This window comes from Schistocerca piceifrons, unplaced genomic scaffold, assembly GCF_021461385.2.
Source record: "Schistocerca piceifrons isolate TAMUIC-IGC-003096 unplaced genomic scaffold, iqSchPice1.1 HiC_scaffold_884, whole genome shotgun sequence".
NCBI lineage: Eukaryota > Metazoa > Arthropoda > Insecta > Orthoptera > Acrididae > Schistocerca > Schistocerca piceifrons.
Window position 1 is genome coordinate 4,300 of NW_025729151.1, and position 72,089 is coordinate 76,388.

The window sequence follows — 72,089 nt, forward strand, 5'->3', positions numbered from 1 at the left end:
GAGAAGAGGAACAGAACTTTTTTTGTCACCTCAAATATTTTTTGGCATGCTCAAAATATATATAAGCCATTTTAATCCAAATGGATAGTAACAATAGGCTTATAGAATAATGGCCAGAGTTATTCTCCTGTATATCGCTTCTGCCTTGTCCCACAGTTACGCAGGGTCGGCCATGGTTAATCGGATTTGGCATGTTAGAATGTTATTCTCCTAACCCTACTAACTACACTCTTTAAAGAATCTATTCACTTATTTCAAATGAAACTATGCTGTATTTATTTGCCAAGTAGAAATTCTCAGTGAGGCAGTTTCAGACAGATGTGCATCTTGAGTAAAAATTCATTTAAAATTGCAGTGGGTTTCCCCCCCCCCCCCCCCCCCCCCCCCAGTGTCTTTAATGACACCTCAGCCAGATTCTTAAGCCATTTCGACGGAGGTCATTTCATTCATTCAATCAGAAAACCTATGTATATTTTGTAAACTGCACTTTAATATTCTTATTCAAGTTATACCATACCCCTCATTAAGCCCATGTATGGTGCAACTTTGAGATACTTGCACGTTCATTAAAAATAAAGTTGATGTAATGAAATATGCCTTATAAATAAAACTTGCTACAGAAGTTACTTCTTTACTTGTAATTAAGAGTGATTTGGAAATGTCAAGAAATACAGTTGTTATAAATGTGCTTAACAATGACACTTAATTGAAATGAGCTAACTGCACGATTAAATGAATATCATATTACAGCCTACTACAGACCCTGTTTACGTTCATGAATATCTGTGGATCCCCATGAATACAAATTTTATTAGAACATAAGCACCTCACATCTACTTATAAATCCTAACTCTGCTAGGCATTGTGAGTTGCATGGCAGGGAGTACTTTCCTTTGTACAACACATCAGGATTTCTTCTCGTTTCATTCATATACGCAGAAAGAGAAGAATGACTAGTTAAATATTTCTTTGCAGGCACTAAGTAAATCTGTTTTTTGTAGACTCTGTGAGAATGATAAATGTGTCTCATGGAGAAGCTGATGAAATGAAGCTGGCACACACTTTAAGATACATGTAAACTTCCTGAGAAATTCTGGGTATGTAGGCTTAAGCAGCAAGTGAAAACTTGTACCAAGGTTAGGAATTGAACCCGGGTCTCCTGCATGCTAGTCAGCGCTTTACACAAGTGCATGGATTACTCTGGCATGCTCCCTGCTCAATCCAAATTATCACTGCCGCCCCAGTTTACTTTAAATTCCCCCTTGCCGAGGCTCTCCATGTTGTGGAATAGCATCTCAGTATTGAACGTAAATAGGGGATCCAGCCTGAAAGGCAGGTGCAGTTACATATGCAAATGGAATGACTTAATGTCAGAGACTTTACAGGTCTTCCAGTGCTGAAATAAGCAGTGAAGAGAATCTAACAGCATTTTTTAATGATTTTTTCAGCATTTAACTCTACAATTTCCTTATTTTATATTACTATCACGATTTTGGTCGTAAACCATGTACATTATAAAGGCTTAAGACTGAAATCATGATAGTAACATAAAATACCATTCGAACATTATTACATGACTGTGGCCTCAAAATATGAAAAGCTTAGAACAGCATCTACCTGTTAAGTTGTTAGGTATAGTGCATTTGTCAGTAGCCACTATACTTGCAAACACTGCATCAATTCTAAAAAAACGCGCACTATGCATATTAAATTGTAATAGGTATCCTTCAACACAACCCTTGTCCAAGGAAAATTAATATTGTAAAAGTATGTGTAATTTTGTATTGTAACATACTGTCCAATATCACATCTGGTACATTTGTGCCACTGCAATCAAATGGATGAAATGAACAATAGAGAGCAGTAATATATTTACAGTACGAATAACTGTTCGCTGAAGACAAGAAATACAATCATAACAACATGGGCACGCCTATCCAGTTTATAGACCCAGTTACCAAGACTGCAAACACATAAATTATTAATTGCTGTTGTAAAGGAAACAAGTTATAAGCCATCACGCATTCGTATTTGTGGGCTTAATACATAAACTTTAACCCCAAAGTGAACAGAAATCGCGTCAGGTGGAGAACACACTTCAAACAAGTACATGGTCGAGAGCGTAATTTTGCAACCAGTAACACATTAACACGTTAATAAAGTTGTCAGAAAACAAATTTCCGATCGATAAAGATTCACTACACTAAAATAAGTAACTGACACACGACCTATGTGTGGTTAGAAAACTTTAAATAAATCAAAAACACTTTGGAGACGCGATTAAAGAAAGAAATATTACGTATCATATCGTATCCACTAATTTACGTGACCGCGCAAATCTTTTCTACGCGTAAATGTAACACAATTTGTTTAGCTATGTTGTTGGTATACGACTTTCGGAACGTAAAATGCACGCCAAGGGCATGAGACGAGTCGTGATGGACTATGGAGGATTATTGACCGTTGGACCTTGTCAGCTGTTCTCGAACGAGCCATCTAACGTAAGGAGCTGAACTACAGAGGTCTCGGCGCATCGTCTCGCCGCGCCTCGTCATAACTGGGGAACACATTTTCTGCATCAGGTATGGAATACAGGATAAAGATGCCGTTAAGAATCAGTGGTCGACTATATTTTTTACTGTAAAATATTTCAGTTGAGACGGATTTGCTCGATGTTGGACTTACAATCTGTGACGTTGATTGTTCTCGAATAGTATGCGTTCATGACGTGGCCATAAGTATCCCAGGAAGCGGGGGTAATGCTAAGATCATACTTCACAGGATCATTTCTGTAGTATGTCTTCAACTCTCTCTAGTTCAATACTGGAGTAGACGCAACCACGATGATGAGTGGTAGCACTTTCCTTGAGCGTGAGGCATGCGGATTGGGATTCGTAGGATCTCATCTGCAATCGATGATCGTTCACCACGCCTTCCGGGGCGTGGGAAGGGAATAGTGCTTTCCGAGTGGTTTTTTTTAATGTAATGAATCATAGCTGTTGGTTTCATAGACTACTGGTTAGGTACGGATACGATAATGTATGTACTATGTAGTTCTCGTTGGTGCCTCAGGCTCATTGCATCGAAATGTAGTGTTTCGCTTTAGAGGCCGAACTACATATCAAGAATTTAGTTTGTCATCGGCATGATACAGTTCTTTCAATTCGGGAGTAATTAAACGATGACTACTGTAGTGTCAGACGTGTTGCACACAGTGTCATTTCATCGTCGAAGTGAACAGAGAGATACATCAACATTTTAGCAGCTCGAATTCCAGCGATCTTCACTTCTAGACGAGAAGCGAAGAAAATGTGGGTGCGCTGTTCTTAAGACTGAGGATACGAACAGCACTGGCACAAAGACGAAAGCTGACCCAACTTATTTACTTATACGGAAGTGGAAATTACAATTACAAATAGAATTTTTTTCCGTTTGTAAGACATCTGTGATGTAATAGACAAATTAGTTTTCGGGTAGAAATAATGTTAATGTTAAAAATTCGTCTGTAATCGTCGAAGTATTATTAAATACGTATAATTTCTTATGATTACGTGCATGGAGAACGTATGTTTCTAAACATCGCAGTGACACACTCGATTTGTCGAACATTGTCTATACTAGGGACCACAGAGATCATTTGGTACGGAAACTTCCTAGAAGAATGTGTAATTTGTAGAATTCCCATTTTCCTGCCATTACAAGATTTATAAAATTCGTGCTCTTCCAGCAGTGTATATGACTGGTTTGCAAAATCAGGTTGTCCTGAATTCATCAAAAATGCATGTCTACGAGGGCTAATATTATACGTCCGCGGAATGGTGCAGTCGGTTTGACGCCTATGTTTTGGGTACCACAGGCTAGCAGAATTCAGATGTATGCTTAGGGCTTACCTTCTTACAGCTGCTATTGCTCCGTGCTAATGACGCATTTCACGGTTTTCTTGAAGATTTTGCTGATGGGACGGATACATTCATGTTCTTCGCCAGTCGCCTCATCTCAAACTAATGCTTAGCAACGACGTGGGTCGCTGCAGAGACTCCTTTATTGTTAATAGCTGCTTCACATTGCTGTATGTTGTTTACTCTAAGAGGATAAATTATCATCGAACAATTAAGCAAACTATCCAGCGATAATAGCAGAGGCCGGGACGACCGCGGCAGATGCACCCGAGGATAATGTGCATCTGGAGTTTGGAAATACTCAGAAGAAATTAAAATGGGAAGAAAACGTGGATAATTTTGTTGTAGGAGACAGAAGTGACGCTCTAGTGCACTGCAAGTTATGTGGTTGTCGCGCGTAATTTTGTAAAGCTGTCAAAGTGCTTCCACGCCAGCCGCCAGAGGCGCTGCACACCATTATGACGTTTGTGCGCTTACTTCATTCCGTTATTAATTAGTTGCGGAGTTACATTTGATTATTGAATGTTCTAGTTGTCGGTTCTGCCCTGCTTTCATGTAAAACGCCTCGATATAGTGTTCTTCGTTAACCCCTTAACTTAAAGGTTGTCTTCAAATTATATTCCAAAAAAAATGTTTTTTATTAATGAAACACATCCTATAATTAATGACATTACATATAGACGTACCATATAGGTATACCTTTTAATGTCCAAAGCAGTGAGGTACAAAATTTTGAAGATCACCGACAATAAAATCCCTAATATACCCGTGTTCTGGACGTTGACTAAACTGTACTTGATGTCATTTTTTAGTTTCTGTGTAGCTGTGAAGTCCGTAGTCCGTTTGAAATAGCTTGATAGTAGACGTCTGTCACATGAGCTACGGTGTGGCCGCCGGCTACCGCTCGGTTATAGGTAAATGCGAACTCGCCAATTCATTTCACAAATGCTGTTGGTGTGTAGCGCGGAGCAATGTTGGGGAGATATGTCGGAAATGAGAGAGACTCTGTCGGGACGGCTAATTTTAAATGACCGACAACTGAACTGCGGTAGACGACGCGTTTTGTAGCGTTGAATTTAAACTCGTGTCCTAAGCTAACCACAACCTCGTAACGTGCAATTTATCCGAGAAAGCGGTCAACAACATGCAGCAGAACCAACGTCACGATCGCCTTGTTCCCGGCGGTTAAAGCTAACCTCCACAAGCAAGCTCAAGACAGAATAATAACTTCAGTTGCATCGATAAAAGAAAATTGTAATTTCTTGCCATCATTCACTGTAGTAGCAAGCGGCGCAGGTGACGTCAGAATGAACCCAACCAGCGCTCAGTAGCCTGCATTTGCCATAATGTATTGTGTTGTAATTGCACTTACGAATGAAAACAACGTTGTTTACGGCAGTGTGAATTTTTACTAGTGTTGCAATTGAGTTCAGAGTTACTGGTGTATTGAGCGATTTTGAGAGTAAGTTTTTAATTGAAAAATAATAGTTTGCTGCACAATTGTCAATTGTGGTAATCACAGCAGACAACGAAGTGAGTTAATAAATAGGTTTCACATATTTCCTAAAAACTATGAAGCCTAACGAAAATGAATAAGTGCTTGTAAATGTACATATTTGTTTTCAGTTGAAAATGCTTGTGTCTGCTCAATACGTTTTACTGATTCGCATTATGAAAGGGATTTGAAAAGTGAACTATTGAATATTCCTTCGAAATGCAAGCTGTAAACTGACGATGTTCCAACTGTAAATCTACCATTTGGTGCTGTTTAGGTCATAGTAATGAGCGTAATAATGAGAGATATATTTGTGCACAGAAAAGGAAGCTACCAAAAGAAGTACAAGATATGTTACAAGCAAATTTATTACCAGCTATTGAAGAAATTACTACTAGATAAATAAAAATTACTACTACTACTAGATAAATAAAAATTAACATAGCTGTAAATGTGACAATGCCTGATTACGCCAACAATTAGAAATTTTGGAAATAGATATAAGAGCTTTGCTAAAAGAATGTGGACTTAGAGGATCGTCTCGCTCATAGCTCAGAGTTACTGAAATTAAGACAATGTTTGAAAAGTGGTTCAGGGCTCTTTTTCTCACTGTCAACAACAATTGGTTATGAAAGAACGGTGTACTAACAGGTCATCGGAAGATATTGAAAGGCTGCGACTCTAATTGTGTGATTGCGACTTTACGTTTCTTACCTGATAAACGTTATCTTTTCTCAGAGGCGCATTGAAGTATCCTCTTCCTAGTGCAGTCACTATTAAAAATAAGGCTCAGGTAATTTAGATTTCCACTATGTTTCATGGATTTGAAGTCTCAGTGTTTTTGAAGAGTCAGTCAAAGCTACAAACAAAATTTGAAACAGACGTAGTTCGGAAGCTTTACAGTAGCATTTCACCGACCACAGCAAAAAAGTCTAACTAATATAAAGCCTAATAATAATACACTAAAACCTTGAAAATCTCGATTACATTTACACCTGCGTATGAGTTAAAAATTAATGTGCTGTTTGGCCACAAGCTTCAATGCAGCGCGATGTGGCGGGAAAGTTTCACCGCGACGTCACGACTCAATAGTCCGCCTGCACGTCCCCCTAGCGCAATTCTACACATATCACAAAGAGTTTTGCATCACCACGGTTCGCAGCACTCCTGAAGGTAGACATTGGCTGTGGATATTGTATCACAGACACAGCCCGTTTGACTGTTCAGAGATGTCACTAAACCTACCCAAGGATGTAAACAGACATGCATTAGCAGCGCCTATTAGACGGAGGGGGTCCGACAGCCGATCAGTTCCAGTCATTCCACCAGGAATGAGGTACCCGGCTAGTGTTGTCTGTGGTTCAGCCATGCCTAGACTGCCAATACTGCGGTTGGACCATATCCACATTGTTACTTTGTGCCAGGAAGGGCTCTCAACAAGGGAAGTGTCCAGGGGTCTCATAGTGAACCATAGCGATGTTGTTCGGACATGGAGGAGATACAGGGAGACAGGAACTGTGTATGACACGCCTCGCTCAGGCCGCCCAAGAGCTATTACAGCTGTGGATGACCTGTACCTAAGGATTATGGCTCGGAGGATCCCTGACAGCAACGCCACTATATTGAATAATGCTTTTTTTTTTTTTTTAGCTAGCGGACGTCGTGTTACGACTAAAACTGTGCGCAATAGGTTGCATGATGCTTAACTTCATTCCCAACTCCATGCAGTGCGCTACAGATGAGCCTAACAACATGCCGAATGGACCGCTCAGGATTGGCATCACGTTCTATTCACCGATGAGTGTCGCATATGCCTTCAACCAGACAATCGTCGGAGATGTGTGTGGAGGCGAACCGGTCAGGCTGAACGCCTTAGACACACTGTCCATCGAGTGCAAGAAGGCGGAGGTTCCCTGCTGTTTTGGGGTGGAATTATGTGGGGCCGATGTACGTCCCTGGTGGTCATGGAAGGCGCCGTTACGATACGTGAATGCCATCCTCCGACCAATAGTGCAACCATATTGGCGAGACATTCGTCTTCATGGACGACAAATCGTGCACATCTTGTGAATGACTTCGTTCAGGGCAACGACATTGCTCGACTAAAGTGGCCAGCATGTTCGCCAAACATGAAGCCTATCGAACACGTATGGGATAGATTGAAAAGGGCTGTTTATGGATGACGTGATCCACCTACCACTCAGAGGGATCTACGCCGAATAGCTGTTGAGCAGTGGGACAATCTGGGCCAACAGTGCCTTCATGAACTTGTGGAAATTATGCCACGATGAATACAGACATGCATCAGTGCAAGAGGACGTGCTACTGGGTATTAGAGGTACCGGTGTGTACAGCAATCTGGACCTTTGAAGGTCTCGCTGTTTGGTGGTACAACATGCAATGTGTGCTTTTCATGAGCAGTAAAAAGGGCGGAAGTGGTGTTTATGTTGATCTCTATTCCAATTTTTTGTACAGGTACCAGAACTCTCGGTAGTGAGGTAATGCAAAACTTTTTTGTATGTGTGTTTAAAGTTGCAGTGGCAAGAAAAGCGTTTCTGAAGAAGAGAAATTTGTTAATATCGAATATAGATTTAAAGGTTAGAAAGTGTTTTCTGAATATGTATTTGTCTAGGGTGTAGTCATGTATTTGGAAGTGTAACAGATGTTGCAAGGCTGTGAATGAGTGTCGTATAGAATAGTTTGACAAAAACTCAAGTCGCAATTAGAATTTCATCTCTATAGATGGTGAAGAGGCTAAAAGCTGGGCTGTACCGAGGCTGTTGGGAGATTGGCACCCACCAAGGCAGCAAAAATTGACCGAAAAGAAAAAACAACAAAGCAATACTGTGTAAGAACCAACTGGGAGTAGTACGTAAATTCTCCTAACCATATCTCTGCCAACGAAAAGAAGGCCTTTCCCCAGCACCCGACTGTAAACTCCTGCTGTTGCGTTTTCGCCCAAGTAGCATCGCTTCTTTAACTGACTTCCTCCGAACAGACGTCTGTCGCTTATAGACCGCTTATACGGTAACAGTGCGCTTCGTTCACTCAGCTGCGCCATACCACAGTCTAATACATACAGTCGCGACACTCTCGCTGATTTTTCTTGTACACCGCGGTGGAGAAGCTACGCTGCTGAATACGGCATTCAGTAAATGTAATCAGTATCGTTTATATTCATTTTTAACATGGTTTTTACGAAAGGCAACGTATGTAGCGCAATCAATTGCAGTAATAATAGAAAGAAGACACCACATGTGTCATTCTTCATGTTTCCTAAGGACCCTGAGAGGTATGAACAACACATTAGAGCGCTCTTTATTTACGATTTTTTTCTAAACTGTATTGAATTACTGAATTTATTTTTCTCTTTTAGGAGCAAGAAATGGTTAGTAAATAGTAAAAGACAGGACCTACTGCAAAAAGATGTCCTTTATTTGCACAATAACGTGAAGTTTTGTGTGTTACACTTCGAGTCAAACCAGTTCATGAGCGCGGAAAAGAAGACATTGGTATGGGATGCAGTTCCTACGTTATTTGACGTGCCGAATAAGCCACAAATAGTGACGATGAAGAGAAAATTGTCATACAAACGTGAAAGTGTTACTGTAAAAACAATAAAACTGTCTCCTGACACAGAAGAAACAGCTACCACAAGTGTTCCAACACGAGAGACATATATAAAATCACTAACAACGGAATCTGCAACACAGACATCTTTTGAAGATGAAATGCGTAGATTACGTGAAATTATTCGCGTGTTGTAAAATCGTGTGAAATGTAAAAACGTGCAAATCATTAGACTTCGTACAAAATTACTATGTGACAAGGAAAGTGCCCATCGTAAGAATAAACTGCAACCACGTCACAGGACACAAGTACAAAAGGACAAGCTCATTTTAAAAAGTATCGGTTCCAAGCACTTGAAAAAAGATGCTCTCGATTTATTGATAAGCCAAATTAGTATACCATTGAATGGAAAATGTGGCGCGAGATGGAAAGATGAAACTAAATTATTTGCACTTAATTTGTTGTATTATAGTACTCAGGCATACAGTTTTTTACCGCACTGTTTTAGCCTTCCATCAGTATGTACTCTACAAAGGTATGTACAATTAAATTGTATATACAATTAAATCGTGAGATAAATAATAACATATTTCATCTTTTAAAGCAGAAAGTGCAGCAGTTACCAGAAACTGATATAATTGTTAATTTGTCTATGGATGAGATGTCACTAATGGAAAATTTGATATGACAGCTCTAGGGATCATGTTTTTGGATTCGAAGACATGGGTTTCATATGTACATCTGTGCTGTGGTTGCCAATACTGCATTAGTTATAATGATCAACGGTATCTTCTCAAATTTTAAACAGCCATTAGAGTATTATTTCTCCAAAGGACCAGTAGGAGCCACCCATCTGACATGCATATTTTTTGAAGTTGTCAAAATACTCACAGAGATTGGTTTGGTTGTAAAAACATGTGTGACTGACCAAGGCTCGAATTTTGTGGAGTGGAGGCACAGTCTGGGTATCACACCAGTTAATCCATGCTTAGTACACAAAGGGAGTAAGATCTACTTTTTTTATAACACCCCACACTTGATAAAAAGCATACATAATAATTTATTCAGGTATAGCATTATTCACACAACAGATGAAGGATGGAGTGGCACTGCTCCATGGAAGGACATTTGTCAGTTTTACTCAGGTTGGCCTCCGAGCTCACTAAAAGAGCTGTCCAACTGCCAGTTTTTCAAAAATGAGGGTAAGCACTGCAGTTCGTGTGTTGAGTCACACAGTAGCAGCAGGCATTGAGATACTTGTTACTTGTGGCACCATATCATCAATCTGCTACTGCTGATTTTTACCAAGAAGTAAACGATATTTTTGACAAATGTAATGCACATAGTGTTAAAGGGCCTGTATCCTTAAGGAACTGCATTATAAGTGCCTCCTCAAGACATTTGGAAATACTAAAGACACTGAAGCCATGGATACAGTCATGGAAATTTGTAGATGTTGATGGGAAAGATTTTTCATCTAGGATTAAGTGTGTTAAAGGACTTCTGGGTAACATAAGTGCTTTGAACATGTTTGTTGATAATGTTTTGGATGGAACCAAGCTATATTTATTAACACCAAAAATTAGTCAAGATCCACTGGAAAACGTTTTCTCAGTGATAAGGCATAAAGGTGGTTTTTGTAGCAACCCATCACCACAACAATTTTGTGCTGCATTCAGTAATTATGCTTTAAGCAAATTAATGAACACACACACTGTAGCTACCTCCAATTGTGAGGGGATCACCTGGGGTCAGACAATAGTGCATATGAAAGCAGCGCCAAAATTAGTTGTTTCACCACTGTTGGACATCAGTGACACGAGTTCAGTGATCAGACTACCAAATGTGGAAGTCCAAACAGACCTCAGAGAGGCAAACAGCATGAGATATGTGTATTAAAGAAACTGCTTACAATTCATGACTGTTATAAATGTAGGACAGTACTTGTAGATGGCAGCCAAGACTTAGGTGCAAATGACAAAGTTTATTGTCATTTTAAAAGTTATGAAGGCAACTTTGGAAGCCTATTTACTTGTACAGAAGATGTCAAAGAATTTTTAACTCATTGTGAGACTAAGATGACTTCTACTTTTGATTAATATGCTCACATAAGTAATTGTGGTGCTTTCTTTGTGAACAATTTTCCACCTGGGTGCTGTGCTGAAACCAAGCTGCTGTTAATAAGACTGTTTGTGAAAGTGAGGCTCTTTTACATTATTAAATTCAGAAACCAAAATTTAATCTATAGGAGCAAGAGAAGAAATAAAAAAGTGATGAAGCAGGCTCATTTGGCTTGCTAAAGTGTTAGGACTGAGTCATTCATTTAATTTTATTTTCGTTAAATGTATCAATAGGATATAATAAAGTTTTAAAACAGTCATGCTTTTTATTGAGAGAACCTGATACCACAAAGAATAAGATGGAAATTTTATTTTTGGAAGCAGGCTTCCTGCAAAGCAGAATGTAATAAAAAGTAATGTGTCGCTTCATTTTTACACAAGGAAGAGCATCTATATACTTCATATATGGAATATACAGTGTGTATTCTCTTACTTTCAGTGGAATAAGTGCGATTATATGCTACTTCTTAATTATTTCCTCAAGAATATGTTGCAGCTTACGTCACTTCATTCATTAGTTTGTGCTCTGTTTACGTATATTTCACGATCATTTATGTCTCTCGCTGTTCTCCTAACACTTGACGCAAAAATATACAAACTATTTTGTAAATTACGCACAAAACTAATTAAAAACAAACATTATTTTTATGTCGCATCTGCCGTCAGAGGAAGGCGAGCTTTCTGGCCGCTAGGGGCGCTAGTGTCACTTGAACTGTCATATGGTAACAACTTTCACAGCAGTGAGTGTCGCGACTGTATATATTAGACTGTGTCCATACACAGTTCACTCATGTTTAACAAACGAGTTTGCTGCTGCTTCGCTGTGGCATTGTAGAATCTCAAAGGTTGCCGAGCAGGTGCTGAAACAATATGCTCCTTCACAGAAGGTTCCAGATTTCTGCCGATGAAGGACTGAAGCGAGGCACGGGAATGGAAACAAGCAAAAAATGGAGGCGATAAGTAATTAACTTGCGCACCTTCTTACGCTGCACCAGAGTCGGTTGGTACGATCTCATGAGAGACTGCGATATAAAGCCACGTCCACACTAGGGATAGGCAAATTTTTTAAAGTATCGATATACATCATTCGACATTTACAGGGTGGACATTATTAAATGACAAACGGATTCCTGATTGGAAATAGAGGGTCTGACGAGTGAAAGTTCTGCAACCACGTGCCTTGTGCGCTGCAGGCAGTGTGATTGACGCAACGGACTGTAAGTAGGGTTGCCAACTGTCCGGTGGTTGTAGGATGGCCCAACCCAACATCAAAACTCCTGTTTTCGGGCTCCCTTAAATTGGGCTAATTTCATATTTACTAATTTCAGTTTTAATTTTTTTACAGAAACCAGATAATGAAGTGGAGCCAGTTAAACTTTTCAATTTAATTATTATTTGTTTTAAGTATTTTGTATCAGTTTGTGTCACAAGTTGGAAGCATTCTGAATTTGAAACAACGAATTCCAACGTATTTTGATATAAGTCTGCATGTTCATTTGTTCGACAAGCCATGTCAAAGGGTTCAAAAAAGGCTTTGTATTTTTGTTACAGTGCACAGAAAGACGTCTTGCCATTCATCAAGGATATACTAGACCCAAACATTTCAAACAAATGGCTGACATTTTTTAAGAGATGCAAAGCACATAATTTGCTGAGAGTTGTTCAACAGTTACTAGCAGTGTCACCGTCCAGCTAAACATCTGGAGCAGTGAAAGAAACAGACTGAGAGTGAAAATGCTGAACTGTTTGTGAATGTGCTGAATTTGCTAAATTTGTTAAATCTGACAACGAGAAAGAACTTGTTAAAGCCGTGAACTCAGAAAAGAAGTACAACTTCAAAATATAACTAGTAAAGAAACTAGAGGCTCACAGAAATGGGTGATTTCACAGTATTAACAGTGAGTATTGTTTTAAATAAATACACGCTTCCTGTTGTAGCAGCTATAATGTATCTTTTGTGTAATATGTTTTGAATAATAATAACTCATTTCTGAGTTGTCCGGATTTGGCTCCAGTTAAAGTTGGCAACCATAACTGTAACCAGATGATTAGTCCAATATTCATGTCAAGAAAAGCCGAGATGCTGTTTGTGTACGGCCAGTCAGACGGAAACGGTCAAGAGGCAGAACATGGTCCTCCAGATCAGATGTACTCACCTCTCTGCACTTTCATCTTTTTGAGAGAACCCGTGATCACACAAATTCTCAAAAAGTGCGTGAAACGTTATGTGATATGGTACTTTGCCTATAGTCCATTTCCATCTGCTCTCGTTCTCCGTTTTTCCCAACGTGAGTACCGAACCACCATTCTGCTGCCTACAGTACGCTGCATTAATCAAACAGCCTGCGACACACAAGGAATACATGTCACATGGTCGAAGGAACTTTTCATTCGTCAGCGCTTTGGCAATGATGCATTTCTGGACACATGTTCATAGGACCCTTTTTCTTCCATTTCCAGCCCCTGCATTGGTCCCTGCAGTTCGTGGGTTTTATTAACGTTTGCCCTGTATAAGTGGTATCGATATTATCGAATCAGAAATATCGATATTTCGATATAGTGGTCAATATTTACAGGAATTAAAATAAACAAAATTGGTCGAAATCACAGAGATGATTAATAAGCATTTAAAAATTGGCAGATACTTTATTATATCTGACATTAACCAATAAAAGACACACAGTGTACTATAAAATCACTTATTTAAAAGAAACTGTTTAATGAAACCAATAATCATGACCGATAGAGGTTAATAGAACTTGCTGTGCAATATGCTGCCCTGCAGACACAGTTATTTTGGAAACTCACATCAACTTGAAGTCAGTTTTTTTTCCTTTATTGTATTTCAATGTACCATATGAGGCAGCACCATAGGCGTCGCTCTTCAGGCAAGAGACAGTCATTAAGTACAGGACATGGAGACACTTAAGAAAACAACAGAAAGGATGACATAGACATATAAAAGGGGAAACATAATGGAAGATAGCGGAAAAAAGAGGTGGTGACTCTAAAATGGTGATAAAAAACTAAAAACCTACGCAAAAAACTACACTAGCGATGGATGGTGTAGCACATAACAATCACTGACAATAACACTATTTACAAGATCAGCACACAATTAAAATCGCAGCTCAATGTCACGGGACAACAGCACCAAACACAACACTGATGTAGCACACTGATGATGATGAGCAAACTGAAAGGATCTGCCAGCGGGATGGAGACAAGGGAAGAAGGGAGGGAGGGGTGGGGGCGCGCCGAAGGGGGCTGGGGAGGGAAACAGTCCGCTCTGGAAGAAGGAGGGGAGAGGAAAAGGGGGCCCTGGGCGGGGGGGGGGGGGGGGGGGGACAAGGCCAGGCTACAGTTGGTAGGAAGGGTAGATGGCTGTGGAGAGGAAGAAGGAAACTAGGGAGTGGGGAGGATCAAGCTGGTGAACAGTGTAAAGGATGCAGAGATGTTGGAGGAGGTGCGGCAAGGGGATGAGATCATACAGGATTCGTGTTGGGGAAGGAAGGCAGATACAGAAGGCAAGGTGGAGCACGAAGTGTTGTAGGATTTGGAGGGTGTTATAAAAGTGGGGCGGGGGGGGGGGGGGGGGGGCAGAGATCCAGGCAAGGCTGGCATAGGAGAGGATAAGGCAGATAAGGGAGTTGTAGGTGTGGAGGATGGTGGAAGGATGCAATCCCCATAGCCAGCCAGACAGGAGTTTCAGGAAGCGGGAATGGGGTTTCTGCCGGATGATCAGGAGGTGAGGGGTCTAGATGAGGTGACAGTCAAGGGTGAGGCTAAGATATCTCAGGGTGGGGGTGAGCTGGATGGGACGACCATAAATGGTGAGGTAGAAATCATGGAGACGGGTGGTGCGGCCTATGATAATTGCCTGGGTTTTGGAGGGGTTGATACGAAGGAACTACTGGTTACTCCAAGTGGTGAACTGGTCAAGGTGGGTTTGGAGGGTGCATTGGGACCTTTGAAGGGGAGGATAGAGAGCCAGGAAGGCGGTGTCATCAGCATATTGGAGGAGGTGGACAGGTGGCTTGGGCATATCTGTGGTGTATGGGAGATAGAGGAGCGGGAAGAGGACGGAGCCCTGAGGGATGCCAGCAGTGGGATAAAATATATGGGACTTGGTGTCATGGAGGGTGACAAAGGAAGGGTGGTGTGAGAGGAATGAAGGGACCAGACAGACAAAATTGATAGGCAGGGTGTAGGTCTGGAGTTTAAAGAGGAGACCGGGATGCCACGTGCGGTCGTAGGCATTTTGGAGATCAAGGGAAACAAAAATGGCGGAGCGATGGGAGTTAAGTTGGAGGGAATGAAGGTGGATGAGGTTAAGGAGCTGGTCTTCGGAGGAGAAGGAGGGTCAGAAGTCACACTGTGTGAGGGGGAGGAGGTAGTGTTGATTGAGGTGGCGATGGATACGAAGAGAGAGGATGGATTCGAAGACTTTACTGAAGATGGAAGTGAGTCAGATGGGACGGTAGGAAGAGGCGACAGAAGGAGGGGTGGTTGTTGGGTTTGAGGAATAAGAGGACGCAGGAGGTCGGGGCAGAAGCCGGTAGAGAGGGTTACGTATAAATTGTCAAGGACAGTCAGGAAGGAGAAGGGGCGTTCTCTAAGGTGGTGGTAGGTGATACAGTCGTGACCAGGGGCCATGTTGCATTTTGACCAGAGGATAAGTTTAATGTCCTGTGCTGTGGTTGGAGTGGTGATGTCAGAGAGGGGTAACTGCCCCAAGTGCTGGAGAGTGGGAGCAAGAGGAGCAACCGAGATATCGGCGAGTTCCATGACAGTGGGGGAAAGAGAATAATCAAAGTGGGGGTCATCAGGGGCGGAGAAGACCTTGGAAAGGTGGGAAGCTAAGTGGTTGACGGGAAGGGGGCAGTCGTTATGGAGAAGGGGTTAATGGGTTGCGGAATGGGAACCAGTAAGGCGATGGAAGGCTGACCCATACTTGGAGGAGTTGATAGGGAGGGTGGCGTTGAGTCGTACAGGTCTGGTGCCAGTTACAGCGTTTCCTTGCTATAATAAGGTTCCGTATGTGTTGCTGCATTTGCTGGTGGCGTTGGAATGTATCCATGTCAGGAGTGCACAGGAAGGAGCAGTAGAGGTGGTGGAATTTGCGGAGAACGAGGACAGCCCGTGGAGGAAGAGTGGGATGGTGGAGGTGGATGGTTTTAATAGGAACATGGGCCTCCACGGCATCAATAATGGCCTTTTGAATGAGGGACGAGGCATGGATGATGTCGTCAGGATGGTGATAGGTAAGAGGGTTGCTTTCGACCTGAGTGACAATGGATTCTCAGTAGGCATCCCAGTTGGTGCGACAGTAGTCATGGACTACCTCAGGAGGGGGTGCAGGGTGGGGAGCCGAAGGGGGGTGATGAGCTGATGTTATGGTGAGGATGGGGAAGTGGTCGCTACCTGTGGGGTCAAGGATGTTGATGGCGATATGCCCAAGGAGGTTGGCGGAGGCAGTGAAAACGTCAGGTGTGGTGTTGCATTTGGGACGGGTGTGCTGGGGAAGGGGAACAAGGTCACCTTGGATCGTGAGGAGGAAATGATGCCACCGCTGAAGGGTGTCGGGAGCAGCTATGGATGTTGATGTCGGCGGCACTCCCATAAGCGGAGAAGGTGCAGTCAGTGTGGGAGATGAAGTCGTAGGGAAGAGGAACAGAGGAGCGAACATAGATGATGGCACAGCTAATGGTGAGGGTGGGGAAGAAGATGCTGAGGATAAGGTGTTCAGTGGAGTAATTAGGTGGGGTTGTGGCCGAACAGGGATGTGCTTAAGGTGGCTGATGGTTACTCCACCCTGCACTCGAGGACCAGGAGCATCGGTTCGGTGGAGGTTATAGGGAGAGGTGTGTATAGTATGGTCGGGCTGGAGAAAGGTTTCATTCCGGGGGAAGGTGTTGACCAAGTGATGGGAGAGGGTGTTCATGAGTAGGTATTTGTTGGTACAGAGGGAGTGGATGTTCTGGAATAGGATGTGACACTTGTGCTGCGCGATAACGGGAAGAGAGGGGAGGGAAGAGGCTTAAACTAGGGTGTCGAGGCAGGTGAAGGTGAAGTGGGCTTGGCTGTGGGAGTTAGTGGCAAAGGTGTTGAGGTGAAAGACGGAGCGGGCAGTGAGGTAGATCTGGAAACGGTGAATGTTTTGGAGGACTGGTGAGAAATCGGATGATGTCTTCAGCCGTGGGGGGTGGACAGAGGGAATTGTTGGGGTGGACTGGGGGATTGAAGGGATGGACAGGGACAGTAAGCTTGGGGGGGTGGCAGGAGGGGATTTAGCTTTACACTTGTGGGAGTAGGTGGGATGAGGGCCATTGCAGGTGTTACAGGAAGGAGAGGTGGTGGGGTTAGAGCAGTTTTTGATAAAATGGGAGGCCTTGCAATGGGGAAAGGTGGGGGGAGGTTTTTGGAGTTGGGGGTCAGATGATTGTTATACATGAGCAGTGGTAGGATTGGGGATGGGATTTGGAGGATTCAGCAGGGTGGCGACGATGGAAAATCGGGCCACCCTGGGTTAGGAGGTGGTCAACGGATGGGACAGACTCCGAAAAGACCTGCATGAGATAGGTGGGACCGGAGGCATTGTGGATACAGCGGGCAAATGAATTTCCAGGTCTGGGTGTGAGTTCAGTTCCGCGATCCTCCATGATCACCAGGCTGAGCTTGGTGATGACGTTGGTGTAGGTGGGGGAGGAGGGGGGGGGGTGATGGGGAGGCTGGGGCTGACGAGGAAAGGAAGGGTGTCAGGGATGTCTGGGGGCTAAAAATAATGCATGGGAGTTTACGGAGGAGGTCTGTATGAAAGGAGGGGGAGGGGGACTTGATGTTGAAGTCAAACTAAATGCTGTTATTAAAATGTTTATACTTTGCACAAAGTCACAGGCACAAATGTAACAGCCTGGGGACCGTGTCCCACTATGCAAAGATACTGTGTTCAGTTCAACTGTATACAGTATATCACATTCTGATTACCAGCTGATAATAGCAGAGCACCTAAACAACTAAAGGCATAGCTGGTAGGAGGGTGTCAGGTTGCATGATTCTTTGGTGAATGTTGGAGGTACTGGGTGAATGGTTTCACCATATCGTGTACAGGATGAATGGCTTTGCTGTATTGTCAATAGATGGCCACTGACTTTGCCCGTTCTTGAGAATACTGTTCGTGCCTGACACGAGACAGCAGAAGTGAAATGGCTGACAACAGAGAAGAATTGGCTTCTTGGGAGTGAAACACTTCTGATACGTGTTCTGAGCATGAGATATTGTACTTAACACAAATGTTTCAGACAACAGAGCCCATTTTCCGTTAAATACCAGTGTGGTAATGTGTGCGATTTTTGTGCAGACTGTACGTTACCTTTACACTGTGTCTGTCTTTTCTTGATCCAGGCAGTCAGAGAGTAAGAGAAATGCACATTCTGCTTCGTAGCTGGGAGCAGAAACTTATAATTTCCACCATTCTCATACAGTGCTGTCATCAAATGTATGTATTTTGCACCTTGTACCTATCAGTTTACAATGATACTATCCGCACCTCTCCCTATACCACTGATGCTCCTGGTCCTCGAGCGCAGGGTGGAGTCACCATTGGCCACCTTAAGCACATCCCTGTCAGCCACAACCCCTCCTCAATGACTCCACCGAACACCTTATCCTTAGCATCTTCTTCCCCTCCCTCACCATTACCTGAACCACCATCTATGTCCACTCCACTGCTCCTCTTTCCTATGACATCATCTCTCACATTGACCACACCTTCTCCACGTACGTGACTGTTGGCGACATAAACTCGGAAGTAACAAGCTTTTATGAATATGCAGTATAGATACATTCATGTTCAAATCTGATGTTCATTTGTAGCACTGAATATGAAATTAAATTAAACCCATTGTAAGGTATTTACTGTCAAATTGCAAAAATTGGTAGTAGTTGGAATGGGCAAGAAATCTGCTGCTGAGAACTACTGTGTCTAAGAATCAAGAAAAGACAGAAAATTAAAATATTGCTTTCGTCAGTCAATATTAAATAATGATTAACCAATATATCGATAATTTAAATATCGACAGCCAACGCCAATGTTATATCATAGTAATATCGATGTTCTGATGTATCAATATTTTTTGCTCATCTCTAATCTCCGCAAAATGAAAAAAAGAGGTTCGGCGCTGCCGGTGTGGATGTCAAACCGTGTTGCGCAACAAGGAAGTGTGTATTTTATAGACTATGAATAGTCTATGGTGAATTTGGTGAGTGTGAATGGGTGGGATGTGTTCCAGGAGAAAAGCTTTCACTAACATTTCACTGGTTATGAGAGAGACGCCATTATCCAGTGGTGCCATTTCTTGCCTGCCTATTGGAATTAGCAGATGGATGGCCAGATCCTGTGCTCACATCTCTTGCCACGGTAGTGAAAGTAGCAGCTGGGTGGCCAGAAATCTTTTCAATAAGGCAATGAATGGGTCACATTTATGAAACTGCATGTCTTTGTAATCACATGTCTTAATATCCTTAAATGAAAATGCATTTTCCTGTATACAAACATTAACACTTACTTAGTGGTTAGACATGTAAAAAAATTGTCCTTCACGTGTTCTTGCTGATAAGGAAACGATTAAAATTAATTGCAAACACTCTCAATACTGCAAGTATGCTATGAGTTAATGACGTTCAGCGATAAAGCCGCTCCTTTATCATCATCCTACTTTTTATCTCACAAATGGAAATTGATAACTAATTTAGAGAGATCCGCTTCAGATGTACTAATACAGGGCGTTTCAAAAAGAAAGAGCAGATTTCAAACATTTATTTCTCAAAAACTACAAATGATAGAAACACAATTCAAACGTTTCTTGTCAGAGAAAGGTTCAAAGTTTTTCAATGGTCCGCGCAGAAGTTCCATGCAAATCCGCAGTGGCGCTGGCGTTTGTTTGTAGGAAAATGGCGACGACACCACAGGAACGATCATTTTGTGTGCTGCAATTTGCAAAGTTAGAGTCCATTGTTGGTGTGCAACGTGCATTCCGCCGTCAATTCAACAAACAGCCGCCTCGTCATAAGCAAATTTATGAGTGGCATCACAGATTCGTAGAAGATGGTTGCATCTGCAAGCGAAAAAGCACGGGTCGTCCACGCACATCGGATGAAAATGTCGAGCGTGTCCGTGCAGCTTACGAAAGGAGCCCTAGAAAATCCACGACACGGGCAAGTCACGAACTAAACATGTCTAAAACAACGGTATGGCGCGTTCTGAGTAAGCGTCTGCACATGAAGCCGTACAAACTGCAGTTATTGCAAGCATTGCGTCCTGACGACCACAACAAAAGGTTCGAATTTTCAACTGCAATTCTACAGGACATGGAAGAGGACAATTTTGCCGAACGATTAATTTTTTCAGATGAATCAACGTTTCACATTTCTGGTAAAGTTAATCGGCATAACGTACGAATTTGGGCGAGTGAAACTCCGAGGGACGTTATTCAACATGAAAGAGACTCACCAAAGGTTAACGTCTTTTGTGCAATTTCGGTAAACAAAGTTTATGGACCTTTCTTTTTCATGGAGAAAACTATCACAGGAACCATTTACCTGGACATGTTAGAAAACTGGCTATTTCCTCAACTTCAGGAAGATTCAAATCACTTCATCTTCATGCAAGATGGCGCCCCACCACACTTCTCTGAACCTGTACGACGGTACCTAAATAACACCATTCCAGGACGGTGGATTGGAAGAGCAGGAGCACAAGATCAATGTCATCGTCTGTGGCCTCCCAGGTCACCAGACCTTACTCCCTGCGATTTTTATTTGTGGGGGTACATAAAGGACTGTGTTTATGTCCCACCTATGCCCGCTACTCTTCAAGAGGTACGACATCGAATTGTTGCGGCCGTGAATTCGGTAACTAAAGACCAGTTGCGTCGTGTGTGGCAAGAAATGAGATACCGGTTTGATATTTGTCGTGTAACAAATGGTGCTCATATTGAGGTACAGTTTTGATATTTGTTGTGTAACATTTGGTACTCATATTGAGTGAAGGACCGTTGGAATTGTGTTTCTATCATTTGTAGTTTTTGAGAAATAAATGTTTGAAATCTGCTCTTTCTTTTTGAAACGCCCTGTATTTATTCAAACCACAACTGCTTTCAAGGTTTTAAAATTCCACCTTCAGGTGTATGGAATTATAGTATTTTGTAATACATAACACGAGGTCAGGCCAGTTAGTGCAAGAGTTCCAATCATTGCATATTAGCGGAAACTGTCTGCCACTGGGCGGCTGCATGGTAGAAAGCCCAACCACTGTAGCACAACTGAAGTGGATCTCTCTGAATTGTTATGCCTCTCAGTTGCAGGTGTCATGCGTACCAGATCTGGAATGGAAATCAGATTGGTTTCACATTTCTAATTATGATTTATGAACAGAGTTTATATGTAAACAGTGCTTTGCATTGCGCGTAAGCTCATTAAGCTCCATTTAAGACTGGAGAAATTCTTTCCACGAGGACTTTGAATATTTTTATTTCATCGTGTCAGTCAAGGACACCCATACGGAAGTTTCGGGGGGGGGGGGGGGGCATAGATATGGGTTCACAGAGTGTTTTTGATATTCTGGAAGATGAATGGCGACATGTAAGCAGTCATAAAAAACTTCCAGTTCCAACCCTGTTGAAATCATGCATAATACCAACTCTTTCTTGAAAGAAAAACTCCAGACTACACTGTATTTGTTCCTTTCCATGAGAGCTGTTGAGGAGGGGGAATGTGATTTTTTTTTTTCCCCCATTGCGTCTACACCTGCATCTACATAGATACTCCACAAGCCACTGTACAGTGCGTATCGGAGGGTACCCTGTACCACTGCGTGTCATTTCCTTTCCTGTTTCACTCGCAAATAGAGCGAGAGAAAAACATCTGTCTCTATGCCCCTCATGAGCCCTAATTTCTTGTATCTTATCTTCGTGGTCCTTACACATAATGTATGTCGGCGGCAGTAGAATTGTTCGGTAGTCAGCTTCTAAATGCCACTTCTCTAAATTTTCTCTATAGTGTTTATCGAAAAGAAGTTGCCTTCCCTCCAAGGATTCCCATTTGAGATACCAAAGCATCTTCGTAACCATTGTGTGTTGTTTGAGCCTACTGGTAACAAACCAAGCAGCCCTCTTCTGAATTGCTTCGATGTCTTCCTTCAATCCGACCTGGTTTGGATCCCAGAACCTCGAGCAGTACTCAAGAATAGGTCACACCGGCGGCGTCCTTTACAAGAGACCACACTTTTCTAAAATTCTCCCAATAAATGAAAGCTCGACCATTCCCCTTCCCTACCACAGTTCTGACATGCTTGTTCTATTTCGCATTGCTTTGCAACCTTGTGCCCAGATATTTAAACGAATTGACTGTGTCAAGCAGGAAACTAGTAATACTGTATCTGAGCAGTACAAGTTTGATCTTCCTATTCATCTGCATTAACTTAAATTTTCCACATTTAGGGCTAGCTGCCATTCATCACACCAAGAATTCTTCACGCTACTCACATATCTGTAAACTTATTCCATATACTCGTACCTTCATTAACAGCCTGATAGAGGCACCATGTCAGATGCTTTCTGGAACTCTAGAGATATGGAATCTGCCTTCATCCATAGTTCTCAGTATATCCTGTGAGAAAAGGGCAACTGAGTTTTGGACGGGCAATGCTTTCTAAAACCATACTGATTTGTGAATATAAGCTTCTCAGTCTCAAGAAAGTTTACTATATTCAAACAGAGAATATGTTCAAGGATTCTGCAGCAAACAGAAGATAGGGATATCAGTCTGTAATTTTGTGAGTCCATTCTTTTACCTTTCTTATATGTTGGAGTCACATGTATTTTTTTGCTGGGCAAGAGATTCATGATAAATAAATTCCATCCCTGGTGATTTATTTGCTTCCAAATCCTTCTGTTGTTTCTCTAAGCCAGGTATGCTTATTACTGTGTTGTCTATATGGGAGTCTATCTGATGGTCAAATCAAATGATGGTACATATGTGCTCTTCTCCTGTGTGAACAATTTCTTGAATGTGAAATTTAAACTTCACCTGTCGTTGCGCTATCTTCAACTACCACACCAGACTTTTCAACAAGGGATTGAATGGAAGCCATAGACACGCTAAGCAATTTTACATTCGACTAGAATTTTGTCTGGTTCTCTGCCAGATCTTTTGCTGAGGAGTGACAGTGGTAATTGTACATTTTGCTCATTTTTAGAGAAACTTTCGCAGATGCATGAATCGCTACTAACCTTCGCTTGTGGTCATTTATGCGTTCCCTTTTGAACTGAGAGTGCAACAGCCCCTGCTTCCTCAGCATCAGCCGAATTTCGTTATTAAACCATGGTGGGTCTTTTCCATCCCTTATCCACTAACTAGGCACATAACTTTCCACACCACAATTTACAGTCTGCTTAAACTTTGCCTGTAATTCCTCTACATCCATCCAGTTCACTGTCTAAGTGAGATGTTAATAACTGCTTGTCTGCTCTATCTAACAGAAACACTCTCCTAGCCTTCTTGGCTGATTTATTAACTTTTGTAATCATAGTCACTATAATGGCATCATGATTGCTAATCCCCATTTCTATTCTGATATTATTGATAAGGTCCAGCCTATTTGCAGCTACGTCAACGATGTTGCCATTGTGTGTGAGCTACTGAGCTAGCTGCTCAAGACAGTTTTCAGACAGCATGTTCAAAAGTATTTTGCATTACTGTCTGTCTGTATCCGCTGCAGTGAATCCATAGACATCCCTGTCAGTACTCAGCAGGTTGAAGTTGCCTCTCATCAGTATTACACAATCTGGGTACTTCCAAGCTATTGACCATAGACTTTCTTTGAATGACTGTAGAACTGTCATAGTAGCATCAGGTGGCCAGTAAAAACATCAAAAAATTAACTTTATTTCACTTCCACCTATTACATGCCACCAGATGACTTCACTGTCACACTCAACTTTGACCTCTGTAGAGACAATATTTTTTGAACACTCCCCCTCCTGTGGCCTCTTAATCTGTCTTGCCAATATACGTTCCTTGACTTTCCAAATATCTCAGAGATCTCCACTTCAGATTGCAGTTCACTCTCCGTCCCAAGAGTAATTTGAGTGCAAGAACTTTCCCAGAGGGCAGTAAATTCGGGAACTGTATTACGAATACTTTGACAGTTTACTGATAAAATTATGATAGTCGAAGTGTTTTTATTCTGAATGCCATTTGACTTTCCTTGCTCCATATTGACTGACGAGTGTTCATCAGAGCACCTCACACTACCACTTAGCCTTAAAAAAAAAAAAAAAAACCCTCATGTTCACTCCACAAGTACTCTGCTACCCAAGTGGCAACTTCCTTTGTGTAGTGCCTTACAAATCCCCACACAATAACACAGGTCTAGAAATCTGCAGCAAAGACTGTCACAGAGTCAACGTAGCCCATGTCTGAGACCCTCCACTCAGCTCCAAACTAAAGGACCACGACCAACTGTGGGAATGATCCTGCAAATTGCAAGCTTCTCTTGCACCCCACACCCGAGGTCAGCAGTCTTCACCATCTCCACCAGCTGTCTGTACAAACTGAGGATCGCCTCAGAACCCATGCAACAGGCATCGTTGGTGCCGACATGAGCCACAACGTGCAGACGACTGCGCCTTGCATGCTCAATAGCCACACACAAGGCAGCCTCCACATCTTGGATGAGGCTCCCCGGCAGACATAAGAAGTACACATTGGCTTTCTTTCCAGCTGGGAACACTATCTAAGGGGCTCCAAAATGCACCAAACATTAGACTCCCAATAAATAGTGAACCCTTCCCCCAGTGTGTCTGGTCAGACACTGCTGAAGGAGCGACCATCTGTCCACTTAAAGGGTGAATGGGCGAGGCCAGGCGACCAGTCTTCACATTGGTCCTCCACCATGAGCAACGCGAATGTCTTACCATCTACCACCCACCCAGCTGTGAGGGCAGATCCACCATGACAGGTGCACTAGGAGGTGCCTCAGAAGCAGAGCCCATGGGCAAAACACCTGAGGTGTCCCATGCGACGCGCCAGATTGTCCACCACTGCTATACTCCAAGGCAGCAACCTGAAGGTGACTGACCGTAGTCAAAAGCTCAGAACTGCGGCCAGCTCCTGCATCTGCACACAGTATATGCACACATAATTGTTCTTGTCATTACAGTAATCTCTCTGTTGTTTTGTGTTAATTGCACCAGTTCTTAGAGAAAACTTGTAATATAAAAGATCCAGTCATTAAGGGAGAATTTATAAATTTTGTTTTTAAGTTATTGTTTACTGTTCTGCAAAACACTGCAGTAGCCACAGTGTAGCCCCACTGTGAATACTGTTCTCAAGCACGGGGTGAGTTAGTTGCTGTTCGTAGGCAGCTAGAAAGCACCCTGACAGCTGTCGCACAATTGTAAGACCTACCAAGATACAGGTGCCAGAGATACCAAAGGTATACCAAGTACTACCCTCTCCTCTATGTGCTGTCACAGCTGCAGGAGGTTCAGGATCTTTCAACATACCTGCACTTGACTATGAATGGCAGTTCAGTAGTAGGTCTAGGGTCCTGTACAAACGAGACGAATCCTGGAGCAACTCAGGGTACTACACCCACTTTTCACCCAATAATTTCAAGGTGCTACGAGGGCCATCCACAAAGTACATTACATTTTCGTTTGTGTCCATTAGGGGCGGCGCTAGCGTGGCCATCTTGGTGTCATGGCATTCCGCCGCTCAGTCAGCATCCTGCCGTGCTAGAGAGAGGTTCGTGCTGTACTCTGTTGAGTTACTGTGACAGTTTGAAATGTCAGCGTTAATTGAAAATGCCGCGAAGTGTGAAGTGCGTGCTGTAATAAGGTTTCTGACTGCAAAAAACTGTACACCGATAGAAATCTATCGGCAGCTTTGTGAAGTGTATGGGGACAACATGATCACTGAAGGTGGAGTGCGTCAATGGATCATAAAATTTAAAAATGGCCGAACTAACGTTCACGACGAGGAGCGAAGTGGAAGACCCAGCATAGTGACTGCCGAACTTGTCGAAAAAGTCGATGCCGCAGTCCATGAAAACCGTAATTTCACAATAACGGAACTCTCTATGAGTTTTCCACAAATTTCACGAAGTTTGTTGCACGAAATCATTACCGAAAAGCTTGGTTACCACAAGTTTTGTGCAAGATGGATACCAAAAATCTTGACAGAGATTCACAAAAATCAGCGAATGGCTGCAGTGTTAACATTTTTGGATGCTTACGAGAAAGATGGCACTCATTACTCGATTGCATCGTTACTGGTGACGAAACATGGGTTAAGCATGTGAACTGCGAGACAAAATTGCAGTCAATGCAGTGGGGGCACACAAATTCCCCCCAAAATCCCAAGAAATGCATGCAGACAATGTCGGCAAGGAAGGTGATGGCAACTGTCTTTTGGGACAGAAAAGGTGTGATTTTTGTGGATTTCCTGGAAAGAGGCACTACAATAAACTCTCAAAGGTATTGCCAAACTCTGCACAACCTCAGAAGAGCAATACAAAACAAGTGCAGGGGAATGTTGGGCTCAAAGATCTTGCTGATTCACGACAGCACCCGGGCCCACACGGCAAATGCCACTCGTGAAGTTCTCAAATCTTTTAAGTGGGAGTTGTTTCCTCATCCGCCATACAGTCCCGACCTGGCACCGAGCGACTTCCACTTATTCCCAGCAATGAAGAAGTGGTTGGCTATGTAGCATTTTGATGACGACGCACACCTTCAAGAAGAGGTAACCACGTGGTTGAAGGCGCAGGCGACCAAATTTTACGACGAAGGAATTTCCAAGCTCGTCCATCGCTACGATAAGTGCCTTAATTTAAATGGGAACTATGTAGAAAAGTAGTATTTAAGTGTGGCTTTCATCTGTATATAATAAAATACTTTATTTATTTTATTTATTTATTTTTAATTCCAAAACGTAATGTACTTTGTAGATAGCCCTCGTATTTTGTACTGCAACTGAAACTTCACCTATTCCATCATGTGCATGCAGAATAGCTGTTGGGAAATCTGCTGCTGTCCATCTCAAGGGGAGGCAAATGCAAAAGGGCAAGTGTGCCTTAATCATCAGCAGTTGAAACATACTGGGAATAATGGTACCCCGTAGGAAAATGGCAGCAAGAAATGGTAAGGACCACCCCAAGCACTATGTATGTATTCCTGGAGACCTCATTCAATATGTTTGAGAGGCTGTCCCTGTAACTATTGAAGGAACAGGGTGCAACTAACTGTACAGAACAATGCGTTTGAGTTGCGAGATCATACTTGGCTCATTTCAGTGCCTGCAGAAATAGTTGGGAAGACCAGTCTTGTTCAAAGCGTTTCAACAAAGATCACTATCTTTGGTATTGACCCCAGAGCTGATGATGACCCCCTGATTCTGAGTTGAGTGGAATGCCTGAACAAGGGACAAGCTAAGTTATGACTTCCTAGACTTGAGCCATAGGTTTGAAAATTGTAATGTCCCACTCGCTGGGTCCAGTGTGCAGTACACTGTAGAGGTGACTATCCAGATAGCTGACTGTGTGTGTGTGTGTGTGTGTGTGTGTGTGTGTGTGTCTAAGCATTTGCATCATTGTACATTTTTATGGGACAAAAACAAACACTCTCAGAAGAGCCACTGCTTGTCTTTTTATACTATGCAGCTGCAGTTACTTGTCTAATACTTCAAGCAAGATCTGTATTATATCAACAGTAAAGTTACGCAGAATTTACATCCCTGAGTACGAATATTCTGATTAACTGTTATAGTTGTCTACAATTTTGTATTCTTTATCGTTGTTTTTAAGTATCTTGGCATTCCAATTTCATGCATGGTAACTTGTTTGGACTGTTGCACCAGAATATAAAACTCCATGTGGAAAGGCCTACAGTTTACCCTAAATTCACTCATGTCACAAAGCAAGAACACCGTTAAGGAGTATGTGTATCTAAAAAGTAAGACTCTGGGACCTCGATGGGTCCTCCACAGGATGTTCTATTATTATCAGTTTTACACAATATTCTTACCACATGCTTCTGTAAAAACTTTTTTGACCTTACCTGAATTTCCCTAGAAGATTATGCTACATGACAGTAATGAGTGGAAGTATGAAAAATGTTCTAGGAATCCTGTCTACAGGCCAACACACTGAGAAAGATACCTAATTGCAAACCAAACAGAACTGGGCCTTTTGTAACTTATCCACATGCTGATGCAACCTCAGTTCATTATCCTTCTGGGTGCCTAGAAACTTTACATATGGTGCCTTACCCACTATATATCTGTTCATCTCTACTTTTGGTACCAGTAAGTCATTATGACTCATCTGGAACTGCATAAAATGACTGTTAGTAAGATTAAAGCTTAAATGACAGCTATATCTATACTCTGCAAACCACATGAGGTGCATGGCAGAGGGTACGTAACAGTTATTAACCTCATGATCCCTGTGTGAGCAATAGGTAAGGGGTTGTAGTAGGCAATATTCTAGAACCGTTTGTGCTAGTTACTTGTAAGCAATATCCTTTGTAAACTGGTTGCACTTTCTCCAGTATTCTCCCAATAAACCAAAGTATACCACCTGCTTTACTCACAAGTGAGCCTATGTGATTATTCCATTTCAAATCCCTACATAATGTTACCCACATATTTGTATGAATTGGCTTATTCCACAAGTGACTCATTGACATTATAGTCATAAGAAACTATATTTTTTTCATTTCGTGAAGTGCACAATTTTACATTTCCGAACAATTAAAGCAAGCAGCCAATCTGTGCACCACTTTGAAATCTTATTAAGACCTGAATTAATATTTATGCAGCTTCTTTCAGACAGTACTTCATAATAGATAACTGCATCACCTGCAAACGGTCTGAGGTTATTATTAATATAGACTGCAAGGCCATTGATATACACCATCAACAGCATGGATCCCAACACACTTCCCTGGGGCACACGTAAAGCTATTTCTACATCTGATGATGACTCTCCATCCAACATAACATGCTGTGTCGTCCCTACCAAAAAATTCTCAGTCCAGTCACAGATTTCACTTGATACCCCATATGATCATGTACCATTAGTACACCTCCTTAATTATTCTCTTGGCTGTGTTTGGGACATTTATCAATTTTGTAACTTGATCACAGTTGAAGAATGCTCCTATGCCCACTTATATCAATTGTGGAGGCCAGTAGCAGAACAGGTTCAAGTGCCCAAATTAGTATTAATTAATATTTCCCTACTTCGAGTTTATTCTTATTCCTGTTTGCATCTTTTGTTAATATGACCTTCTGTGTTTGGTGCTACGATATAACTCCATCCATACAAAGAGAATGCCTCTAATGTAGTGTCCATTCATCCTCTTCTTCTCGGGACATTCCATTTTTGTCCTACAAAATTTTCCACTGTCCCGAAAGTTCTTTTGGGGATGTTCAAGTGTCCTGCATTTTTGTGAGTCCCCTTGGTTAAAGTATTTTACACTAGCAATTTACTGCACTACTATATAAGCTAGGAAGCAGCACTTGTACAACTTGCTCTACAATCTCTGTTTATTTACTGTTTCGCACTGTTGGTTTATATGATAAGAATATCCATTTCTGTTGTGGTAAGCAATCTGAAGGCATTATAGAGGATACATGACAAATTTATGCAATCACTGTTTCATCATGCCAGAATGAAAGTGTAATTTTAACTGAAATATAAAAAGTGAGTTTTTTTATCACTGATAGTGGAGAAACAACTGAATGTATGTTTCTTTTCCTCAGTGAATTCTTTGTTGTCAGATTAAGGGGGGGGGAGGGAGACAGAATGAAATTTGAGAAAGTGCAGGCCTTGCTCATCATCAGAATGCACTTTACTGAGGTATCATGTATTCACTTTTATGACAAATTGTCAGTGCACCATGTAACCGTATCATGAGAACAACATTGAGAATTTCTCAAAACTTGTGCCTTCATTTCAAATCCAACTTTATTCTAGTTTTGTACAAACACTCTCTCCTCTATGAATGTGCAGCTTTTCTAGTGTATTACTCTATTCATAAGCTATCATACATTTTATGTAACAACAGTAACTGCTTAGGACAATCTAGGTTACAGCTATGAACAGAAGTTTATTAAGGTCACATGTAAGCTTTATGTATTGACTATTTATTAAAATGAGTTCAGTCATTCCAGATTAGTGTTTTACATTTCTGTGTATGTTTAACCAATGCACTTGTAAATTTTTGCATAGTTGTGCTAAAAATTGCATTTACAAATAAGAACTCTGAGAAAAAATTAAACATTATGAGTAACACATGTACTCATATATAACTTCAAAGGCAAAACAGTCATTGTACCATACTTTTTTATCTTCATGTTGAATTCTGTTTCTGAAAGTGTCAATAAGTACCATTTCAACTGTTACAGGATGCATACAGTGGCCATGGTGTACTTCGGTGTATCATGCAGCCTTGTTCAAATGGCTCTGAGCACTATGGGACTCAACTGCTGTGGTCATAAGTCCCCTCTGCAGCCTTGTTGGTACAACAGTAATGAAAGAGGGTGTGTCAGTTGCTGGTCCTACACAGTCAGTGAGAAAGCAGCAGATGTGTTTCAGGGCAAGAGACAAAAAAATACTCTGACATTTTTACATGAATATACCACAATCTTGGGATTTGTAATGCATGCGGAAGAAATTGTCAAGTTTTTGTGACAACCAAGATTATAAATTTAACTGCTGCTCATTTAACTTGCAGAAATTTAAGCTGTGCTATTGCGACCCAATGCTACCTTATCTTTGTAATTCGCAACATATTCCTGGAGGAGATTATGAAGAAGACGATCATATCAATTGCTGCATTAGAAATTCATTGCCTCTTTCCTCGCCTCATATTGGGTATGAGAAAGTATCTTCTCATTGGTTATGTGAAACTGACATGTTGCCAACTTATGAGCAGTTAAGCAGTAGGAAACACCACCATGACTGCTGATGTCCCTTATCTAGACACTAGTCCAATGTTATTATTGGTGTCCGAGCAATGACAAACAGTTTTAGAACATGCAGATACAGATCCTCTGTACAATTTGTTTGTTAACCACAGTGGGATGTACATGAAAGACCAACTTGAAATTGCAAACATATGCCATGAATATTTTTCATTGGTAAGGACAGTGAAAAACACAAAATCCCACAGTATAATTTTAAAGTCAGTCCACCTGCACATAGCACATATCTAGCCCCAACAAATTACAAAGAAATAATGATCATCATCAGCTCTTTAAAATCTTCCATTTCTGCAAGGCAGTACGACCTCATTATTAATGTAATAAATATGTGTAGACAAAATGTCTCTGTACCTGTGCCTGTAACAGTAAATAATATAACACAATTGGGCACCTTCCTTGACAGACTAAAACTAGCCCAGATAACACCAATCTTTAAAAAAGGTGACAAATCCAAAATTTTAAATTACAGATCAATCTCAGTACTTAATGTTTTCTCCAGAATAGTTGAAATAGAATTATAAATTTCCCAACAAATACAGTCTGATGTTTGAATATCAAAATGTATTCCTAAAATGTAAATCAACTAGCATCACAGCTGCTCAGTTAATTAAAGTGGTAATAAATGCAATCGAGAACAAGGAAGATTTTGAAGGTATAAGTTGCCCTTGAGAAAGCTTTTGACTGTGGAAACATTATCCTATTAGGTAAGCTATGGAACACTGAACACAACAGCCACTGCTTGTGACCTAATCAATCCTACATGTCTAATTGAAAGTGATGTTCACAAGTCAAAATTTACTAATACAAAATATGTGGTGCTACTGGGCTCTGTATAGGGCCCTATTGTTTCTGTTGTGTGTTAGTTATATTAAATATTGCTCTCTAAGCTCTAAAGTAGTTCTTTAAGCAGATGATAAGTCCAGTGTATGCAAAACTGAAACATTTAATGAACTAGAGGCCCATTGCAGTAACATGTCAAATCAAATTGTACAGTACTTTAATGACAGCCTCCTAAATGTAAACACCAGTAAATCTCAAGGATTTCAGCAATGTGGACTAAAAATAGAATTAAACTGTGTGTACGTAGTAAAGTAGTAAATAAGAGTGTAGCATAAAATTACATGGTTTATCCATTCAAACCAATCTGAAATGGGACATGTATCATGACTGTCTGTCATGTAAGTTATCTAAGAATATATTTTCCATCAGTAAGATTAGTGAGTTTTGCAAAGATGCTGTTGTCTGTAAGACTGCATATCATGCTTTATTTTCCAAGCAAAAGAACCAGAAATTTGGGGAGCACCAACCAAAGCAAAACTAAATAAGATAGTGATTTTCCAATAAAGGGCTATAACAATCATCTTTGGAGGTAAAAACAAGGAATCCTGCTGTGGCCTGTTTCCAAAAACTTCCTTATTCATAGACTACACCCCAACATATATTCTAATTAGTATTAGTAATATACGAGACTAAAGAAAATTTTACAAGGTGTACAACCTTGCTTTTGCCATTTATTCCCCAACGTTTGAGGCTTTAATGAAACAAATTGGTTACACATGTATCATTCAAAGTATTTTCCATCACTGGCCACTACTTCCTCCCATCTTTCGGGCAGTGAACAAATCCTGCATCAAAAAAATTGTTCATCTTTTGAAGCGATCCATGTATCAATCAATTTGTGACTTCTTCATGAGATCAGAAGTGTTGGTCAGTCAGGCCATGCGCCATTGATCTAAACAGGTGATAGTCAGAGGGAGAAATGTCTGGAGAATATGGCGGGTGGGGTAGGACTTCCCATTTTAACATTTCCAAGTACATTTTGACCTCTTTTGCAACATGGGGTCGAGCATTGTTGTGTTGCAAAATCACTTTATCGTACCTCTTGCTGTATTGCAGCCATTTGTCTTTTAATGGTCTGCTCAAACTCATTAATTCCATTCAATAACGAGCACCTGTGATTGTTTTATGTGGTTTTAACACCTCATAGTACACTACGCCGAGCTGGTCCCACCAAATGCAGAGCATGATCTTGGAGCCGTGAGTATTCGGTTTGGCAGTTGACGTGGAAGCATGGCCAGGATATCCCATGATTTTTTGCATTTAGGGTTATCAAAATGAAACCATTTTTCATCCCCGGTCACAATGTAATGCAAAAATCGCCTCTGATTTCGCCTCTGAGGCAAGTGTTCACAAACACACAAACACTTTTCAATGTCTCTTTGTTTCAGCTCACATGGGATCCATGTTGTTCTTTCTGAATCATGTCCATAGCCTTGAGATGTTTTGAAATGGCTTGCTGTGTCACTCCCACTAATCATGCCAATTCTTCTTGAGTTTGACACAAGTCTTCACTCAGCAATGTCTCCAATTTTGCATCTTCGAAAACATTCTCTCTTCCGGCAATATGCCGGTCTACAATGTTAAAATCACCGTTCTTGAAGTGTTGAAACCACTCATGACACATTCTTTCACTAATAGTGCCCTTACCGTACGTACTTGAGAGCATTCAATGAGACTCAGCTGCTGTTTTCTTCATATTGAAACAAAACAGTAACACCTTCCACAAATGATGAGAATTAGGCTCTTAAACTGACAACTTTATAATTCAGACACAAATCAACTAATGTTTGAATGAGGTTATGTTGACTGAGGTTCAAGCTAACTGCCTGACATCTGCGATCTGTTTCTTTCAACCGCTACTTACCGTTGTCACCATCTATTAGCGAACGGCGGAAGCAAAGTTGTACACCTTATACATCAGCAGCCAGAGAATATCATTCAATGGAGGATTAAAATTAGTCAGTGCACCATTCAATATAGTTATGATTCTTCACACACTAAAGCGAAAGTTTCAGGTTAAGAAATTCTGTTTTACAAAACCATTTCTACACATTAGAAGAGTGTCATAGTTACGTACAGAATAAGAGATGCTTCAAAAAGATATGTAAATAGCAGCAACCATTTATTTGTAATCTTATCATATGTTGGTTAATCAGTGACGTATTGAGAAGAATGTACTACCATTTTCTTTATCAAGAATTGTGATATTGGCTGTTTTTGTACATATGCAATGAATCTTTCAATGTACAATGAAGTAAAAAAAAAAAATGTTGACACGCTTTTTTTCAGTGGAAATCGAGCATGCAGAATGGAAGTGAACTGAAGAAAAAAATGTTTTTACACAATCTGTACAAGTACCAGAGACATTTAACACAGAAAAACTCACCAAAGTTTCACAGAAGTAAAAAATTTGATGCCATAATGTCTGCTTCCACGGATACTCCACAATAGTGCAGATACCAGGGGACAAAGGAGTCCACAACTGGGTGGAGACACTTACCCCTTCCCCCGTCACCCCTGGAAGCTGGAGTACACAATTTTTATTCATTACAGAATTCTCATATACCACGGATAACCGTCAATTCACTGGGATATGATAGGTTTTCTGTGTCACCTATAAAATTTAGTTCTTGAGGCATGACACATCTGAAAACTGACGAAAAAAACTCATTTATAACAAAAATTGTAAGTTTTAGTGTGTTAGCCTTCCCCTTCCTGGATAAATTTCTCCAGACACCCATGCTAGTGGATATGAGCAATGTCATGGCAGTAAGTAGTGCTCCAGTGCAGGGCCGCTATCAAGAGAGCAATGAGATAGGCCCTTGCCTACAGTGCAAGCACAGAGGGTGTACAAAAACTGACCAGGGAAAAAATGAAACAAGAGAAAGATCGTTTAAGAAAGAACCAGGAGAATAATGTTGAGTTTTCTCGAGTGCTTATGATTTATGCTGATTGAGGACAGGAACGAGACTGTTTTAACTGAAGTGCTTCAAAGTATTACACAGAATAATAAGTGAAATGAAAAAAATCTCACATTCATCACCCCATCTCATCAGACTTTCTAGACTTCATTATATTGTTGGAAAATGCCTTAAATGAAAGTTCTGTTTATTATCTTGAAAAACGTTCAGCCTATTGTGGTGTCAAGTATAGCAGAGATTTGGTGCAGTAGAGCTAGTTAAACAAACTGCTGCTTTCTAGTTCCAGGAGAAAAGCTGGTTAAAAGCAGTGATATGGCTTCCAATTTAGATATACAGAGTCCGTTCCATAAGTAATGCGACCAATTTTTTTCTGACGCAACGGTACACCACAGCATGTTGTAACCGACTGGGCTAAGTGGAGGGGGGTGATAACTTGAAAACGCTCTTTGTTTCATTCGACTCGAGCTGCCGGAGAGTCAGGACGTGTGTTTCCGTCAACCCCGTTTTGAGTTTATGTAACACAGCACAATGGATCATTTTGTAGAGAAATAGTACGCTATCAAATTTTGCGTTAAACTTGGGAAGTCCGCCACCGAAACATTTCTATTACTTCATCATGCCTTTGGCAATGATTGCTTGTCCAAATCAAAAGCTTTCCGATGGCACAAGCGTTCATGGAGGGCCGACTAGAGATCACTGACAAACCTCGCAGTGGACGGCCATCAACCACACGAGTCAACGAAAATGTGACGCATGTGTGCAATTGTTTGAACTCTGACAGACGGCTGAGTCTTCAATTGATAGCACAAACTCTAAACATGTCAAAAACAACCGTTTTCTGCATTGTGACCAAAGATTTGAACATGAGAAAGGTGTGTACCAAACTCATCCCAAAAGTTTTGACCAACGAACACAAGCACATGCGAGTGCTTCGGTGCCGAGAAATGTTGGAAATGCGTGAAAATTATCCTCATTTTTTAAAACTCGGTTATCACTGGTGATGAGTCGTGGATTTTTTAGTACAACCCTGAGACAAAAAGGCAGAGTTCAGAGTGGCACACCTCATCGTTGCCCCGTCCCAAGAAGGCACGCATGACCAAGTCCAGGATCAAAACCATGCTCATTGTCTTCTTTGACGTCAGAGACATTGTCCACCATGAATTCGTACCTACCAAGACTACAGCGAACTCAGCTTTCTACTTCGAAGTGCTCAAAGACTGAAAAGGAGGGTCTCGCGCTGCTGAAGCGACATCAAGGACACGTGGAAAGTTCACCACGACAACGTGCCGAGTCACAGCACCTTCACTGTCAACGACTTCCTGGCCAGGACCAAGACCCCATTGGTTCCCCAGCCTCCCTACAGTCCTGACCTGGCTCCTGCTGACTTTTTTTTTGTTTCCTCAGTTAAAAGGAGTCATGAATGGAAAACATTGGGGCACGATTGAAAGCATCCAGGCACATGTTACATCAGCTCCAAACGACATTCCGGAAAAGGCATTCCAGGATGTGTTCCAGGCATGGAAACACCGCCTCTAGAAGTGTATCGACGCAAGAGGGTGCTATTTTGAAAATTTTTGATTATTTGTACGAATATATTCAATAAATGATATTTTATGAATTTGGTCACTGTACTTATGGAATGCACTTTGTATTAAAGGTTTTTACAAAGTATGGGTGTTGAGATAGTTATCCAAACATCTATATAGCTTTGATGTTGTTGGTGGTGATAATGCCAGTGACTGCAGTCTTGTGAGTGTCATCATCATCATCATCATCATTTAAGACTGATTATGCCTTTCAGCGTTCAGTCTGGAGCATAGTGCCCTTATAAAATTCCTCCATGATCCCTTCAGCGCTAACATTGGTGCCTCTTCTGATGTTAAGCCTATTACTTCAAAATCGTTCTTAACCGAATCCAGGTACCTTCTCCTTGGTCTACCCTGACTCCTCTTACCCTCTACTGCTGCACCCATGAGTCTCTTGGGTAACCTTGCTTCTCCCATGCATGTAACATGACCCCACCATCTGAGCCTGTTCACCCTGCTGCTACATCTATAGAGTTCATTCCCAGTTTTTCTTTGATTTCCTCATTGTGGACACCCTCCTGCCATTGTTTCCATCTACTAGTGCCTGCAATCATCCTAGCTACTTTCATATCCGTAACCTCAACCTTATTGGTAAGGTAACCTGAATCCACCCAGTTTTCGCTCCCATACAACAAAGTTGGTCGAAAGATTGAACGGTGCACAGATAACTTAGTCTTGGTACTGACTTCCTTCTTGCAGAAGAGAGTAGATCGTAGCTGAGCGCTCACTGCATTAGCCTTGCTACACCTCGCTTCCAGTTCTTTCTCTATGTTGCCATCCTGTGAGAATATGCATCCTAAGTACTTGAAACTGTGCACCTGTTCTAACTCTGTTCCTCCTATTTGGCACTCAATCCATTTATATCTCTTTCCCACTGACATTACTTTCATTTTGGAGATGCTAATCTTCATACCATAGTCCTTACATTTCTGATCTAGTTCTGAAATATTACTTTGCAAACTTTCAATCAAATCTGCCATCACAACTAAGTCATCCGCATATGCGAGACTGCTTATTTTGTGTTCACATATCTTCATCTCACCCAGCCACTCTATTGTTTTCAACATATGACCCATAAATAATATGAACAACAGTGGAGACAGGTTGCAGCCTTGTCTTACCCCTGAAACTACTCTGAACCATGAACTCAATTTAGCGTCAACTCTAACTGCTGCCTGACTATCTATGTAAAGACCTTTAATTGCTTGCAAAAGTTTGCCTCCTATTCCATAATCTCATAGAACAGACAATAACTTCCTCCTAGAAACCCGGTCATATGCCTTTTCTAGATCTATACAGCATAGATACAATTCCCTGTTCCACTCTTAGCACTTCTCCATTACTTGCTGTAAGCTAAAGATCTGGTCCTGACAACCTCTAAGAGGCATAAACCCAGTTTGTCCTCAACTAATACCCGCACTTTCCTTTCAACAATACCTGAGAAGATTTTACCCACAACACTGATTAAAGAGATACCTCTGTAGTTGTTACAATCTTTTCTGTTTCCATGTTTAAAGATTGGTGTGATAACTGCTTTCGTCCAGTCTGATGGAACCTGTCCCAACTCCCACGCCATTTCAATTATCCTGTGTAGCCATTTAAGACCTGACATTCCACTGTATTTAATGAGTTCCGACTTAATTTCATCCACCCCAGATGCTTTATTGCACTGTAATCTATTGATCATTTTCTCCACTTCATCAAATGTGATCCTATTTCCATCATCATTCCTATCCCATTGTACTTCGAAATCTGAAACACTACTGATCGTATTTTCACCTAAATTGAGGAACTCTTCAAAATATTCCCTCCATCTGACCAAGGCATCAACAGGATTAACCAGCAGTTTTCCTGACCTGTCCAAAATACTTGTCATTTCCTTCTTACCTCCCTTTCGAAGACTGCTAATTACACTCCAGACTGGTTTTCCAGTAGCTTGACCCAAAGTCTCCAACCTGTTTCCAAAGTCTACTCAAGATTTCTTCTTGGATGCTGCAATTATCTGTTTGGCTTTGTTTCTTTCTTCAACATAACTTTCTCTATCTACCTGAGTTCTAGTATGTAGCCATTTTTGATACGCCTTCTTTTTCCTTTTACAGGCTGCCTTAACTGTGTCATTCCACCAAGCTGTTTGCTTCATCCTACCTTTACACACTGCTGTTTCAAGACATTCCTTAGCCACTTCTAGTACTGTGTCCCTGTACCTTGTCCATTCCTTTTCCAATGACTGTAATTGACTACCTTCAACTAACTGGTACCTTTCTGAGATCACTGTTATGTACTTGTGCCCGATTTCCTATCCTGAAGTTTCTCCACTCTTATCCTCCTACATATGGACCTGACCTCCTGCACTTTCGGCCTCACAATACCAATTTCACTGCAGATTAAATAGTGATCAGTGTCGTCAAAGAATACCCTGAATACACATGTGTCCCTCACAGCCTTCCTGAGTTCCTGATCTGTTATTATATAGTCAATGACAGATCTGGTTCCCCTGCCTTCCCAAGTATACCGGTGAATGTTGTTATGTTTAAAAAAGGAGTTTGTGATTACTAAGCCCATACTGGCACAGAAATCCAAGAGTTGTTTCCCGTTCCTGTTGGTCTCCGTATCCTCTCCAAATTTACCCATAACCTTTTCATACCCTTCTGTTCGATTTACAATCGTGGCATTAAAATCACCCATGAGGAGAACACTGTCCTTGTCGTTTAACAACTGTGTCATAAAAACTATCCATCTTATCTTGATCTGTCCGTTCACAATGTGAATATGCTGATACAATCCTAATTTTCTTGCTAGACACTGTCAAATCTATCCACATCAGTCATTCGTTTACAGACCTTATTGTAACTACGCTGGGTTCCATTTCTTTCCTGATGTAAAGCCGTACACCCCATTGTGCTATTCATGCTTTGACTACTGACAGGTAGACCTCGTATTCTCCCACTTCCTCTTCTTTCTCACCCCTTACCTGAGTGTCACTAACAGCTAAAACGTCCAACCCCATCTTACTTGCAGCCTCTGCCAGCTCTACCTTCTTCCCAGAGTAGCCCCCATTGATAGATAAGATAAGATAAGATAATTTTACTGTCGTTGTGCCATTACAGCAATAGACAAATTTTTGCACAATAGACAAATTTTTATACAGCACAGTCATTACATTAATAAAAAGAATAATAAAGCATTATTGACTTACAATTCAATGTTCCAGTCAAAGAATTCTTTTAATTCATAAAAGGGGTTGGCAACAAGCCACTTATTTAATGTTTTCCTAAATTCACACTCTGGAAGATCGTGTACTGTCTGCGGAAGCTTTTTAAATAGTTTATGGCCCACTAGCTCATAGCTATTGACTGTCTTTGCTAGTCTACAGTATGATGTATGTATGGAATTGTTTTTCTTTGTGTTGTGACCGTGGATATTATTTCTAGGTATTACATCATGTAGGTTATTTTTTGTATAGATTAACACTTGGTATATGTACAGATTTATAACAGTCATTATTTTGAGTTCGGCGAACGAGGGCTTGCAATGTGCTTTATGCTGGGAACATGTAATGACTCTGATTGCTTTCTTCTGCAGAAGTAATATATTTTGAACATGGTTTGAGTTTCCCCAGAGAATAAGTCCATATGACACAATACTTTGGAAGAATGCTAAATACGAAGTCTTAACATAGGCTGCTGGTACATATTTTATAAGACATCTTAATAAATAAATTACTCTAGGCAGTTTGATACTAATATATTTTGAGTGTTGTTCCCAGGACAATTTATTGTCTAAGTATATCCCCAAGAACTTGACATAGCTGGGATCATTAACAGGGCTTTTGTCCCTTAGGCTAAATAACATTTTTTGTGTCTTGTTCTCATTCAGGAGAAAACCATTTGACTTAAACCAATATTTTGCTTGGGCAAGTGTATTGTCCACAGAATCTTTTAGCTTATTCAGGTCATATTGTAGTTTAGGAAGGTTGTGTCATCTGCAAATAGGGCCGTACTGGAACTTATAAAGGAGGGTAAATCATTTATCATAGCCAAAAACAAAAATGGATATTATTAGCTTCCCATCTCGTTACCATTCATTTGTTGAGTCGTATCTTAAGAGTCCCTGGTTCGTCAATTAGAGGTGGGAGTCTGTCACCTCCAAAGATCCAAGGCATTTTGCTCTGATTGTTGCCAGCATCATATTTAAAGTACCATGTAAGCAGGTTGCTAGCCTTACTTGCCCCGGGTCCCATTGAGTTTTACCCCTAATGGTTGAGAGACTAACTGCTGGATTTGGTAGTCTTTGCCATCTGAGCACAAAGGTGACCACAACTCAGAATATGTCCGAGATGCCCAGCCTTAATCCAAAGTAACTGGTAACCTGACTGTCAGGACCACTTACTTGGCCACTCATACATTGCCCGTGGTTCATGAACTAGGACATGACAACAGGAACCCACACCATGAACCACTGTTGTGAATGTGCTTCCAGAAAATTTAAAGATGATAAAAATACTTAGAGCTGATTGAGGATGGGAACAAGACTGTTTTAGCTAAAGTGTGCCAAAGTATTTCACAGAACAATAAGTGAAATGAAAAAAAAAATCTCACATTCGTCATCCCATCTAGCTAGCTTGTCGACTGAATATGAAACATTGGTGTAAACTTGATTTAAGTGACATAATCAGTAAGTGAATTTACTTTACTCAAAGTAAGGACATGCAAATATAAAATTATAATAAAAAGAGTATTCCTGCAAATGAATCCTTCTTCAACTCTTAATTCTAGACCTTTTTTCTTTTATTTCTGATTATTAGTCTATGCACTATTAATAATTTATGAGGAGCAAATAAAATCTGTTCTTTATTATATGTCGGTGAAAACAATGTACAGTAGCTGCTACAAACAATAAGATAAAGATTTTATTTTACTTTTGTTTTTTTAGGAAGTTTATGAAATTTGTAAATTATTTCCTACAATGATGCATTTAATTTGTTGTGTGCAGTGTTGTATATCAACATAGTTCATTTAAGTCTTTCTTTTTTCAATTATGCTTTAACAAAATTATAAAATTTGCTGAAAATGCATTGAAAAAAAGGCAAAAATATAGTTATCTGGGGGGCAGATCTCTGACAGTTTTGCTAGGGGTGCAGAATCATCTTGATACTGCTCTGCTCCAGCATTGTGCCAGCATTGTAGTTGAGGCTCTGTAGTCCCTTGCATGTAGGGCATTTCGGAGGGAATGGATGTTTTCAATGAACTATTTTCTTGTGTGTTTTACTTTAATGTTACATTGTCAGCAGCAATGTTTTACTGCCTAAAAATGGCTTCCACATCATCCACATTTGGTTCAACTGCACGTTCAGAAGAATTGGAAACTATTTGAACCAAATAAATTGCCCAGAGTGTAAGTAAACACTTGTGAGTTTGCTGTCAGGAAACAGCCTATGGTACATCTTGCAAGCAGAAAGTGCATTTGCGTTACAAGACTGATAAATAAGATGTGCAACACTGTTTTGAATATTTGTATTACCATAGGTATTCAACAGGAATCTTGAGTCTCATGTAATTCAGAATTATCAGTGCTAGACATCTCTTTCAAAATTAAGTTACTGCATCTGTACTCTAAATGTTAACTTCAATCAGTTTTCTTCTCCACACTCGCTGAAAATTGGACACCCATATGAATTTTTCAGCTGAGAATTACTTATACAACTTATATCTGAAATACACGGTATATATTGAAAGCAAATGTTGGTGGTTAGCTGTTCAAAACACATTTGTGTGTTTATTCTACTGTACCTGTCCAGTTAATTTCATATCTCTTTCCTTCATGGCTTTACATTTTTTAGCAGTGATTACATGTTGATCTCTGGCAAATGTATAGTTAACAGCACAAAAACTGATACATGAATACTGCCTGAACTCTCTTCGTGGATTTTGTACATCTTTCACAAGAGAAAAGTCCCTTAAAAACTTACGTAGCTCATATCATTATTTTAAGCAGGGTACACACTAAAGATTGGAAAAGAGCTCTGTGTACTTGATTCAAACTCACTAGTGGTTTCTATAATGTCATCTCTGAACTTGTTGTCTCCGTGTACTTGGAGAGAACTCATTCATCTCTGCTGCTGCATTTAACTGAAAACTTGCCACTTGAGTCTGTTGTTAAGTACAAATGGACTATAGCACCATAGAAAGAAGAGTGAGTAGACAAGTTTGCAAGCACAACCAGGGACTCACTGCATTCCTGCTACAGATGCAACGTAACGATTATTATATACCAATACAATAACTAATTGGTTAGCAGTGAACAGTATTCTGTTTGTACATAACTTATGTGGATGAGTATGCATGAATGAGTGTGACGCGCACACATACACAAATAAGACAGTCTCATTTCAATACTAACATCTGCCAAGAAAGCAGTACACAGCCCCAGAGAACTTCTGTTATGTGTGATGATTCATGTGACTAGTCACATCTCATCAGCTTCTTGATATGGGCTCTGTGGCATTTGTCACAGAGCAGTTTTAAACTTCCTCAGAAAATCAGGGCATAAACTATTCACATATAGTGTACATTTACTCCTCATAATGTATAACATTAGGTATTTCGTGGTACGGTGTGCACTGATCTATACTTGTGGTACTATCAATACATTGAAGAAAGTCAGTTTGGTTCCCATTGACAATATTTACTTTGCATGCAGATAGACAAATAAGTGGGTGGTACGAGGATTCTCAAGGTCTATATGCACAGAGTGAGCTGGCTTACATCACATAAAATGTTGATTTTTCAGTGGAGATTACAGTTCATCATAAATATTGCAAAAGCATGTTGGTATATTTTGCAATTGTTAAAAGGAGTGTCCATTGAAGAGGATCTTAACAAGATCAGCTGCACGTATGTTGACAATAAATGATGTCTAATGATCTAGGAAATAGGTCTTGTCTTAAAGTTCTTACCTTATATTTCACAGTGGAAAAAATCTTCTTCCCTTTCCACTGAAAAACACCATATACACCGCTTGGAAATTTTCCCTATCCCCCTGTTGTCTACTGAAGTTTAACCCAAACCTGTGGTGTTCAAAATGAGATGTTTTATTCCTCGGAAGTTTTCTGCACACCATACACAGCTCTTACACCCCGACTGACAGATTGCAGTGACAGGGGAGCAGTGCTGCTGACATGCAACACACCAGGCATGTGGCACTATAGAAAGAACTGCAATTAGATGACGGCTATACCCTATCGCTCAACTTGTTGAAACGTTGACCCAAAATAATTTTAATCGGAATATACATGTCCTACATTGTGATCTTCCACACTACAGTTGTGGCTTCCATATGACGATGTCCATAAATGTGGCAGTATATGTGTCACTTACAGATGCTGTCTTTGGAATGCACTGACAGGTAAGGTTTTGTAGCCAGGTTGTCATGGTATGGGATAGTTGTGTTTGCTATTTATTTTGGGACACTATGTCATTGGATGCTATTGGCCATGTGTAAATTGTTACTACAGACACAGTCGAGCAGCTTTATCGTTTTGAATAAAAGCATTTGAGGTATTGCACCCCTACCTCCCTTTGAGGTATTGCATCCCTACCCCCCAATCATAATGGAACACTAAAAACAATTGTAAAATGATGGTTTTAATCATCTGTGCAGCAGTCTTCATTTGGGAAACTTGTGTTTAGTTGCCCTGAAGAGGACAGCTGCAAAGATGCCTAAGTATCAGTTTTTTAGTTGTTTTTAGTGTTTCATTACAACACAGCCTTAACCAGAAAGGGTTTATTTCAACTGTCATTGGCCATGGACACCTATGCAGTTGGATCATCTTGATCATATTTACCAAACATGAATTGCAAAACTATGCTGGACATTTGTCTTCGAGTGACTGATTGGAAGAACAGTCCACCCAAAATGTTTATCAAAAAGAATTTGCTCATGCAATTTGTATCTTGAATATTTGTGATCATTCCATGAAGTTTGGGGATTGCAGCCAGATAATGCCGACTTCTTGCCACAATATTTCGGCTGGTAACCATTCAGCCATCTTCAGATGAGTCTTCTGCACTGGTGATTGCTGGTTCACATTGCTTCTTTAATGCTAAAAAATTGACGCAAAGACATATGCACAAAGGCAGCTGGTAGATGAGTAAACTCTTTCAAGTTTTGCATGCATAATGTGATATTACTTGTACACTCTTTACTGGAATGCACATTCATAGAATTAAAATTCATTTATCAAAATTAATAAAATCAAATGTTACTAGACGTATCGTTGGTCATAAAACGCTTTCTTCCTGAAGACATTGAAGAAATCACTGCGTCCTATGCCTTATCCAGTTGAAAGGTGCTTATGAGTAATGAGATCTTGTGCTAAACATATTTCCACCTATTGCTTAATAACTAAATGCCAGAAGGGCTCTTCAAGATCTCTTCCCAGTGACACTGCACAAGAAATACAATGTGAAACATATAACATACTTATGAGGACTCCAACTCAGAAGAGTAATGTTTCCCCCAAGGAAAGGACCACATTATACAAAGTACGTGATGATCCTCACACTGTGGTCCTTCTAGTGGATAAAGTAAACACTGTGGTGTTGCCAAGTGAGACCTATGACCAGAAGATTACAAGCTTGTTGAGTGAAGATTGGAAGATTGATAAAGATGCCACTGGGAGAGTGGAAAGAAAAATGCCAGCATTGCTGAATTTTTCTTCCCTTCCCCAAGAAGTTGCAAAAAGGCTAAGACCGCACAGCTTTGCTCCATCATGGTTATATGGTCTTCTAAAAAACAAAAAGAAGGTCTACCATTACATCCTATTGTGAACAATATCAGTGCTTCTACATATGATTTGACAAGACATCTTGCGTCTTTACTGAGACCTTTTGTGGGGAAGTGCTCACATCATATTCACAACTCTGGTGACTTTATTAATAGACTGAAAGCACTTCAACTCAATGAGTCTGACTTATTAGTAGGCTTCGATGTTGTCTTCACTTTTCACTAGGGTCCCTCACCTGGATTCATTGTCACTCATTAGTGGAAATTTCAAACCTGATACAACAGTGCTATTTCATCACACTCTTTCCTCGACATACTCTTTATTCAACAGTAAATATTTTGAGCAAATTGACGGTGTTGCCACAGGTAGTCCTCTCTCCCCACTGGTAGCAAACTTTTTTATGGAACACTCACCGTACAGTGGAGATGCTGAGCCGCGATAGACACAATAAAAAGATTCATACGATCATAGCTTTCGGCCATTAAGGCCTTTGTTAGCAATACACACACACACACGTGTGCAAGTGCAACCTGCACACACATCTGCAGTCTGACAGAGCTGAAACTACACTGTGAGCAGCAGCACCAGTGCATGATGGGAGTGGCAACTGGGTGGGGGTAAGGAGGAGGCTGGAGCAGGGAGGGGGAGGGATAGTATGGTGGGAGTGGTGGACAGTGAAGTTGCAGTTCAGACGGAGGGTAGGTGAGAAAGTGCGGAAGGGAAAGGGAGTAATTAGCGGAAAGGAGAGAAATAATAATAAAAGAAATTAAAAGACTGGGTGTGGCGGTGAAATGACGGCTGCGTAGTGCTGGAATGGGAACAGGAAGGGGGCTGGATGGGTGAAGACAGTGACTAACGAAGGTTGAGGCCAGGGGGGGTTACAGGAACATAGGATGTATTGCAGGGAAAGTTCCCACCTGTGAAATTCAGAAAAGCTGGTGTTGGTGGGAAGGATCCATATGGCACAGGCTGTGAAGCACTCATTGAGATGAGGGGTATAATGTTTGGCAGCGTGTTCAGCTACAGGGAGGTCCACTTGTTTTTTGGCCACAGTTTGTCGGTGGCCATTCATGCGGACAGACAGCTTGTTGGTTGTCATGTCATGGTGGGTCTCCCACCACCTCCCAAAGTCCCACAGAGGAGCATTCCCCTTGTAACTCAGTACCATCTGGGACTGGAGCAACTGAATTACATTCTCTGCCAGGGTTTCGATTACCTCTCGCCGTGCCCTGAAATAAGAAATGTCCTACCCACTATCCTTCCCACCCCTCCTACCATGGTATTCTGCTGTCCACTGAACCTACACAATATACTCGTCCATCCTTACACAACCCTTGCTCCCGATCCCTTACCTCATGGCTCATACCCCTGTAATAGACCTAGATGCAAGACCTGTCCCATACATCCTCCTACCACCACCTACTCCAGTCCAGTCACTAACATTACCTATCACATCAAAGGCAGGGTTACCTGTGAAACCAACCAGTCATGTGATCTACAAGCTAAGCTGCAACCACTGTGCTGCATTCTATGTAGGCATGACAACACTTCACTGTCCATCACTCCCACCATACTATCCCTCCCCCCCCCCCCCGCCGGCCCAGCCTCCTCCTTACCCCTACCCAGTCGCCATTTCCATCATGCACTGGTGCTGCTGCTCTCAGTGTAGTTTCAGCTCTCTGAGACTGCAGATGTGTGTGCAGATTGCACTTGCATGAGTGTGTGTGTGTATGTGTGTTTACTGCTGACAAAGGCCTTAATGGCTGAAAGCTATGATTGTATGAATCTTTTTATTGTGCCTATCGCGGCTCAGCATCTCCACTATATGGTGAGTAGCAACTTTCCTTCTCTCATATTGTTACATTCCATCCTGAATTTTCCATTGTTTGATTTTTTATGGAAGACTTTGAGGAGAGGACACTTGATTTGGCAGAAGTTAAACCAAAAGTCTTCTTGCAATATGTGGATGATACTTTTGTAATGTGGCCCCACGGTGAAGAAAAACTCCTATTGCACCTATGAATTCCATCCACAAGAATATCAAATTTATGACTGAAGTGAAGAAGGGCAGCTGTCTGCCATTTCTGGATGTCTTGGTCAGTCGTTGAACATCATTGTCACATTTGCCTTTCGCAGCCAAGTAGATCAGCCATAGCCAAGCATTGAACTCCATAGGACGTTCCAAAGCATTGAACTCAATAGGACGTTCCACGGATTATTCCGCCGCAGAAATCTTGGCCTCGATGAGATCCTTATGGGATTCAGTTACAAAGGAACTGACAGAAATATGTTTAGCACAAGATCTTATAAATTGTGATGGCAGCTTTCAACTGTATAAGACATGGGACCCAACGTATTCTTTAATTTCTTCAGAAAGAAAACATTTCATGAGTAATGACATGTATAGCAACATTTAATTTTGAAATCTGATATTAAATCCACACTTGCACATTCTGACAGAGTGTGAGCATGTAGTATCACATTACACATGAGATTTCCCACCGTAGATGGAGTAATATTCGAAGGGGGTGTTAAACTTGAAAGTGGTTGCTCATGTAGTGGCTGCCTTCATGCGTGCTTCTTCACGTCAATTTTTTAGAATGAAGGCAGTGATGTGCACCAGCAATCTACAGTGCAAAACACTCACCTGAAGATGGTTGAATGGCTGTCAGCCAAAATATCGTGGCAAGAAGTTGACATTATCCGGCTGCAGTTCCAAAACCTAATGGAGTACTCTTTGTGCCGATAAAGTTTCAACACTCATATTTGTGATCAGTTTACGTAATATGATTCTTGCACCTTTTTCCACTAGTATATGGGGCAGTCACTTTTGTAGTGAGCAACTCCAGTGTTTCCGAGCACAAGTGGGAGTATAAGGCTGAACACAAGCCTGAGCAGTTACTTGCATTGTTGCACCTTTGAGAGGCAGTTTCTGTTGTTTTGGTAATGGCTGCAGTCTTTACCAAGTGTGCAAGGTAATGCAAACAATTGGAAAGTAGAAACAAATCCGAGAAAATAAAATAAAAACGATTTCCATAAATCGAATAAATTAAAGAATAAAATTTTGTCCATTAGTATACAGGACTGTACTTCTACCTCTGGAAAAGTTATTCCTGTGAAATAGGTACATGCTAAAACTGATATTATAAAAAGAAAATTAATTATCTGTAGAAGTTTGAGTATTGGCCAAAAGAAGATTTTCACAGTAATGGGACTTAATGTGGAATTTATTACAGGGTTATTACAAATGATTGAAGCGATTTCACAGCTCTGCAATAACTTTATTATTTGAGATATTTTCACAATGCTTTGCACACACATACAAAAACTCAAAAAGTTTTTTTAGGCATTCACAAATGTTCGATATGTGCCCCTTTAGTGATTCGGCAGACATCAAGCCGATAATCAAGTTCTTCCCACACTCAGCGCAGCATGTCCCCATCAATGAGTTTGAAAGCATCGTTGATGCGAGCTCGCAGTTCTGGCACGATTCTTGGTAGAGGAGGTTTAAACACTTCACCATTAAGAAAAAATGTTGCTTCATCACTGAAAACAAGTTTCGCACTGAACGCATCCTCTTCCATGAGCTGTTGCAACCGCGCCGAAAATTCAAAGTGTTTGACTTTGTCATCGGGTGTCAGGGCTTGTAGCAATTGTAAACGGTAAGGCTTCTGCTTTAGCCTTTTCCGTAAGATTTTCCAAACCGTCGGCTGTGGTACGTTTAGCTCCCTGCTTGCTTTATTCGTCGACTTCCGCGGGCTACGCGTGTAACTTGCCCGCACGCGTTCAACCGTTTCTTCGCTCACTGCAGGCCAACCCGTTGATTTCCCCTTACAGAGGCATCCAGAAGCTTTAAACTGCGCATACCATCGCCGATTGGAGTTAGCAGTTGGTGGATCTTTGTTGAACTTCGTCCGGAAGTGTCGTTGCACTGTTATGACTGACTGACATGAATGCATTTCAAGCACGACATACGCTTTCTCGGCTCCTGTCGCCATTTTGTCTCACTGCACTCTCAAGCGCTCTGGCAGCAGAAACCTGAAGTGCGGCTTCAGCCGAACAAAACTTTATGAGTTTTTCTACGTATCTGTAGTGTGTTGTGACCATATGTCAATGAATGGAACTACAGTGAATTTATGAAATCGCTTCAATCATTTGTAATAGCCCTGTATTTGCTGTTTGTGTGAGAAAATTGAACATAACTTATTTGTCCCCCCCCCCCCCTTCCCAAGAACCATGGACCTTGCCGGTGGTGGGGAGGCTTGCGTGCCTCAGCAATACAGAGAGCCGTACCGTAGGTGCAACCACAATGGAGAGGTATCTGTTGAGAGGCCAGACAAACGTGTGGTTCCTGAAGAGGGGCAGCAGCCTTTTCAGTAGTTGCAGGGGCAACAGTCTGGATGATTGACTGACCTGGCCTTGTAACACTAACCAAAACAGCCTTGCTGTGCTGGTACTGCGAACGGCTGAAAGCAAGGGGAAACTACAGCCGTAATTTTTCCCAAGGGCATGCAGCTTTACTGTATGGTTAAATGAGGATGGTGTCCTCTTGGGTAAAATATTCCCCCATTTGGATCTCTGGGCGGGGACTACTCAGGAGGACGTCGCTATCGTTATCAGGAGAAAGAAAACTGGTGTTCTACGGATCGGAGCGTGGAATGTCAGATCCCTTAATCGAGCAGGTAGGTTAGAAAATTTAAAAAAAAGAAATGGATAGGTTAAAGTTAGATATAGTAGGAATTAGCAAAGTTCGCTGGCAGGAGGAACAAGACTTTTGGTTAGGTGAATACGGGGTTATAAATACAAAATCAAATAGGGGTAATGCAGGAGTAGGTTTAATAATGAATAAAAAAAGTAGGAGTTTGGGTAAGCTACTACAAACAGCAGAGTGAACGCATTATTGTGGCCAAGATTGACACGAAGCCCACGCCTACTACAGTAGTACAAGTTTATATGCCAACTAGCTCTGCAGATGATGAAGAAATTGAAGAGATAAAAGAAATTATTCAGGTAGTGAAGGGAGACGAAAATTTAATAGTCATGGGTGACTGGAATTCGAGAGTAGGAAAAGGGAGAGAAGGAAACATAGTAGATGAATATGGATTGGGGCTAAGAAATGAAAGAGGAAGCTGCCTGATAGAATTTTGCACAGAGCACAACTTAATCATAGCTAACACTTGGGTAAAGAATCATGAAAGAAGGTTGTATACATGGAGGAAGCCTGAGATACTGACAGGTTTCAGATAGATTATATAGTGGTAAGACAGAGATTTAGGAACCAGGTTTTAAATTGTAAGACTTTCCAGCGGCAGATGTGGACTCTGACCACAATCTATTGTTTATGAACTGTAGATTGAAACTGAAGAAACTGCAAAAAGGTGGGAATTTAAGGAGATGGGACCTGTATAAACTGAAAGAACCAGAGGTTGTACAGAGTTTCAGGGAGAGCATAAGGGAACAATTGACAGGAATGGGGGAAAGAAATACAGTAGAAGGAGAATGGGTAGCTTTGAGAGATGAATTAGTGAAGGCAGCAGAGGATCTAGTAGGTAAAAAGTTGAGGGCTAGTAGAAATCCTTGGATAACAGAAGAAATATTGAATTTAATTGATGAAAGGAGAAAATATAAAAATGCAGGAAATGAAGCAGGCAAAAAGGAATACAAACATCTCAAAAATGAGATCGACAGGAAGTGCAAAATGGCTATGCAGGGATGGCTAGAGGACAAATGTAAGGATGTAGAGGCTTATCTCACTAGGGTTAAGATAGATACTGCCTACAGGAAAATTAGAGAGACCTTTGCAGAGAAGAGAACCACTTGCATGGATATCAAGAGCTCGGATGGAAACCCAGTTCTAAGCAAAGAAGGGAAAGCAGAAAGGTGGAAGGAGTATATAGAGGGTCTATACAAGGGCGATGTACTTGAGGACAATATTATGGAAATGGAAGAGGATGTAGATCAAGATGAAATAGGAGATACGATACTGCGTGAAGAGTTTGACAGAGCACTGAAAGACCTGAGTTGAAACAAGGCCCCGGGAGTAGACAACATTCCATTAGAACTACTGACAGCCTTGGGAGAGCCAGTCCCGACAAAACTCTACCATCTGGTGAGCAAGATATATGAGACAGGCGAAATACCCTCAGACTTCAAGAAGAATATAGTAATTCCAATCCCAAAGAAAGCAGTTGCTGACAGATGTGAAAATTACCGAACTATCAGTTTAATAAGTCACGGATGCAAAATGCTAACGCGAATTCTTTACAAACAAATGGAAAAACTGGTAGAAGCCGACCTCAGGGAAGATCAGTTTGGGTTCCGTAGAAATATTGGAACACGTGACGCAATACTGACCCTACGACTTATCTTAGAAGCTAGATTAAGGAAAGGCAAACGTATGTTTCTAGCATTTGTAGACTTGGAGAAAGCTTTTGACGATGTTGACTGGAATACTGTCTTTCAAATTCTGAAGGTGGCAGGGGTAAAATACAGGGAGCGAAAGGCTATTTACAATTTGTACAGAAACCAGATGGCAGTTATAAGAGTCGAGGGACATGGAAGGGAAGCAGTGGTTGGGAAGGGAGTGAGACAGGGTTGTAGCCTATCCCCGATGTTATTCAATCTGTATATTAAGCAAGCAGTGAAGGAAACAATAGAAAAATTCGGAGTAGGTATTAAAATCCATGGAGAAGAAATAAAAACTTTGAGGTTCACCGATGACATTGTAATTCTGTCAGAGACAGCAAAGGACTTGGAAGAGCAGTTGAACAGAATGGGCATTGTCTTGAAAGGAGGGTATAAGATGAGCATCAACAAAAGCAAAACGAGAATAATGGAATGTAGTCAAATTAATTCGGGTGATGCTGAGGGAATTAGATTAGGAAATGAGACGCTTAAAGTAGTAAATGAGTTTTGCTATTTGGGGAGAAAAATAACTGATGATGGTCGAAGTAGAGAGGATATCAAATGTAGACTGGCAATGGCAAGGAAAGTGTTTCTGAAGAAGAGAAGTTTGTTAACATCGAGTATAGATTTAAGTGTCAGCAAGTCGTTTCTGAAAGTATTTGTATGGAGTGTAGCCATGTATGGAAGTGAAACATGGACGATAAATAGTTTGGACAAGAAGAGAATAGAAGCTTTTGAAATGTGGTGCTACAGAAGAATGCTGAAGATTAGATGGGTGGATCACATAACTAATGAGGAGGTATTGAATAGAATTGGGGAGAAGAGGAGTTTGTGGCACAACTTGACATGAAGACAGGACCGGTTGGTAGGACATGTTCTGAGGCATCAAAGGATCACAAATTTAGCATTGGAGGGCAGCGTGCAGGGTAAAAATCATAGAGGGAGACCAAGAGATGAACACACTAAGCAAATTCAGAAGGATGTAAGTTGCAGTAAGTACTGGGAGATGAGGAAGCTTGCACAGGATAGAGTAGCATGGAGAGCTGCATCAAACCAGTCTCAGGACTGAAGAAAACAATAACAACATCCTCTTAGTGGCTCTGTTAAAATGTTTACATATGATGACGTATTGTTACTCATACTTGCATAGCAAATGTTCTATGGAAATCCTAAACCATAGTCTAAAGTCATTTGTTACTGTTTGCGCCATGGACTTTAAAAACTGATATACAAAAGACATAAATGTTTTCTGCCTTTCATTCTACATCACTGATCTCTTTTATGCATGTTCAGTGTGAACCTTACAGAATTGGAGTCATAAGAAAGTATGTTCGATCAATAAATCTAATCTTAAAAAACTCTCACACAACTTCTTGAATATTTGCAAGTAAAATATTTCCAAAACAGGAAGTAAGTCAGTCAACATTTAGTGACCAATTGCTGACTCCCTTCCTGTTTTGTATTAAATTACAGTCGTGAGGCACCATGGTTCAAATGGGATCCAATCTGGTAAAATGTATGTTGAGTTTTGTAAAGCTATGCTAAAAATGTATTTTCCAAAACTTTCATGTGAGCTAAAAACTCAATTTTAGTAACACTTTTTTCACATAATCGACTAATTGGGATGGCCCTTGTTCCACTAACACTCTCAGTTTACATTAACATATAGGAGCTTTATTGCAACACCACCAGTAAAATAAACCTGCTCCCAATCTGAAGATTGGAGGTGGCATGTCTTCATCATCCTCAGCCCTTTTGTAATGAATTACCCCACAAGTTGTAAGAGGACCTAAAAAGGCAGTTGAAAGAGAAGATTAAGTGAGTACTGAAGTCCAAAACTTTGAAGTCTTAAAACTTGACCACTAACCTGTCCAATTATGTTATGTCAGCATCGGATGTGTGGCTTACCACCTGTTATGACTCTTCAGCATAAGCATTACGAAACAGAAATTGAGCCTTCACTCTGATCTGTGAAATATTTTCACTACTAGTTTTCCTATGGCAGCATGTTTAGGAGAAATATTGTGCTCACTACTAACAAGCATTTTATGCTCTTTTTGCAATATTCTGTTAAATCAAGTTAAGAGACTCTGAATTTTTAAAGGCTCCTGAAATATTGTCCTTCCATTATATCATAATAGGGAAGATGGTTTAGGCTGTTTGGATTGCTTCTTTTGCCTCTGCAACAGGAAACAAAGCAATTAATAATGATTTGCTGCCTCTCCATTGTGTGGTGTACATTGGCATAGAGAGTGTTTGGTCTATCAATGTCTCTGACAATGAGAATACAGGGTTATTACAAATGATTGAAGCGATTTCACAGCTCTACAATAACTTTATTATTTGAGATATTTTCACAATGCTTTGCACTCACATACAAATACTCAAAAAGTTTTTTTTAGGCGTTCACAAATGTTCGATATGTGCTCCTTTAGTGATTCGGCGGACATCAAGCCGATAATCAAGTTCCTCCCACACTCGGCGCAGCATGTCCCCATCAATGAGTTCGAAAGCATCATTGATGCAAGCTCGCATTTCTGGCACATTTCTTGATAGAGGAGGTTTAAACACCGAATCTTTCACATAACCCCACAGAAAGAAATCGCATAGGGTTAAGTCGGGAGAGCATGGAGGCCATGACATGAATTGCTGATCATGATCTCCACCACGACCGATCCATCGGTTTTCCAATCTCCTGTTTAAGAAATGCCGAACATCATGATGGAAGTGCGGTGGAGCACCATCCTGTTGAAAGATGAAGTCGGCACTGTCAGTCTCCAGTTGTGGCATGAGCCAATTTTCCAGCATGTCCAGATACACGTGTCCTGTAACGTTTTTCGCAGAAGAAAAAGGGGCCGTTAACTTTAAACCGTGAGATTGCACAAAACACGTTAACTTTTGGTGAATTGCAAATTTGCTGCACGAATGCGTGAGGATTCTCTACTGCCCAGATTCGCACATTGTGTCTGTTCACTTCACCATTAAGAAAAAATGTTGCTTCATCACTGAAAACAAGTTTCGCACTGAACGCATCCTCTTCCATGAGCTGTTGCAACCGCGCCGAAAATTCAAAGCGTTTGACTTTGTCATCTGGTGTCAGGGCTTGTAGCAATTGTAAACGGTAAGGCTTCTGCTTTAGCCTTTTCCGTAAGATTTTCCAAACCGTCGGCTGTGGTACGTTTAGCTCCCTGCTTGCTTTATTCGTCGACTTCCGCGGGCTATGCGTGAAACTTGCCCGCACGCGTTCAACCGTTTCTTCGCTCACTGCAGGCCGACTCGTTGATTTCCCCTTACAGAGGCATCCAGAAGCTTTAAACTGCGCATACCATCGCCGAAAGGAGTTAGCAGTTGGTGGATCTTTGTTGAACTTCGTTCTGAAGTGTCGTTGCACTGTTATGACTGACTGATGTGAGTGCATTTCAAGCACGACATACGCTTTCTCGGCTCCTGTCGCCATTTTGTCTCACTGCGCTCTCAAGCGCTCTGGCAGCAGAAACCTGAAGTGCGGCTTCAGCCGAACAAAACTTCATGAGTTTTTCTACGTATCTGTAGTGTGTCGTGACCATATGTCAATGAATGGAGCTACAGTGAATTTATGAAATCGCTTCAATCATTTGTAATAGCCCTGTATAATTGTTCTGGACTAGCCATCAATCCATGAGGTTAGAAACGCAAAGAATGTAGGGTGATATGTTCACATTAGGAAAAATACAGTAGTGAAATATATATTTAAAAATACACTCCTGGAAATTGAAATAAGAACACCGTGAATTCATTGTCCCAGGAAGGGGAAACTTTATTGACACATTCCTGGGGTCAGATACATCACATGATCACACTGACAGAACCACAGGCACATAGACACAGGCAACAGAGCATGCACAATGTCGGCACTAGTACAGTGTATATCCACCTTTCGCAGCAATGCAGGCTGCTATTCTCCCATGGAGACGATCGTAGAGATGCTGGATGTAGTCCTGTGGAACGGCTTGCCATGCCATTTCCACCTGGCGCCTCAGTTGGACCAGCGTTCGTGCTGGACATGCAGACCGCGTGAGACGACGCTTCATCCAGTCCCAAACATGCTCAATGGGGGACAGATCCGGAGATCTTGCTGGCCAGGGCAGTTGACTTACACCTTCTAGAGCACGTTGGGTGGCACGGGATACATGCGGACGTGCATTGTCCTGTTGGAACAGCAAGTTCCCTTGCCGGTCTAGGAATGGTAGAACGATGGGTTCGATGACGGTTTGGATGTACCGTGCACTATTCAGTGTCCCCTCGACGATCACCAGTGGTGTATGGCCAGTGTAGGAGATCGCTCCCCACACCATGATGCCGGGTGTTGGCCCTGTGTGCCTCGGTCGTATGCAGTCCTGATTGTGGCGCTCACCTGCACGGCGCCAAACACGCATACGACCATCATTGGCACCAAGGCAGAAGCGACTCTCATCACTGAAGACGACACATCTCCATTCGTCCCTCAGTTCACGCCTGTCGCGACACCACTGGAGGCGGGCTGCACGATGTTGGGGCGTGAGCGGAAGACGGCCTAACGGTGTGCGGGACCGTAGCCCAGCTTCATGGAGACGGTTGCGAATGGTCCTCGCCGATACCCCAGGAGCAACAGTGTCCCTAATTTGCTGGGAAGTGGCGGTGCGGTCCCCTACGGCACTGCGTTGGATCCTACGGTCTTGGCGTGCATCCGTGCGTCGCTGTGGTCCGGTCCCAGGTCGACGGGCACGTGCACCTTCCGCCGACCACTGGCGACAACATCGATGTACTGTGGAGACCTCACGCCCCACGTGTTGAGCAATTCGGCGGTACGTCCACCCGGTCTCCCGCATGCCCACTATACGCCCTCGCTCAAAGTCCGTCAACTGCACATACGGTTCACGTCCACGCTGTCGCGGCATGCTACAAGTGTTAAAGACTGCGATGGAGCTCCGTATGCCTCGGCAAACTGGCTGACACTGACGGCGGCGGTGCACAAATGCTGCGCAGCTAGCGCCATTCGACGGCCAACACCGCGGTTCCTGGTGTGTCCGCTGTGCCGTGCGTGTGATCATTGCTTGTACAGCCCTCTCGCAGTGTCCGGAGCAAGTATGGTGGGTCTGACACACCGGTGTCAATGTGTTCTTTTTTCCATTTCCAGGAGTGTATATCTGCCACCATCCATGTGGTCCAGGAAATTGCTGTGTAATGAATTTACTCTGTAATCAGCTCCAATAACTTTGTATTTGGGATCTAAATCAATCTTATTTGTCACCAAATTGGTAAGACTGTTTTTGTAAGGATTTTCAACTTTGTTTTGACCAGCAGAACAGAATTAATGATTCTGCACCAGCAGCATTAAAAGTACTTGGCATCAACATTGAAAATATGAGACCTAACTATCAAATGAATAGTAACCCTTAGGTTCCCATGAAAATACCATTTATTATGACCTTAACAAATCTAGATAATTATATTCCCTTTGAGAAATGTCTTCTCCAGCTTGCTCACAACAACGCAACCTAGCAAAGAACAGTCACCTACTTTGCCATGAGAAATGCTACTAATGAAGTATTTATGTCTACTTGTACACTCCGCAAAGCACCATGAGGTGCATAGCAGAGGATATGTCCAACTGTACCATTTACTAGGGTTTCTTCCTGCTCCATTCACATTTGAAGTGCAGGAAGAATGATTGTTTGACTGCCTCTTTGTGTGCAGTAATTATTTTAATCTTCTTCTCATGATCCCTGTGTGAGTGATATGTAGGATATTGTAGTATATTCCTAGAGTCACCATTTAAAGCCAATTCTTGAAGCTTTTTTAATAGACTTTCTCGGGGTAGTTCACATCTATCATCAAAGGTCTTCCAGTTCATTTCCTTCAGTATCTCTGTGACACTCTCCCATGGATTAAACAACCTTGTGACTATTTGTGCTGCCCTGCTCTGTATACATTCAATATCTACTGTTAATCCTATTTAGTATGGGTCCCACACACTTGAACAATATTCTGGTTTGGGCCATATTAGTGATTTGTAAGCAGTTGCTAATTTTTGCACCACATTTAAATCTTATCAATATCTGACTGATACTGATGCAGATTCTTTCAGGTAGTACTTCATTATAGACAACTGCATCATCTGACTGCACTTCCCAAGTATTTTACCAATAAACTGAAATCTACCACCCATGACTTAACTTATGTTATCATACCATTTCAAATCCCTACAAAGTGCTATACTCAGGTATTTCAGGTATTTGTTTGAGTTGACTGATTCTATTAGTGATTCATTGATACAATTTTTTTTTTTCACTTTGTGAAGTGCACAGTTTTGTGTTTCTGAACATTTAAAGCAAGTTGCTAATTTTTGCACCACATTAAAATTTTATCACTATCTGACTGATACTGATGCAGATTCTTTCAGGTAGTACTTCATTATAGACAACTGCATCATCTGCAAAAAGCCTGATGGTACTATTAATATTGTCTGTAAGACCATTAATGTATAACATGGACAGCAAGGATCCCAACACACTTCCCTGAGGTTCATGTGAAGTTACTTCTCCTTCTGACGATGACTCTCCTTCTGAGATAAAATGCAGTGTCGTCCCTACTAAAAAAAACCTTAATACAATCACAAATTTCACTTGATACCCCTTATTATCAAAATTTGACAATAAACATAGATGTGGTACTGAGTCAAATGCTTTCCGGAACTCAAGAAATACTTCATCTACATGATTGTCTTGATCCAAAGCTTTCAGTATGTCACGTGAGAAAAGTGCAAGTTGGGTTTCACACGATCAGTGTTTTCGAAATCCATGGTTGGTTGGTTGGTCGTTTGGGGAAGGAGACCTTACAGCGTGGTCATCGGTCTCATCAGATTAGGGAAGGATGGGGAAGGAAGTCGGCCGTGCCCTTTCAGAGGAACCATCCCGGCATTTGCCTGGAGTGATTTAGGGAAATCACGGAAAACCTAAATCAGGATGGCCGGACGCGGGATTGAACCGTCGTCCTCCCGAATGCGAGTCCAGTGTCTAACCACTGTGCCACCTCGCTCGGTCGAAATCCATGCTGAGTGGCATTGGGGAGGGCATTCTATTCATGATACCTCATTATGTTCGAGTTCAGAATATCTTCTAAGATTCTACAACAAATCGATGTCAAGAATATTGGACAGTAGTTTTATGGATCACTTCTACTACCCCTCTTGTAGATGGGCATGACCTCTGTTTTTTTCCCGGAACTCGGCACATTTTTTTGTTTGAGGGTTGTATGACAGACTATAGTTAGAAGAGGGGCTAACTTAGCCGCAAATTCAGTATAGAATATGACAGGGATTCCATCATGCCCTGGAGCTTTGTTCAGGTTTAACGACTTCAGGTGTTTCTCAACACCACTGACACAAATACTTACTTCATTCATCTTTTCAATGGGGGCAAGGATTAAATTTTGGCAATTCTCCTGGGTTTTCCATTGTGACTGTACATTTGAAAACGGAGTTAAGCATTTCAACTTTTGCTTTGTTACCCTCAATTTCAGTTCCTGTCTCATTCACTAGGGACTGGATACTTAACTTCGGTCCCACCAACAGCCTTTACACACAGCCAGAATTTCTTTGGATTTTGTGAAATGTCATTTCACATTATTCTCCAATGGCAGTCATTGAAGGCATCACACATTGTTCTCTTGACAGCCAAATGTGTTTCATTCAGCTTCTCTCCATCTATAGCCCTATGCTTTGTTTTACATCTATTAAGCAGTAATCTCTGTGTCTTTAGAAGTTTCTTTACAGTGATTGTATACTGTGGAGTTTCTCTCCCATTATGGACTCTTCTACTGGGTACATATCTATCCAGTGCCAACTATTACAGTCAACTATTCTCTTATATGAGCCATAGTTTCTGTACATGCTCCTGCCCTGTGCTGAAATTATCTAGTTTACTGAACATATACATCTTTCTGCTTGGTTTAGCTGTCTTTTGTACTTTGGTGATCAATGTTGCCACAACTGCAATATGGTCACTGATATCCGTTTTGATGTGGACATCTTCAAAGAGGTCAGGTCTATTTGTTGCCATTAGATCCAATTTGTTTCCATCAGTAAAAAGAAGGCATTTGGTACTGTTTTGCAGAATATCTCACCTGCCACCCCTAACAAAACTGTAATTTTCCCAATTAATTGTTGGGATTAAAGTCTCCACCAATGATTACAGTGTGGTCGGGGAGCTTACATACAGGTCAACTTGAGTTTTCTCTAAAGTTTTTGCTAACACCAGGGGACGAGTCTGGTGGGCAATAGAATGATCCAGTTACCAATTTATGCCCATCCCTGATATTGAGTCTTGCCCAAATAATCTCACATGCAGCTTCAATATCCATCTCAGTGGATTTAAGTTTCTTGTCTACCACAACAACTACATCGCCTCAATTTCCCATTTGCCCATCCTTTTGAAATACACTTAAATTTTCCCCAAAAATCTTACCGCTATTAATTTCAGGTTTCAACCAGTTTTCTGCACCTAGTATTATGTGAGCTTCACTGCTTTCCATGAGCACTTCAAACATTGTCACTTTGTTGTGAGTGCTTCAGCAGCTTACAATTAGGATTTTAATACTCTCACCTGTGGGAGGCATTTATTTTGATCTTAGATTGATACTTCTGGGTTTCGTACAGCTATCGTTATTTGGACTGGTTAGAGAGTTGCCTAATCTAAAAATCCCATGTGTGCACCCCACACAAAGTCAGCTACCTGAGTAGCGGCCTCTGGCGTGTAGTGCACACATTACCTGCTTAGAGGGACCCTACAGTTCTCAACCTTATGGTGCACATCCAGGAAGTCACAGCCAAGCGTGTCACAGAACCTTCGAAGTCTGTGGTTCAAACCTTCTATTCAAATTAGTCGACAGGGCTGACTGCGGACCTCTGGTACAGAGCCGAGTGGAGGGTCTGAATCAGAGGCTCACACGGTTCTGTGACCGTGTAGGCTGCAGATTCCTTGACTTGCGCCAAAGGGTGGTTGGGTTTCAGGTGCTGCTGAATAGGTCAGGTGTCCACTATATGCAGGAGGTGGCTACACGGGTAGCAGGGGCTGTGTGGCGTGGCCTGGGCAGGGTTTTAGGTTAGAGGGTCTCGGGGAAACACGCGAAGGGCTTCAGCCACAAAGGGTGGGCTGAACACAGGAAGAACGTAGATACAGGAACCGTTGGTATAACAGTTGTAAATTGTCGTAGCTGTGTTGGGAAAGTACCAGAGCTCCAAGCGCTAATAGAAAGCACTGATGCTCAAATCGTTATAGGCAGTGAAAGCTGGCTAAAGACGAAGATAAGCTCAGCCGAAATTTTTGCGAAGAACCTATCGGTGTTCCGAAAGGACAGGCTAACACGGTTGGCGGTGGCGTGCTTGTTGTTGTCAGAAGGGAACTTGTCACGAAATTGAAGTAGATACTTACTGTGAGTTAGTATGGGCAGAGGTCACTATTGGCAACCGGAGTAAAATAATAATTGGATCCTTTTACCGACCTCCCAATTCAGATGATACAGTTGCTGAAAAGTTCAAAGAAAACTTGACTTTGATTTCAAACACGTACCCAACTCGTACGATAATAGTTGGTGGTGACTTTAATTTACCCTCGATATGTTGGTGAAAATACATGTTTAAATCCAGAGGTACGCATAAAATATCATCCGGAATTGTGCTAAACGCATTCTCTGAAAATTATTTCGAGTAGTTAGTTCATGAGTCCACGCGAATAGCAAACGTTTGCGAAAACACACTTGACCTCTTAGCAACAAATAATCCTGAGTTAATAACGAACATCAAAACCGATACAGGGATTCGTGAACACAGGGTTGTCGTAGCGATACTGAATATTGTAATCCCCAAATCCTCGAAAAATAAGCGAAAACTATACCTATTCAAAAAAGCAGATAAAAATTCACTTAACGCCTTCCTGAAAGACAATCTCCACTCATTCCAAATTAGTAATATAAGTGTAGACCAGATGTGGCTTAAATTCACAGAAATAGTATCAGCAGCAATTGAGAGATTTATACCAAATAAAGTAACAAACGACGGAGCTGATCCTCCTTGCTACACAAAACGGGTTAGAACACTCTTGCGGAAATAACGAAACAAACATGCCACATTTAAACAGATGCAAAATCCCCAAGATTGGCGATCCTTTACAGAAGCTCGAAATTTAGCGCGGAGTTGAATGCGAGACACCTATAACAGTTTCCACAACAAAACTGTGTCTCGAAACCTAGCAGAAAATCCAAAGAGATTCTGATCGTACGTGAAGTATGTTAGCGGCAAGAAGCAATCAATGCCTTCTCTGCGCAATAGCAATGGAGATACTATTGAAGACCGTGCTGCCAAAGCAGAGTTACTAAACAAAGCCTTCCAAAATGCCTTCACAAAAGGAGACAAAGTAAGTATTCCAGAATTTGAATCGATAACAGCTGCCAACATGAGTAACGTAAAAGTAAATATCCTCGGAGTAGTGAAGAAACTCAAATCACTTAATAAAAGCAAGTCTTCTGGTCCAGACTGTATACCAATTAGGTTCCTTTCGGAGTATGCTGATGCATTAGCCCCATACTTAACAATCATATACAACCGTTCGCCTGACGAAACATCCATACCCAAAACCCAAGGTAGTGTTATAGGCCCTTTTCGGTTCCTTATCTACACTCCTGGAAATGGAAAAAAGAACACATTGACACCGATGTGTCAGACCCACCATACTTGCTCCGGACACTGCGAGAGGGCTGTACAAGCAATGGTCACACGCACGGCACAGCGGACACACCAGGAACCGCGGTGTTGGCCGTCGAATGGCGCTAGCTGCGCAGCATTTGTGCACCGCCGCCGTCAGTGTCAGCCAGTTTGCCGTGGCATACGGAGCTCCATCGCAGTCTTTAACACTGGTAGCATGCCGCGACAGCGTGGACGTGAACCGTATGTGCAGTTGACGGACTTTGAGCGAGGGCGTATAGTGCGGGAGGCCGGGTGGACGTACCGCCGAATTGCTCAACACGTGGGGCGTGAGGTCTCCACAGTACATCGATGTTGTCGCCAGTGGTCGGCGGAAGGTGCACGTGCCCGTCGACCTGGGACCGGACCGCAGCGACGCACGGATGCACGCCAAGACCGTAGGATCCTACGCAGTGCCGTAGGGGACCGCACCGCCACTTCCCAGCAAATTAGGGACACTGTTGCTCCTGGGGTATCAGCGAGGACCATTCGCAACCGTCTCCATGAAGCTGGGCTACGGTCCCGCACACCGTTAGGCCGTCTTCCGCTCACGCCCCAACATCGTGCAGCCCGCCTCCAGTGGTATCGCGACAGGCGTGAATGGAGGGACGAATGGAGATGTGTCGTCTTCAGTGATGAGAGTCGCTTCTGCCTTGGTGCCAATGATGGTCGTATGCGTGTTTGGCGCCATGCAGGTGAGCGCCACAATCAGGACTGCATACGACCGAGGCACACAGGGCCAACACCCGGCATCATGGTGTGGGGAGCGATCTCCTACACTGGCCGTACATCACTGGTGATCGTCGAGGGGACACTGAATAGTGCACGGTACATCCAAACCGTCATCGAACCCATCGTTCTACCATTCCTAGACCGGCAAGGGAACTTGCTGTTCCAACAGGACAATGCACGTCCGCATGTATCCCGTGCCACCCAACGTGCTCTAGAAGGTGTAAGTCAACTACCCTGGCCAGCAAGATCTCCGGATCTGTCCCCCATTGAGCATGTTTGGGACTGGATGAAGCGTCGTCTCACGCTGTCTGCACGTCCAGCACGAACGCTGGTCCAACTGAGGCGCCAGGTGGAAATGGCATGGCAAGCCGTTCCACAGGACTACATCCAGCATCTCTACGATCGTCTCCATGGGAGAATAGCAGCCTGCATTGCTGCGAAAGGTGGATATACACTGTACAAGTGCCGACATTGTGCATGCTCTGTTGCCTGTGTCTATGTGCCTCTGGTTCTGTCAGTGTGATCATGTGATGTATCTGACCCCAGGAATGTGTCAATAAAGTTTCCCCTTCCTGGGACAATGAATTCACGGTGTTCTTATTTCAATTTCCAGGAGTGTATATAAACGATTTTGGAGACAATCGGAGCAGCCGTCTTCGGTTGTTTGCAGATGACGCTGTCGTTTATCGACTAATAAACTCATCAGAACAAACAAACTGCAAAACGATTTAGAAAAAATATCTAAATGGTGAGAAAAGTGTGAGGTCACCCACATAAGTGCTAAAAGGAAGTCGTTAAACTTCGGTTACACGATAAATCAGTCCAATCTAAAAGCCGTAAGTTCAACTAAATACCTAGGTATTACAATTACGAACAACGTAAACTGGAAAGAACACATAGAAAATGTTGTGGGGAAGGCTAGCCAAAGAGTGCGTTTTATTAGCAGGACACTTGGAAAATGTAACAGACCTACTAAGGAGACTGCCTACACTACGCTTGTCCGTCCTCTTTTAGAATACTGCTGCAAGGCGTGGGATCCTTACCAGATAGGACTGACGGAGTACATCGAAAAAGTTCAAAGAAAGGCAGCAGGTTTTGTATTATTGCGAAATATGGGAGAGAGTGTCACAGAAATGATACAGGATTTGAGCTGTAAATCATTAAAAGAAAGGCATTTTTCGTTATGACGGAATCTTCTCACCCAATTCCAGTCACCATCTTTCTCCTCCGAATGCGAAAATATTTTGTTGACATCAACCTACATAGGGAGGAACAATCACCACGATAAAATAAGGGAAATCAGAGCCCGTACGGAAAGATATGGGTGATCATTCTTTCCGCGTGCTATACGAGGTTGGAATAATAGAGAATTATGAAGGTGGTTTCATGAACCCTCTGCAAGGCACCTAAATGTGATTTGCAGAGTATCCATCTAGATGTTGAACCAAAGGGGCACAATCAGTTCTCGGGACAATGCTGCTAATTGTGAGTTTCATTGAAACTGCATGCACAAGGCTGGTCTTCTCTGCCAGTCACTGGAATGACCCAAGTATGAACTCAGTGCCCAGACAACAGGCATCATTCATTCCAGCTTGTGCCACAATCTGCAGTTGGTTGCACCCTGTTCGCTCAATGGTTGCTGGAATAGCCTCTTCAACATGTTGAATGCAGACCCCAGGCATACACAATGAGTGCACCTGGTGTCCTTCCCTGCCATTTCCCTAAGGGATACCATCATTCACCGTATGTTTGAACTGCTGATTATTAATAGTCCACTAACCTTTTCCATTTGCCTTCTCTTGACACTGGGCATAGTGAGTCCTACTGCCTTGGTTTCAATTTCAGTGAGAGAGAGCACCTCAGACTTGTTGGTTAGAGGGATCGGTACAACACCGAGTCGTCCGTTGGCCGTCCACCTTGCACAGGATGCCTAGATCTACCATTGACTCGCCACTCTGAGTCAAGTGGATGAGTAATGACCAATCCTGTACTTTCTGCAAAAGGAGACAGGATTCACAGGAGAGGAGAGTACTTGAGGTGCCTCTGGTACTGGTATCAGAGGTACACGACTCTCAAGAGCTCTTCCAACACGTCAGTTCGCAACAGCTGTGAATCATTTGACAGTAGCCAGGATGATTTCCTGTTGCTTAAGAACATCAACCAATTCATAGCGCTTTTGAGAACTGCATTCACAGCGGGGCTGTATTTTGGCTGGCGCAATGTGTTACAAGGCGATGAAAAAATGACTTTAAATGAAGCCTGCTGATTATCTCTTAATCTGTTAAGCTAAAAAGTTGCTAATTCCCTATAAGAATTGAAGCAAATACACAAAATGAGATTTCTATTAAGGCAACACAAAAAGCTGTGCTACAAATTAGTGGTTTTCTAAAATATTTTGAGGTTCAATTTAGTTATATTTCAAACTCAGAATTATTTGCGATAGATGCAGATAGTTGTAAAGGCAGCAAAAGAACTGGCAAACAATAGATTTATTTTGGATAGTGAAAACAAATTAAAGGCATTATGGTCTGTGATCAGAGCTGAAACAGGTGCCACAGCTAGTGGCCATGATATTTCTGAAATCAAGATAGAAGACAAAAGTATTGTAAATCCTGCTCGTTTTCTCAGTTATTTAATGAATTCTTTATAAACAGAAACAAATCAAACATCAATGTAGAAAATTCCCAAGATGAGGTAAATTTCATTAATAGTGAGTAATTTGAAGGCAAACTTTTCGGTACATTTACTAAAACTACTGTAAAAGATATAGAAAATGGGATGCTATCACTAAAAAGCAAAACATCATCAGAATGGGATGGGATACCAACAAAAGCATTAAAGACTGTCTCTAAAATAATTGCACAGCTGTTATCTACAATAGTTAACCAGTCCCTTCAAGAAGGTTTGTTTCCAGACACACTTAAGTACCCAGTAGTTAAACCACCATTCAAAAAAGGCACAAAAGAACATATGGAAAACCATTACCCAATCTGTCTTCTTCCATCACTATCAAAAATATTTGAAAAGTTAGTCACCAAACAAATTCAAAATTTCATAGAAAAGTAATCTCAAAAAATCAGATTGATTTAAAAAGGCAAAACCACAGTACCTGGTATAAACCATTTTGTAGATAAAATTAGCTCCTCTCTAGAAAACTCACTGAATGCCACAGTAAATTTTTGTGACCTATCAAAGGCCTTTGATAGTGTGAACAACTCCTTGCTACTCTGTAAACTGGAAAAGTATGGCATTAGGGGCACTGTATTACAATGGTTTGAGACTTATCAAAGCAACCAAAGACAAAGACTGGTTATATCATCATAAAGATGAACTCGTACTTCAAAATCGAAAACCATTTCAGAAGGAGTACCCCAAGGTTCTGTTTCTGTTTTTCATAAATGATCTACTACTTAATATTAAGTGTCACTCAGTTTTATTTGCACATGACACATCTACAATCATTGAAAGTAATAGTACTGACCAAATTCCCCAACTGCACTAAAAACTTTAGAAAAACTAGATACTGGCTTGATCTAAACAGGTTAAAATTAAACATGGAAAAGGACTTAGTTGTGCATTTTAAATCAAAACAAGCAAAATTAAATAATATTCAGATCAGGCACAGAAAGCAGGATTTGCAGGAAGCTAGCTGTGTGAAATTCCTAGGAATACAACTGGATAAAAATCTGCCATGGGGCTCACACATACAGTACCTTGCAAATAAATTAAATAGCTTAGTATTTACAATGAGGATATTGTACAATGCTACCGGAATGGACATAAGAAAAGTAGTATATCGCAGTTACTTGAGTCAGTAATAAGGTGTGGAATAGTATCTTGGGGTAACTCAAACCTTATGTGTAGAATATTAAAACTTCAGAAAACTATCATCAGAAATAGGCATATTGTAGGGCAACAAAAATCATGTCACACAATCCTAAAAAATCTAATTATATTAAGTGTTCCCTCACTACACAACCATGAGCTGATTATCTTTGTAGATAGTAACCCTGATTGATTTGCAGCAAATCATTTTCACATTATTACAACACCCGAAATCAAAATAATTTTATGCTGCTCACTCACGACTTAAAGCTTTTATGCTCAAACTCCACAGTATATGGGTGTGGAAATTCATAACGAAGTGAACTGCTCAGCACAAATTTAGAAACACTGAAAAAAAACCTTAAATGAGAAACAAGTGAACTAGTGCAGAAATGTTACTATTCAGCTGAAAAATTCATGAGTGATGACCTGAAAATGTGAGCAGGAGAGAGCAAGTGGTTCAGATCATTAATTTTTAAAAGTTTATTACTTTCTAAGAAAAATTATTATTTGCTTGATTAATTAATTATTGAGTACAGTATATTATATTAATGATATTACAAGAAAAACTGTAAACCAGTTTTTGTGTTTTGACAAGTCTCCCATACATTATAAGTCAATGACTTGAAATTGTACACACATCAAAAAAAGTTTTGCATCACCTAGGTTCCAAGAGTTCCAGAACCTGTACAGAAAATTGGAACAGAAATTAACATAAAAATCATTTCTGCACTTTTATGGCTCATGAAAACCACACATTGCATGTTGTACCACCATACAGCGAGACCTTTGGAGGTGGTGGTTTAGATTGCTGTACACACCAGTACCTCTAATACCCAGTAGCACATCCTCCTCCAATCATGCATGCCTGTATTCGTTGTGGCATACTATCCACAAGTTCATCAAGCCACTGTTGGTCCAGATCATCCCACTCCTAAATGGTGATTCGGCGTAGATCCCTCAGAGTGGTTGGTGGGTCACATTGTCCATAAACAGCCCTTTTCAATCTATCCCAGGCTTGTTCAATAGAGTTCATGTCTGGAGAACATGCTGGCCAATCTAGTTGAGCCATGTCGTTATCCTGAAGGAAGTCATTCACAAGATGTGCACAATGGGGTGCGAATTGTCATCCATGAAGACAAATGCCTTGCCAATATGCTGCTGATATGTTTGCACTATCAGTTAGAGGATGGCATTCACATATCATAGAGCCATTACGGTGTCTTCCATGACCACCAGCAATGTACAGCGTCTCCACATAATGCCACCCCAAAACAGCAGGGAACCTCCACCTTGCTGCACTTGCTGGATAGTGTGTCTAAGACGTTCAGCCTAACCTGTTTGCCCCCAAACACATCCCTGATGATTGTCTGGTTGAAGGCATATGCGACACTCGTCGCTGAAGGGAATGTGATGCCAATCCAGAGCGGTCCATTTGGCATGTTGTTGGCCCCATCTGTACCACACTGCATGGTGTCGTGGTTACAAAGATGGACCTCGCCATGGAAAGCAGGAGTGAAGTTGCGCATCATGCAGCCTATTGCGCACAGTTTGAATCGTGACACGACGTCCCGTGGCTGCACCAAAAGCATTACTCAACATGTCAGGGCTCTTCCAAGCCATAATCCGTAGGTAGCGGTCATCCACCACAGTAGTAGCCCTTGGGCGGCCCGAGAAGAGGATGGCATTGACAGTTCCTGTCTCTATGTATCTCCTCCATGTCCGAACAACATCGCTTTGGTTCGCTCCGAGACTCCTGGACACTTCCCTTGTTGAGAGCCCTTCCTGGCACAAAGTAACAATGCGGCCGCAATCGAACCGTAGTATTGACCGCTTAGGCATGGTTGAACTACAGACAACACGATTCGTGTACCTCCTTCCTGGTGTAATGACTGGAACTGATTGGCTATCAGACCCCCTTTGTCTAATAGGCACTGCTCATCCATGGTTCTTTACATCTTTGGGTGGGTTTAGTGACATCTCTGAACAGTCAATGTGACAGTGTCCATGGTACAATATCCACAGCCAATGTCAACATTCAGGAGTTCTAGGAACCAGGGTGACTTTTTTTTATGTGTGTACGTTACGAATCAATAAACTTCTATTCTATTCTATGCTCTTTTAAGGGTAAACTAGATTAACAAAAAATGTTTGTTAGAATATCTGCTACAGTAACTAAATCACCATTTGTGATTTACTACACATAGCTTGTGGATTATGCAAATGACAATGGTAGATTCTGAAAATTCTCAAAAAAGCATGTTGCGTTGATATACAGTGAAATTCAGGGTTGATGTATTCTTGGCAGGACTGTGAACTACAAATGGCTGGTTTATTACAAAATAAATTATGTATCCAAAACACTCCTACCGGTAATTTACAATAATGTAGTTTTGTAAGCATCTGAAAAGTCTCAAAAATAACCTATTTCTCCCCCTCTCCCACAATGAACCATGAACCTTACAGTTGGTGGGGAGGCTTGCATGCCTCAGCGATGCAAATAGCCGTACGTATCTAGGTACAACCACAATAGAGGGATATCTTTTGAGAGGCCAGACACACATGTGGTTCCTGAAGAGGGGTAGCAGCCTCTTCAATAGTTTCAGGAGCAACAGTGTGATGATTGACTGATCTGGTTGTGTAACATCAACCAAAATGGGCTTGCTGTGATGGTACTGCGAATGGCTGAAAGCAAGGGGAAACTACAGCTGTAATTTTTCCCAAGGACATGCAGATTTACTGTATGGTTAGATGATGGTGTCCTCTTGGGTAAAATATTCCAGAGGTAAAATAGTCCCCCATTCGGATCTCCGGGTGGGGACTACTCAGGAGGACATCATTATCAGGAGAAACAAAACTATCATTCTATGGATTAGAGTGTGGAATGTCAGATGTCTTAATCAGGTAGGTAGGTTAGAAAATTTAAAAAGGAAATGGGTAGGTTAAAGTTAGATAAAGTGGGAATTAGTAAAGTTTGGTGGCAGGAGAAACAGGACTTCTGGTCAAGTGAATACAGGTTTGTATTTACAAAATCAAATAGGGGCAACGCAGGAATAGGTCTAATAACGAGTAAAAAAATAGGAACGAGGATAAGCTACTATGAACAGCATAGTGAATGCATTATTGTAGCCAAGATAAACAGGAATTCCACACCCACCACAGTAGTGCCAGTTTACATGCCAACTAGCTCCGCAGATGAGGAGGAGATTGAGGAAATGTATGATGACAAATAAATTATTCAGGTGGTTAAGGGAGCCGAAAATTTAATAGTCATGGTGGATTGGAATTCGACAGTAGGAAAAAAAAGAGAAGCAAAAGTAGTAGGAGAATATAGTAGCAGTAGAGGGTTTTTTGGGAGTAGGGGAATATGGACTGGCAGGAAGGAATGAAAGAGGAAGCCACCTGGCAGAATTTTGCACAGAGTTCTTAGCTAACACTTGGTTTAAGACTCATGAGAGTAGGTTGTATACGTGGCAGAGATCTGGAGACACCGGAAGATTTCAGATTGATTAGACAAATATTCAGGAAACAGATTTTAAATTGTAAGACATTTCCAGGTGCAGATGTGGACTCTGGCCACAATTTATTGGTTATGAACTGCAGATAAAAACTGAACAAACTGCAAAAAGGCAGGAATTTAAGGAGATGGGACCTGGATAAACTGAAAGAACCAGGTGTTGTGGAGGGTCTCAGGGGAAGCATTAGGTAATGATTGACAACAACAGGGGAAAGGAATACAATAGAAGAAGAATGGGTACCTTTGAGAGATGAAATACTGAAGGCAGCAGAGGATCGAGTAGGTAAAAAGGTGAGAGCTGGTAGAAATCCTTGGGTAGCACAAGAGATATTGAATTTAATCAAGGAAAGCATCAAATAGGTAAAAAGATGAGAGCTAGTAGAAATCCTTGGGTAACACGAGAGATACTGAATTTAATCGAGGAAAGGAGAAAATATAAAAATGCAATAAATGAAGCAGCTGAAAGGAAATACAAACATCTAAAAAATGAGATCGGCAGGAAGTGCAAAATGGCTAAGCAGGAATGCTAGAGGACAAATGTAAAGATGTTAGAAGCATATATCACTTGGGATAAGATAGATACTGCCTACAAGAAAATTAAGGAGATCTTTGGAGAAAAGAGAACCACCTCTATGAATATCGAGCAAATCTACATTAATAGCATTTGTAGACTTAGAGAAAGCTTTTGACAGTGTCGCCTGGAATACTCTCTTTCAAATTCTAAAGGTGGCATGGGTAAAACACAGGGAGCTAAAGGCTATTTCAAATTTGTACAGAAGCCAGATGGCAGTTATAAGAGTCAAGGGGCATGAAAGGGAAGTTGTGGTTGAGAAGGGAGTGAGACAGGGTTGTAGCCTATCTCCCAAGTTATTTAGTCTATATATTGAATAAACAGTAAAGGAAACAAAAGAAAAACTTAGAGTAGAAATTACAGCCCAGAGAGAAGAAATAAAAACTTTGAAGTTTGCCGATGACGTTGTAATCTGTCAGACACAGCAAAGGATTTGAAAGAGCAGTTGAACGGAATGGACAATATCTTGAAAGTCAGATATAAGTTGAATGTCAAGAAAAGCAAAACAAGGATAATGGAATGCACTCCAATTAAATCAGGTGATGCTGAGGGGATTAGATTAGGAAATGAGACACTGAAAGTAGTAAATGAGTTTGCTATTTCGAAAGCAAAATAACTGATGATGGTCAAAGTAGGGAGGATATCAAATGCAGACTGGCAATGCCAAGAAAAGCGTTTCTGAAGAAGAAAAATTTGTTAACATTGTGTATAGATTTAAGTGTCAGGTGAAACTTGGACGATAAACAGTTTAGACTAGAAGAGAATAGAAGCTTTTGAAGCGTGGTGCTATAGACAAATGCTGAAGAGGAGGTACTAAATAGAACTGGGGAGAAGAGAAATTTGTAATACAACCTGACTAAAAGAAGAGATCGGTTGACACATTCTGGGGCATCAAGAGATCACCAATTTAGTACTGGAGGGAAGTGTGGGGGAGTAAAAATCATAGAGGAAGACCAAGAGATGAGTGCAGTAAGCAGATTCAGAGAGTAGGTTGCTGTAGTTACTCGGATATGAA

General features: G+C 41.5%; 1 long non-coding RNA gene and 1 other non-coding gene across 2 annotated transcripts; both read left to right on the forward strand.

Annotated features, from left to right (window-relative positions):
• Positions 1–2,443: 2,443 nt before the first annotated feature.
• Positions 2,444–32,330, forward strand: LOC124771060. The gene is made up of 3 exons (XR_007013277.1): positions 2,444–2,582; positions 12,636–12,982; positions 30,558–32,330. It is a non-coding gene; the product is annotated as an uncharacterized LOC124771060 (long non-coding RNA).
• LOC124771061 lies at positions 2,765–2,972 on the forward strand. The gene has a single exon (XR_007013278.1). It is a non-coding gene; the product is annotated as a small nucleolar RNA U3 (small nucleolar RNA).
• Positions 32,331–72,089: the final 39,759 nt, after the last annotated feature.